We start from the raw sequence: 72089 nt of genomic DNA, 5'->3' as shown, positions 1-72089 counted from the left end.
AAAGGGAATTACAAATCGGAATCAAAGTTGAGGAGTAGAGTCGAGGTAAGGACGTAGTTTCATGAATACGAAAAGTACTAAACGCCACTAAATCTGGTATAATTTGAATTTGGAGGAACGGATGAAGCTGGAATCCTGAAATTTGAAATTAACATTACTGGCGGGATGTAGGATTGGGATATGTAGGAAGTTTTCGAAATTGGTGAACGAAATGTTACTAAAAATTGGTACAATTTAGGGGAACCAAAATTAGGCAATAAGATTACTATTGCATTTTAGGACTGAGTTATGTAGGTTGTTTTGAAAGTTCGTACTTATGAGTGCTAAATAGTACTTAATTTTGTACAATTTAAGTTTTGGTAGAGCCAATAGAGTTGTAGTCCTGAAATTTGGAAATGAGATTAATGTCGGAGACTAGAATTGGGATATGGAGGTATTCATGGAAATTTGTACTTACATGTACTAAATTTGGTACAATTTGGATGTGGGTAAACCGATAGAGATGAAATCTGAAATTTGGAATTAAGATGACTATCGGAGTGTAGGACTGGGATATGTAAGAAGTTTTGGAAATGCGTATTTACGTACACGAATAGTACTAAATGGTACTAAATTTGGTACAATTTCGCTTTGGGAGCTGGAAAACTGAAATTTGGAAATAAAATTTCTACTGTATTGTATGATGCAGGTTGTTATGGAAATTTGTACTCATGTGTACTAAATTTGGTACAAATTGAAATTGAAATCCAACAGAGCTGGAATTCTAAAAATATAATTTCTATGGGATTTTATGAGTTGTGGAGGCAGTTTTGGAAATTTGTAGTGTAGGATTGGAGTATGTAGGAAGTTTTTGGAAATTCGTACTTATGTGCGCTAAATGTTGTACAACTGAGATTTCTGTGAATTTTATATTGAGGTCACTATTGGATATTGGAATTGAGATATGGAGGTGGATTTGGATATACATCCTATGTTTGTACGAAAAACACAAAATGGTACTAAATTTGGTATTGGGTGAAGGAATAGGGTCGGAATTCTTAAATTTTATATTGAGGTCACTGTTGGTATCTGGAATTGAGGTATGAAGTCGATTTTTAAACTGTGTACAATAATTGTACTAAATGGTACTAAATTGGGTATTGGATGAAGAAATATAGCTGCAATCCTGAAATTTAATGTGGATGTCACAGTTGGTGTCTGTGGTTAATATATGGAGGTGGTTTTTCGAAATGTTAGTACAATTGTACGAAAAGTACTAAATTGTACTTAATTTGGTATTGTATAAAGAAATAGAGGTGAAATTCTTCAATTTAATATAGATGTCATATGGGTTGTGTAGTTCAGATATGGAGGTGGTTTGGCCATGCGACCTATATTTGTACGAAAAGTATTAAATGGTACTAAATTTAGTATTGGATGAAGGAATAGGGCTGGAATCCTCAAATTTGATATTGAGCTCTCAGATGGTATCTGGAATTGAGACATGGAGGTGTACTATTTTTGTATGAAAATTACTAAATGGTATTAAATGTGGTATTGGGTGAAGGGATATAGCTGGAATCCCGAAATTTGATATAGATGTCACTGTTGGTGTCTGTGGTTAAGATATGAAGGTGTTTTTTTTTTTTTTTTTTGTCTGTGGTTAAGATATGAAGGAGGTTTCTAGAAAAAGTACAAAATTAGGTATTGAATGAGAAATAGAGCTAAAATCCTGAATTTTGATTTGTATGTTACTTTTGGTTCCTGTGTTTGGGAGATGGAACTGGTTTGGGATACATATTCTATACCTGTACTAAATTCATCAATCGGGGAATATAACGAGAAATTTTATATTAATGTCACTGTTGGTATCTGAGGTTGAAATATGAAGATTGTTTTAAAAATTTCTGCTCTAATTGGTCGAAAAGTACAAAGTGCTCATAAATTTGGTATTGGGTGAAGGAATAGAGCTGACATCCTAGAGTTCGATATCGATGTCTCAGTTGTTGTCTGTAGTTGAGAAAAGGAGGTTGCTTTAGAAATTCGTACTATGAACGTACGGCCATTGGGTGTTGGGATAAAAATGGATTTCTGAAATTTGGTCACTGTTGGTGTGGAGAATGGAGAGGAGGTGGTTTTTGGACATGCGTAGTGTAACTGTACAAAAAATATGGTAATAAATTTGGGATTGGATCTTAGGATAGAGCTGGAACTCTGAAATTTGATATGAAGGCCCCTGTTGGTTTATAGTTTTGAGAATGGGAATGCGTACTATGATTGTTCGAAAAGTGCTAATTTGCCGCTGAGTGAATGATGGATAGAGCTCGAATCCTGGAATTTGATATTGAGGTCTCTGTTGGTTTCTACGATTTAGATATGGCGTTGGCCAAGTTGTGCTACGAAAAACGTTGAAATAATTTAGGCCACAAAAAATCGGTGGATATAGTTTACCCTCTTCTTATTTTAAAATTTTAGTAAAAGACAAACAGCGATCTAAAAATTGTTGTCAATGTGACACGCCAGTTCGTTTGTTTACATTTTTATTCCAGGGAATCGCCAGAATGGAGACATTTGAGACATAAATGCATATGTAGATGTACATACGTATATAAATCAATGACCGCACTAGATTATTATTCTTCTTTTGTTAATTTGGGGCGGTATTCGATTCGCAAATGGATTTATCGTTTTTGTTAAATAGAAATTAAATATTTTGTCACGTTTGCAGCGAGACAAGCTGGAAACAATTCATAAATCACCATCAATTGGAATACATTTGTTACGTACGTACACTTCTATGTACGAATATATGTATCTACGTATGTATGTTCATTTGTCAACTGCAATGAGTGGCGTTATTCGTTTTTTATTTTATTTTACTTTACTGCATTGCATTTTGTAAATAGTTCTCGTCTTGCCATGAAAAAAATTGATAAACGTCTCGCAAAGAGAAGCAATGCTGCTGCTGCTACCCTGCCACTGCACTTGACATAATCTCCGGTTGTATTTCAGCATATATGCATATGTTTTTCTAGACATGTGTAAACACATACTTAGCACAGGGTATTTACATTTAAATAAAATATTGATTTACATGGCTTCTCAATACTAAGCCAATGGGTTGTACAAATCCAATTGTATCTCGAAACGGTATCGGAAGATTTAATTATGACCTTCTTGGCGACAGCGACAATGAATGTTTAAATCGATAATTGGTGATTGAAGGTTAAGGGAAGTGGCTTATTATGTTGAGAATAAATATGTGGAATAGAAAGGATATGAAATGGACGGGATTTTATATAAAAAGAAAAAACCTTCATGCAGCGGACTAACTTTTCAGCTGTTTGATAACTCTTTATTCAGTTTATTATCGAAAAAATGATTACTTTTTCCAAAAAAAAAGGGCTTCGAAATATTTCAACTTCTTTTCATAATAAAATTATGATATTACTAAATCCAAGGAACCAACAGTGAAATCAATATCAAGTTTCAGGATTCAAGGTCTATACATTTATTAACTGCAAATTTAAAACCATTTAGTTCTTTCGAACATTCTCCAAACTGCAGGGTTTCCCATATTCGACGGACCCATCTGGCAACGCCATAACTTTTGACAGAGATGTCACATCGCTTAATGACATACCGCGTTTGAAGCGTCAGTCCCAGCAGATTTTTACCATGAAGCAATACGCGCCTCGCGAGCTCTCTGAAATAGTTGAAATTTACATTCAACAGAAGAAGTCAATTGTGAAAACTCAACGTGCTTTTAAAACATTAAAAAATGTGAGAAGTGCGCCTTCTAAGAACACCATTAAGCGTTTATACGAAAAATTTTCGACTGGTAAGGCTCTTTCTAATCCAAGGAGGTCATCGACCAAGGCGATCGGCCGAGAATATCGCTGCCGTACGAGCCATTGTTTAGGGGTCCCCAAGAACATCCCATAAACGCCGTTGGGCATGGCTCGGTCCACTTTACAACCGATTATTCGCATTGATTTGCATTTGTTCCCGTACAAAATTCAATTGACGCAAAGAATGTTGCCTGCGGACAAGCCTCGTCGATTGGAATGGGCCCAAAGGTCCGTCAAATATGGGCAACCCTGTATATATCAACAATGGCCTCCTTTTTTAAATTTCAGAATTCCAGCTCCATCCTAAGATCCAATCCCAAACATGCAAGATGGCGCAAAAGTAATCTTCTTATCAGAAAATGCAATAAATTTTACAATTGGCCCCTAATGTCTTAATTACAGCCAAAAAATATCGGAATGTCTGTCAAGTAGATATGCTTGTACAAGGTGGCGCAAAAGTAAACTACCGATGTTCATTGGCTGTAATTAAGACATTGGGGGCTAATCGTAAAATTTATAGCATTTTCTGATAGAAGGATTACTTTTGCGCCATCTTGCATTACCATAATTTTGGAACAGTTTCCCAAACCACCTCCTTCTCTCAACTTCAGACACCAACAGTGACATCCATATCAAATTTCGGGATTTCAGCTCTATCCTTTCACCTAACACCAATTTAATAACGTTTATTTATTTATTTTTTTTTTGTGCAGTTAAAATACGCATTTCCAACACCAACAGTGAACTTAATATCACATTTCTGAATTTCAGCCCCCTAATATCCCCCATTAGCAGATTCAGTACCATTTTGTACAATTATAGTACGCATGTCCAAAACCACATCCTTCTCTTAACTACAGATCCCCAACATTGACATTTACATCAAATTCCGGGATTTCAGAACTATTCCTTCACCCAATACCAACAATTATAGACGAATTTTCAAACAATCTGCATATATCAACTTAAGAAACCGACAGTTACTTAAAATTAAATATCAGGATTCCAGCTATGTAATATCCCCCATTACTAAATTTAGTACCATTTAGTATAATTATAGTACATATTATATTTCAGGATTTCCACTTTATTCATTCACCCAATACCAAATTTAGTACAATTTAGTACTTTTCGTACAATTATAGTACACATTTCCAAAATCATCCTATCCATATCTCGATTCCAGATATCAACAGAGACTTCAATATCAAAATTGAGGATTTCAACTCTATTCCTTCAGCCGATACTTAAATTGGTTCCATTTAGTACAAATTTAAGATATCAAGCACTATATGTTCAACCAGTACCAAGTTGTAACAAATATAGTACTATTTAGTACTTGTCTTACTTTTATAGTACACATGTCAAAAACCACCTTCATGTACAGGGTTGCCCATATTCGACGGACCCATCTGGCAACGCCATAACTTTTGACAGAGATGTCACATCGCTTAATGACATACCGCGTTTGAAGCGTCAGTCCCAGCAGATTTTTACCATGAAGCAATACGCGCCTCGCGAGCGCTCTGAAATAGTTGAAATTTACATTCAACAGAAGAAGTCAATTGTGAAAACTCAACGTGCTTTTAAAACATTAAAAAATGTGAGAAGTGCGCCTTCTAAGAACACCATTAAGCGTTTATACGAAAAATTTTCGACTGGTAAGGCTCTTTCTAATCCAAGGAGGTCATCGACCAAGGCGATCGGTCGAGAATATCGCTGCCGTACGAGCCAGTGTTGAGAGGTCCCCAAGAACATCTCAAAAAAACGCCATTCTCAGCAGTTGGGCATGGCTCGGTCCACTTTACAACGGATTATTCGCATTGATTTGCATTACAAAATTCAATTGACGCAAAGAATGTTGCCTTTAGAACTTTTCGTAAACTTAAAGTTTTAATTTCCAAAACCCCCATGGTGCATCTATCCTGCTCTCCATCAGTGACTCCCATTTTAATTTTCAGAATACCAGCTCTATTGGTTTACCCAAATCCAAATGGTACCAAATTTAGTACCATTTAATACACTTAAGTACAAACATTATACAGTCTTATAATCAGGATTCGAACTCTATTAGTCCTTCCACATTTTTGAACTGCACCAGATTTAGTACCAATTTCGAAAACTTTCACCATATCCCAATCCTACACTTCGCCAGTAATGTTAATTTCAAATTTCAGTTTCCCAGCTCCATTCGTTCCTCCAAATTCAATTGTAGTAAATTTAGTACCGATTAGAACTTTTCGTATTTATGAGTACACACTTCCAAAACTACTTCCTTACATCGACTCTACTCCTCAACATTGACTGCCATTCTAAATTTCAAGTTTTTAGCTCAATCGTTCGCATAATGCGAAATGTTACCAAGCGTTGTACATTTTAATACTTTTCGTACTCTTATAGTGCGAATTTCCAAAAGTGCTTTGGTACATCTATCAAACACTTCATCAGTAACCTTCATTTAAAATTTAAGAGTTCTAGCTCCACTGCTTTCTCAAATACAAAGGGTACCATATTTAATATATTTTAATACTTTATTTAAGTTTCTAGTACGGACTTCCAAAAACCCAGCCTTATCTGACCCCTTCGAACTAAGAGTGAACCTCACCCAAAATTTCAAGATTCTAGATTCAGCCATTTCGTCTGGGTGTCGATGAATCGTTAAGGACAGTCAATTACTTTACGCTTTTGCTATAGATATATGACATTACCGAATAATAGCTTTCCTAAACAAATTTTGACAGTCGTAATCTATTAACCCTATTTTACAATAGTATATCATTATATACAATTTACTTATAAAGCAAAAGGAAGTTTGTTTATATTACCTTGTAATGCGTTATTCTTCATGTGACTCAAAAATGTTCGACGATTTACTCAGATTTCTGACAAACTCTTCCTGGTGTACTACGTCATTTCTATGAATTCTTTAACATATTTTCAGTTAGACCTATCCTAACAAGGGATCTATCAGTTGTTCCAAAACCTAAATAAATAGTATTCTTTCAAGTTCAAGTTGGGCGTATCAGAACATAGATACATGTGCTGTCTATCTATCGCCCATGCACGAGCAACTTTTAACAACATTGGTTGCTAAAAAACAAAAACAATAAAACTATTTGTGGTTTTCTCGCCGTTTATGACTCGTCAATTGTTTTGGTCATAAAAAAGAATAATATTCGTTTAGCAGTTGTTTAGAATGATTAGAACATCTATGAAACTTTTTTTAAAGACGCTAACAAAGATACTGCACTTTTGGTCAAAGAGAGAAGTATATAAACAAATATAAATATAAGTTAAGAGTAAACACTAACAAACAAACAACCAACTAAGAACAGTCTGACAATGGCTAATAGTAAATGTGTCGTCAGCAACAAAACAAAAATACCCGAGCTGTTTTTGTTTCTCAATATTTTCCATTTCATTATTTACCTTTTCCATTATGGTTACGATTATTGCTGCAACAAAATCTCTGGAGTTAAGGGGGCAGTAACTGGCGTGTGTTCTCACTGCCAGATAAGATTATGCTATAAACAATGATGTGCACATACATACTTACATACACACACATATTTTGAATAATAAATTAATCTGAAGGAAATCATATGTCCCCCCATCTATCTTTTCGAAAAAGCTATCTTATCTGGAGAATCTTCGAGACATCGATGACACGATGCAATGTTCCAAATGTCTCTGCGAAAGAAGTTCATGGCGTAGTGCAAACACTTTGTGTGTGGGTTTATCAAACAAAAAATATGAATGGCGTAGATGTAGATCGGATAAAGAAATGCATTTGGCAAATTACTTTGTTCGTCACGTAGTGCTCGAATGCGGATTGCATTTTAAGTTTGTAACAGCAATTGATAGATGAGGAAAATGCTAATAGAGAAAAATCTGATTAAAAAAGCATCAAATAAAATAATTAAACGGAAAGAATTTGTTTATATTTTAGTATGCCCTACACCAATAAATTAATAAATATCCTAGGTCAACATACTTATACCATCAGCCTTATGACTAGAGAGGGTATATAACATACGGCCAAAACGTGCCTCATCGAAATAATGGATTTAGACCCTACGTCTCTTTGCACCAAATCCATTTCAGGACATTTGGAGTCGATCTAGCAATGTCCGTCCGTCTGTCTAGCTGGGTGGTGCGCACGATTTGATCAAATTCTTCTTTGAAATAGAAAGGATAATCCGATTTTGTTCCGATTTATATATTTTCTATATTTTCATCAGTGTTAGGTTCGCAAAAATGAACAATATCCGTCAACATTTTGAATATCCATGAAGCTCATAAAACTCGAAATTAACATCTGATTCCATTCAGACTTGGAATATCTCAATATTTTTATACACAATATCTGTTATAAAGATATCAGATCAGGTATGTCCCCCACAAAGAGTCAAAGTTTTGAATAACCAAAACGATTATAAAATCCGAAATAAGTATCTGGTTCTTTTCATATATCACACATCCCATTATTTTTTCTAACACAAGATCTGCTGTGAAGATGTGATATATTGGTCCACTCCTTCTGATATCTCCCACATAAAGTGTCAACATTTTAAATATCCATGAAGTTCATAAAACTCGAAATTAACATCCGATTCCATTCAGACCTCTCAATGTTTCTATCAACACAATATCTTCTATAAATATGGTAGAGATCGGACCATTCCTTTTAATACCTCCTCCACAAAAGGTCAAAGTTTTGAATAACCAAAACGATGATAAAATCCAAAATAAGCATTCGGTTCTCTTCGTTTTTCACACATCTCATTGTTTCTACTAACACAAGATCTGCTGCGAAGATGAGATACATTGGTCCACTCCCCCACAAAGAGTCAAAACTTTGAATGCCCATTGAGCTCATAAAACGCGAAATTAACATCCCATTCCATTCAGACTTGGCACATCTCAATATTTCCATCAACACAAGATCTGTTATAAAGATGATAATGATCGGACCATTTCATATCAATACTTTTAATATCAATACTCCTAACTTGTGAAACAAGTCAGCGATTCTTTACAACTTCCTATATTTAAATATTTCTCTCAACCAAAAACATGGGATGAATATGGATTTTTTGATGAAGTCCAAATATAGACCAAACCTGGGACGTCACAATATTTATATCGTATTTATTTAGGTCCGATATGAAATGGACAATATTTGGCCCATTCATTCAGAACCCACTCCATAGAGGGTCAAGATTTTGAATAATCATAATAAAAGTCAAAATATATATAAATAATCGAACATTGGCTGAGGGTGTACGTCTGTCGGTAGAACCGACTGATACTTTTTAACTTGTTAATGCTGATTTAACTTTTTACTGGACACCTCTTCTTTCCATTTAAGGCGCCAGGTTCATAGTAGTTTCAGAATTTTACATAAAAGTTCAAAGCCCAGTTAAGTGACTAACTGGGAATCAATGCCCAGGTGAAACGCCTGAAGCTGGAGTCTTGCAATTTTTTCGAGGGTCAGTCTTGCTGCTTGTGATAAGGCTGGGTTGGAATTTCGTACTAAAAGGGTATAAAAACTACTAAAATATACGAAAAATTTAACACCTTGCATTGGGCAAATGGACGAACGGTATCGAATGATTTTTGGAAATTCGATCTTGAAGATTGCGAAAAGTTCTAAAATTGAATTAAACTTCTGAAATGGTGCCATTTGGTTTTAAGTTGTGAGAACCACGAAGGAAGGTAAGGCTTAATATATAAAATGGTGGTTTTGAAAATTAATTGTGCGAACTATAGTAAATGGTACTAAATTTGAAACAGTTTGGTTTAGAGTGAACGGATGGAGCTAAAATTTTGAAATTTTGAGGAAATGAATTTGGTATTGGGTTAGGATATAGGACTGCAATCTTCAAATTTGATATAGAGGTCCCTGTTGTTATTTTAAATTGAGTTATGTGAGAATAGTACGAAGAGTACTAAAAAGTACTAAATTTAGTATCGGTTGATGGAATAGCGTTAAAATTCTGGACATTGATATTTAGATTGCTGATTGTATCCGTGTTTGAAATTTGGGGGAATTTGAAAATGCCTTCTATAATTTAGTACAAAATGGTGCTAAATTTGGTATTTGGTGAAGTTATAGGGCTGGAATCATTAAATTTGATATTGAGGTCTCTGTCGGCATCTGAAATTGAGATTTAAAGGTGGTTTTGGAAATCAGCGATCACAGAAATCACCACCGAGGTTTCGGAAATGTGTGCTGTAATTGCATTTAATGGTACTAAATTTGGTATTGGTGGAAATTAAAGAGCAGAAATACAGAAATTTGATATTAAGGTAAATGTTGGTATCTGAGGTTAAGATATGGAGATTGTTTTGAAAATGCGTACTATAATTGTTTAAAAAGTACTAAATTGGATTAAAATTTAGTACTGGGTGAGGGAATGGAGCTAAAACCTTCAAATTTATATTGCGATAACGTTTGGTGACTGGGTTTAAGATATGGAAAGGCTTTGCAAATGAGTACTAAAATTATACGAAAAGTACTAAATATTACTAAATTTGGTATTGAGTAAAGGGTTAGGACTGGTGTTGTGATCTGTTGGTGGTTTTGCAAATGCATGCTATAATTGTTCAGAAAGTACTAAAAGGTACTCATTTTGGATCACTGTTGGTGTCTAGAATGGAGAGATGTGGGTTGTTTAGGATATCGGTCATTTGGATAATGTTATTAAATGTAGTATGGGGTGAATGGATATAGCTATTGATATTGGGATATTGGGTTGAAATAGTTTTGGACAGAAAAATTGAATGTAGTTCCATTGTGCAATGGTTTCACCAATACCCTCCTCTTTAAACTTCAAAATGAAATATTTTGAAGACTTTTTTGGTGTAAAGGTACAAATTTTCCTATTATTTTTCTGCAAAGGAAAAACTTGAATAATATATTAAATCTTGACAGTCTGAAAATTTAGTTCGCTATATGAAGTTTTGATTAAAAACGGAACAAATCGATTAATCAAACGGAACAAATTGTGCCCTAACAGGAACTATTGGAACGAATCTAAATTTTTAAGGTGGAATTTTCGTTGACTAAATATCGGGCATTTGCTAGTTTGATATATATTTGTATATACGTTTCTATGCGATTTGAATTTCGGTTCTAAACTTTATCACTGTACCTCAGTCTAGAAATATCATTTTTAAATTTCTGAATAAGACATAGGATTTTGCAACGAGTTCAAAGTAAGGTATAGAGGCGTAGGGTTTAAAAGTGGTTGGTCACAGCTGTTGCTTTCTTGTTTCCATTTATTATTAATTTATTTAAATAAGGCTGATAAGCATACTACGAAACAAGTAAAAAAGCTGTAAGTTCGGCCGGGCCGCCATTTGGTACAAATTTGGCAATTTCCAAAAAAAAAAAAAAATAAAATCCTTTAAAAATTCTGTTAAAATCTTAAAAATACCGAATGCCTATACGACGACGTGGGCCTGGATAGGCAACTTTTGTCATAAGCTATTACAATATTTAAAGTGAAACTTGAAGAAAAATCTGTTTATAATGTAGCTAAAATCATCAAAAATACCGAATATAGGGGGTACCGTTATATAGGGGCTATTGTAACGTGCTGATTTCATCACGTACATTTATAAGAACAAACAAACGCACCTATTACACAATGAGAACAACTACAGCGGCCACTGCAAGTGCGACGCTAACTGCACCAACCAACCACCGTCACCATACACACACGACTCGGTCATACGCAGTCAACAAGGCGACAACAGCACGAGCCAACAAACGCAGCATTCATTGGGCGCGTGGTGAACAAAGTAGTTTTCGGTGGTGTGTTGCTCACAGCGTAAGGCTAAAAATTCGCAATGACTTGGTAGAACCGGTCACATATAGTGTTCGGTTTGAGGTGCGATAAAGGGAGGCTCGCTACTGCAGGAGCTTGCCAAAGGGTAGCTAGTGATTTTTCTAAAGATCATCAGCCGTCCTCCGACTAATAAAAGCGTTAGTCGGGAATACTTTTTCCAAGACTGGCTCTCATTAATTTGAGTGGCTGGTAATTCATTTACACAGGAGTTTCGGCTCGCTGTTCCACAGGAGCTTCGGCTCGCTGTTCCACAGGAACTTCGGTTCGCTGTTCCACAGGAGTTTCGGCTCGCTGTTCCACAGGAGCTTCGGCTCGCTGTTCCACAGGAACTTCGGTTCGCTGTTCCACAGGAACTTCGGTTCGCTGTTCCACAGGAGTTTCGGCTCGCTGTTCCACAGGAGCTTCGGCTCGCTGTTCCACAGGAACTTCGGTTCGCTGTTCCACAGGAGTTTCGGCTCGCTGTTCCACAGGAGCTTCGGCTCGCTGTTCCACAGGAACTTCGGTTCGCTGTTCCACAGGAGTTTCGGCTCGCTGTTCCACAGGAGCTTCGGCTCGCTGTTCCACAGGTACTTCGGTTCGCTGTTCCACAGGAGCTTCGGCTCGCTGTTCCACAGGAACTTCGGTTCGCTGTTCCACAGGAGCTTCGGTTCGCTGTTCCACAGGAGTTTTGGCTCGCTGTTCCGTATTATAGTCAAACGTTGGTAGTGGAGTAGACGTAGTTAGAGAATCGTAGCTAGGCTAGTTACCTCGCTCCTGTAGCCGACCCGAATAACAGAAACCCGAGCTGCCGAACGAGCCACGATCCATCTACACAGCGTAACGCATCGGTTGCCGAATCTACCCTCAACGAGCTGTCGAACACGAACGAGCCCTGAACCATCTACACGAACGCATCGGTTGCCGAATCTACCCTCAACGAGCTATCGAACACGAACGAGCCCCGAACCATCTACACGAACGCATCGGTTGCCGAATCTACCCTCAACGAGCTGCCCAACCAGTACGAATGTCAATCCGCTCACGAAGACCTGGACAGCTGTTCCCGATCTACACAGCGTAACGCATCGGTTGCCGAATCTACCCTCAACGAGCTGTCGAACACGAACGAGCCCCGAACCATCTACACGAACGCATCGGTTGCCGAATCTACCCTCAACGAGCTATCGAACACGAACGAGCCCCGAACCATCTACACGAACGCATCGGTTGCCGAATCTACCCTCAACGAGCTGCCCAACCAGTACGAATGTCAATCCGCTCACGAAGACCTGGACAGCTGTTCCCGATTACCCTCTAATCGTCAACAACCCTCATCAACCGAACACCAACATCGTAATTCCTGATCATCGACAACCGGCGACCACAAGTTCCCGATTACCTTCAAATCGTCAACGCAAGCGTCACCCGAACGCAACATCGTAATTCCCTATCTTCTTCACAATCAACCTCCGACGGTCATCCCCGAGTATCCGATCGTCGACTAGCCACACTCATATCAACCACCCGAGTACTCATTGCGTACACCCGACATCATCACTCCCGATTGTTCACGAATCCCCGATCACCAATTAAGCAACATCACCTTGGAGTCACGAACATATCCGAAGTCCATTTGCCATCCTATATTCAATACTTATCTTATCGTATTTCAACCCGAGTAGATTGTAATCTAGAATTAAAGATCAATAAAACATCCGATATTTACCCCCAAGAAAGGGAGAAATCTACTCTTATTATTTCATAAGGTTTAGTGGGTCCTTATGGCGACCCTGGGTACAGCTGAGCTTACCTCAGCCGACGAGAAAACCACGTTACAAATGGCGCCCGAGCAGGGACCTGATTCGAAATCGCATCGCGGCAAAACCGAAACATCCGCCACCGAGGACGAGTCAAGTCAGAAATACGATAAGAAATTGAAACCCGAATCCCTAGGATGGATTTATCTGCTGAAGAAAGAACAACTGATAGAGCAATGCCAGGCGGCAGCTATACAAACAGAGGGATATACGGTCGAGCACCTAAGGAGGCAGCTGGCGGACTTCGTGAGAAAAAAGCGACTGAGGAGTTCGACCGAGAATTTATTACGTGACTTGGAAAATGAGCTCCAGGCAGAAGAAAAAACAGTCGTCACTCAAGAGTGTTTGCAGATTTCCAAGCGACCTCCTCGCCGGGAGAGTTGTGATTCCGAGACCATGAGTATGGTACAGCGATGGAACTTAAAATTTACAGGCGAGGGAGATTTGTCCGAGTTTTTGGAAAGACTAGAGGAATTGGCCGAGTGCTACCGAATACCCCACGACCGACTCGTATCCACCCTGCCCTGCATCCTGGAAGGTAACGCGCTTAAATGGTATAGAGTCAAGAAAGGGGATATCACGACCTGGAAGTCGTTCCGAATAGAGGCCGAAAAATTTTTCTTGTCAAAACGTCATTTAATACAACTTGAACACTCGTTTTATAACAGGCGACAATTCAATCGGGAGAAGGCCAAGGATTTTGTTCTTCAAATGCTAACCATGGCAAAGCAACATCCTACCCTACGACAAGTGGACCACCTGGATCGGATTTACGACGGCCTTCGACCCGAATACCGTCATTACGTTCGTCGGAGTGACTTTCAGACTTTGGACGAATTGATGTCTCTGGTGGACGATTTCGAGCTGTTGAAGAAGGACGAGGCTCGTGTCGAACGTCCACATACGTCTCACATGGTATCGCAGACCTCGGGAGGATATAATAGGTCAACGCATTGTTGGCGTTGCAAAAAGAAGGGTCATATACGCTACCAGTGCCAAGAAAAGGGAAAATTGTTTTGCTCCCATTGTGGCAAGGAGGGTATACTATCCCGGAACTGCGGGTGCCGAGCGAACCCGACCATCGACACCGATCATCATGGGAGATATTACATTTGGATCTTCCTCAATGGGAAAGGTTTGTGGGCTCTCGTAGATACCGGAGCTTCGCTTACCTACATCGATAGCTCAGTCGGCAAGTGGTTGGACACGAAAAGGGTTAAACCGATCACGATAACCCGAAGAGTACAGCTTGCTGACCAACAAATGGCCACCTGTGGAAGGGTATACCCGGTGTCGATTGTCTTCAACGACCAAGCCACCTCCATAGAGGCGACAGTACTACCGACGCTTGCCGAACCTGTAGTTCTAGGGATGGATTTCCTGCTGAAAAGAGGTCTGGATATCGTCTTAGACGGGAAGGTCGTCCCCAAGGCAGCGATTACTGATCGCTCCGGTCTGCATTACCTGCACAGCATATCGGACTGGGTGCTGTCGCCCCAAAAGAAGAACCAGTTACCCGAGAATCATGTAATACCTCACCGACGAGCCTATGAAAACTACAACGGTTTCCGTACCAGAGTTCGACGATCCTTCCGAGTTCATACCAAATTAGTCACCAACACGGATTTTACGAAGGCTAAACCTTTAAAAGTTCCAGTCCAGTCGCCAACTAAAACATGCAAACCCCCGGAATCAAGACAGCGAATTACCGCAAAAACAAAATCGGTGTCTCCGCCGGCAAGTTTATCGAAGAGGCAGATGGCAATTGAACCAGCAACTAGAGACCTTTTGCCGAAATATCAACAAGGAAAGACGACCAAGGCTGCACAGCCTGCAGCACCAGCATATTATCATATAACCCGGCCGAAACAGCACGACTATCTCCGTGAAGCATCACTTTCCCAAGCAGGGGGGGATGTAACGTGCTGATTTCATCACGTACATTTATAAGAACAAACAAACGCACCTATTACACAATGAGAACAACTACAGCGGCCACTGCAAGTGCGACGCTAACTGCACCAACCAACCACCGTCACCATACACACACGACTCGGTCATACGCAGTCAACAAGGCGACAACAGCACGAGCCAACAAACGCAGCATTCATTGGGCGCGTGGTGAACAAAGTAGTTTTCGGTGGTGTGTTGCTCACAGCGTAAGGCTAAAAATTCGCAATGACTTGGTAGAACCGGTCACATATAGTGTTCGGTTTGAGGTGCGATAAAGGGAGGCTCGCTACTGCAGGAGCTTGCCAAAGGGTAGCTAGTGATTTTTCTAAAGATCATCAGCCGTCCTCCGACTAATAAAAGCGTTAGTCGGGAATACTTTTTCCAAGACTGGCTCTCATTAATTTGAGTGGCTGGTAATTCATTTACACAGGAGTTTCGGCTCGCTGTTCCACAGGAGCTTCGGCTCGCTGTTCCACAGGAACTTCGGTTCGCTGTTCCACAGGAGTTTCGGCTCGCTGTTCCACAGGAGCTTCGGCTCGCTGTTCCACAGGAACTTCGGTTCGCTGTTCCACAGGAACTTCGGTTCGCTGTTCCACAGGAGTTTCGGCTCGCTGTTCCACAGGAGCTTCGGCTCGCTGTTCCACAGGAACTTCGGTTCGCTGTTCCACAGGAGTTTCGGCTCGCTGTTCCACAGGAGCTTCGGCTTGCTGTTCCACAGGAACTTCGGTTCGCTGTTCCACAGGAGTTTCGGCTCGCTGTTCCACAGGAGCTTCGGCTCGCTGTTCCACAGGTACTTCGGTTCGCTGTTCCACAGGAGCTTCGGCTCGCTGTTCCACAGGAGCTTCGGCTCGCTGTTCCACAGGAACTTCGGTTCGCTGTTCCACAGGAGCTTCGGTTCGCTGTTCCACAGGAGTTTTGGCTCGCTGTTCCGTATTATAGTCAAACGTTGGTAGTGGAGTAGACGTAGTTAGAGAATCGTAGCTAGGCTAGTTACCTCGCTCCTGTAGCCGACCCGAATAACAGAAACCCGAGCTGCCGAACGAGCCACGATCCATCTACACAGCGTAACGCATCGGTTGCCGAATCTACCCTCAACGAGCTGTCGAACACGAACGAGCCCCGAACCATCTACACGAACGCATCGGTTGCCGAATCTACCCTCAACGAGCTATCGAACACGAACGAGCCCCGAACCATCTACACGAACGCATCGGTTGCCGAATCTACCCTCAACGAGCTGCCCAACCAGTACGAATGTCAATCCGCTCACGAAGACCTGGACAGCTGTTCCCGATCTACACAGCGTAACGCATCGGTTGCCGAATCTACCCTCAACGAGCTGTCGAACACGAACGAGCCCCGAACCATCTACACGAACGCATCGGTTGCCGAATCTACCCTCAACGAGCTATCGAACACGAACGAGCCCCGAACCATCTACACGAACGCATCGGTTGCCGAATCTACCCTCAACGAGCTGCCCAACCAGTACGAATGTCAATCCGCTCACGAAGACCTGGACAGCTGTTCCCGATTACCCTCTAATCGTCAACAACCCTCATCAACCGAACACCAACATCGTAATTCCTGATCATCGACAACCGGCGACCACAAGTTCCCGATTACCTTCAAATCGTCAACGCAAGCGTCACCCGAACGCAACATCGTAATTCCCTATCTTCTTCACAATCAACCTCCGACGGTCATCCCCGAGTATCCGATCGTCGACTAGCCACACTCATATCAACCACCCGAGTACTCATTGCGTACACCCGACATCATCACTCCCGATTGTTCACGAATCCCCGATCACCAATTAAGCAACATCACCTTGGAGTCACGAACATATCCGAAGTCCATTTGCCATCCTATATTCAATACTTATCTTATCGTATTTCAACCCGAGTAGATTGTAATCTAGAATTAAAGATCAATAAAACATCCGATATTTACCCCCAGGAAAGGGAGAAATCTACTCTTATTATTTCATAAGGTTTAGTGGGTCCTTATGGCGACCCTGGGTACAGCTGAGCTTACCTCAGCCGACGAGAAAACCACGTTACACTATACGAAGACGTGGACCTTCACTGACAATTTTCTGGCATGGGCTGAAGTATCCATTACGAACTTCACATGTCAAATTTGAAACAATCCCGGTAAATAATGTCGCTAAAATCATCAAAATATCGAATATCGGGGGGTACGGTATATGGGGGCTATACGAAGACGTGGACCTACATGGCCCATTTTCTCTTTTATGCTGCAGTAACTATTACGAACTTCACGTACCAAATTTGGAACGATTCCGTTAAATAATGTCGCTAAAATCATCAAAATACCGAATATCGGGGGGTACCGTTGTATGGGGGCTATACGAAGACGTGGACCTGCTCAGATGATTTTCTGTCTTAGGCTGTAGTATGCATTACGAACTTCAAATGCAAAATTTGAAACAATTCCGGTGTATAATGTCGCTAAAATCATCAAATCATCAAAATACCGAATATCGGGAGGTACCGTTATAGGGGGCTATATGATAACTTGGACCTACGTGGCCCATTTACGAACTTAACCTGCCTACTGGTAAAATATACATGTGTGCAAAATTTTAGCCTTCTATCTCAATTTGTTCGAAAGATAGCGTGATTACAACAGACAGACAGACGGACGGACATGGCTAAATCGTCTTAGAATTTTACGCTGATCAAGAATATATACTTTGTTGGGTCCGACATGAGTATTTTGAGGAGTTACAAACGGAATGACAAAATTAATATACCCTCCATAGTATGGTGGAGGGTATAAAAATGACGAAATATTTACTTCAAATGATGACATTTTTAACAAAGACTCGTTATAAAGTCGTTTATGCATCAATAAATCTAATTGATTCGTTTAACAGCCTTTTGATATTTTCAAGCTTTTCAAAGGGTTAATTTTCGGTAATATATCAATTTAATTATCTAAAAAATAAGTGTTTATCAATTCCAACTTAAAAAAGAATTTAAAAAGTTTTCATTTAAAAGAACTAGAGGAAAATATGTTTACATAAATTAAAGGATAGAACAAGTAAAAAACTACTTTTAACACCCTCCTTTATTTTGAAGAAACTTGAAGAATTTCAAAAAAAAATCCGTCAAAAAATACAGCACAAAGGAAAACCTTTATATGTGGTCTAAATGAAGACGTGGACCTACGTATACAATTTTCCGTCATAAATTGTAGTACTCATTACGAGTTTCAAACACGAAATTTCAAACAATTTTGGTGAATATTGTTTTAAAATCATCAAAGTAGCCAATATTAGAAGATATCGTTATATTGGGGATATGAACCTGCATACGAGCATTACGAACTTCAAATTCGAAATTTGGAACAATTTCGTTAAAAAAATTCGCTTAAATCATCCAAACAGCGAATATTGAGGAAACCCTTGTCGGGGGATATACGATAACGTGGACCTGTATCGACAATTCTCTTACAGTGTTAAAGTACTCAGAAGTAACACCTTGTAAATTTGGCTACATTCATCAAAAACCGAGTATCGGGAGGTACAACTGCAACTGCAGATTTTGGTGGCCAAAATGTTTGCTTGGCCCAGGCTTTAATATACCCTTCAGAATATTTTCGCGATAATATTCGGCATTTATTCTGATGCCACGGTCGATTAATACGAGCGAAGAGCGACCATCGGCTGTTATGGCGGCCTACACCATCACCATGGCCGGTGGTGAATGGTGGCTGGTGGCCAACCGAATGAGCACATTTTCAGCTGACCTTATTGTCTTACTTGCCAACACGATCATTTTGTATGTTTACAAACTGGACAAGCTGGACAACGAATGTTTTCTCATCGGGGAAAACCAAATTCGGCAGTTCGCCACTTTCGACCAAGCGAAGCAACTCTTTAGCTCCATTGAGTCTATTTTCTTCCTCTTGCGGTGTAAGTTCTTGCACTTTTTGAATTTCAATGGCTTTACGCCGAGCTCATTTTTCAATATTTGCCGAATGGTATATTGCGATATGTTCAGCTCTCTAGCCATTTTTCGGCTACTGCGACCCGGGCTTCGATCAAGTCGCTTATTTACTTTTCGAACCATTTCTGCTGTTGTTGCTGTTTCCTACCGTCCACTTCCTTGGCATCGGGCTACGCTACCAGTACGAGACACAAAAGATTTATTCACATTTAAATGCTGGAGTGCTCTAACGATAGCCACTTGTGGTTTACCAGCCAAATATAAAGAAACCACACTATCACGCTTGAATTCCATCACGAAAAAGTTTTTTTTTTCTGGAAAATTCTCACCAAGATGCTTTTGCACGCTTGTAAATTATATAATGAGCTATCACTGGAATAATTTTAACAACTTACGGACGAGTATCTTAGAAATGACAGCAGTCTGAAGTTGGTTGCAGGTTTTTCATCGCACCCTGTATATAGAATGTTTTATCCGTAATATCCAAATATCTTTTTCAACAACAACTAACACTGTAAAGAGTAGGCAACTCTGGGTTAATACCAATTTTCGTTTCTCCTAAAACTATGCAACATTTTGTGTATCTATGAAAAACAAGGCCAATAGGGTTGTCGATAATAGAAAAATCCCTTCATAGAGGATTTCAAGCGAATGTAAAATTTGTTGGAATTAATTTAAGAATTTGATTAAAAAATTGTGATAGTTTGTGGCCACTGAAGATAAGAACTTATAGAAGTTATCTGACTTATAATACGTTTATGGTTCACCGGATTTAAATGGATTATCATTGCATATATCAAATAAATCCTCATAATGGAGGCTAACATAGCAAAATGTTCTAAAGTAAACATTATATTATTAAAATTCAGTCTATATAATTTATAAAAAAATACGGTTGGAAAATAGCCAGGCTCATTGCTTGTTTTTCCAAGCAATGGAAATATTTACGAGGGCTTAAGTCATGGAATGCCATACGAATGTTTTAGTTGTGCTTTTAATATATTTTATTTATCAATCCTCTTAAATCGCTCTGCAAATCACAATTTTCGAACGATCTTTAATTCATATAAAGATTTCCTTTCATTACAATTTCCCGATATCCCGTAGAAAAGGTAATGGTACATACTGTACTCGAAAACTAACAATAATAAAAAAAACAAAAAAATGTTGACAATTATGAGCCGTTGATGAAATGATAATAACTTAAATATAAATCATAAAAATAAAATATTTATAAACTAAAGCATCAAATGTGTTAATAACATCACGATTCTGTTATCATTATATGGCCACGAGACGAGATTGCCTATATAAATGCCTTTTTATGTTTCTCTTTTTCTAAACAAAACATCACGAAATTAGAAGCAAAATAAATTAGATAATTGATTTTCTTTAGAACAAAATGTCTGGAATTCAGCTATCTTGTCTCGGGATGTTATAAATTTTTTTACAACTCTTATCAGAAGTGACTCAACAGATGGTTTCGCACAACGTTTCACATGTCGTTGTCGTTCATCAACATCCATTTAGTTTACAATTTAAATCTAAACGTTAGACACTTTCAGTTTTCCCGCGAACGTCAATAAATTCGAAGGTTTTGCGGGTATTTTTGTAAATTAGGTTTCTTTGAAATGGCTCAAGGACACTATAATGCGGCGTATGACGATTACGAGAGTAATGCGGAACCGAATCGGAGTGTTAGTGATATTTTATGATTCTTTTTCCTAGATTTTTCTACGACAGAAAAGGATTTATTTTGAGTGGTTTTTACATATGCCGCAAGATAGTCTTCAAAATTGAAAGTGTATTTCTACAACACTTATATAGAAATCAGAAACAAGTGCCAAAATATACAAAAAAGAAGAAAAGCATAGGTGTACGAAATAGTGTTGAAGTGGTGTTAAACGTGTACCCAAATTCTTAATTATGGATGCTGATTGTGATTCTGCTAATTTTTCTGAGCTTTAGCTTCGCGGTTTTTGTGCAACTCGACAGCTTAAAAGCAAGAGAAGGAATTTGACATTCGGATTCGATATTTTTTTTTACAGAAACCCATTTGTATGAAAAATGTTTCCGTTTTCCTTCGAGTTATCGATTCTATTCCCCATTCGAGTAAAGACAGAAATAGACAAAGAAACCCAATACACAAATAGAAATTTAGAGAAACAGGTCAATAAATTGAATAGTTTTTTTTTTTAATTTTGACCATTCTTGTATAACGATATTATTTTATTAAAATAATTGACAAATTTTATTTCGCCATATCGTATTATCAAGAACGTGTTGAAAATTTTACACCTGCGGCTTCCACTTAAAAAATAATTAAAATTATTATTTACATTCCGAAAATATAACTTCAACTTCAAATTTAAAAGATCGATAAGGAAGTTACCAATTTCGTGGAACTCTTGACAATTCCCTCTCTCTCTCTCTCTCTCTCTTTGCTCACAAATATTGTGGTGATCAGTGTGGCCATTTTAGCATATTTGTAGCTAAATTTAGCATTTATTTTTTGTATTTAGCCGCAAAATTTTCATTATAGCATTTTTCTTAGCTTTTTGAAATTATTACTTTAGCATTGTTTTGTCCAAAAATTTTATTATGTTTTAGTACTTTCTTATAAATCCAATTTTTCTTAAATCTAAAAAATTAAATTACATGAACATTTTGAACGAAATTACTATTTTAGAAAGCAATGGCAAAAGCTAAGTACATATGAATGGACAAACATAAACTCAACGATTTATTTTTGGATATGTGTATAAGAATTTAAAAATGCTTTTGTTATGTAGTGTCCAGTTTTACCATTTAGTAACGCAGAAGTGGAAAGAGTTTTCAGTGGCATTAACCTTATAAAAGCAGAAATTAGAAAATGATATTATACACTATGAATACACTTATTTACATTAGATACGGATTGAAAAGGTTAATTCGCCTGGAATTCACTTTCAGCATTTCGGTGAAATATACATTTTGGTATTATTTTCCACAAAAATTGGGGACCATTTTTTTCCGGGCCGATACCGAACCCTTACTAAAAATTTCCTAAGGATCGGACTTTTTTAGTTTTTGGTCCATTTGAAAACCTAAACATTTTGCGATCATGACACTAACCCCACCTCCATCCAACATTTCGTGAGGATCGGGCCATAAATGTGCTCTGTATATAATATTCTAACTATATAGTGTTTTAAGGAGTAAAAATATTACAAAATGTAAAATTCAATATTGTAAGTCAAAATGAAAAAAATATGTCGTATATATATATATCTAATATCTTAACTATCGACATCTACGTAATGGTCAGAATTGACCTTTTCGGCTATTTGTAATTTCACCGTGATTAAGAATATTCGCGGTTTAATGGGAAAATTGTTTTTTTTTTTAACACAAAACTTATAGTCTAGTTCACCCGCTCAACATTATCCGATGACCATTCAAATTGAAAAGCCTAGTCCTAAGCTCTAGTCCCATGCGTCGATTGGTCTATAATTGTGACCTGTAGAGTGATGGCAAATTAACATAGCTAGATCGGCTCAGCTCAGCGAGATTGGAAGACCAATGTGTACTTTTCTATGTGGACAGCCAAAATTTTCGAAGTGTTACATAAATTTTGACCCAATCAAACTTATAATACCCCTAACACATGTGTTGCAGGGTTCAAAAACGTATTTATATTTGGAATTTTTTTGGCATTTTAATTTTTTTGTTTGTCATTTTTTAGCATTGTTTTTATGCAGTTTTGGCTGCAACACTATTTTAGATCTGATCACACTGGTGGTGATAGTTGCACTTAACCAGCGGTGCTCAAGAACAAAAGCCCGCTCGCCAGTCCTTTTCTCTCTGCTTTTAGAAATCATCAAAAATCATTTAACTCAACATTAACTTCGAATGTCCTCAACCATTTGGTACAAATTTGGCAATTTTCAAAAATAAAACCGGATAAAAATTCTGTTAAAATCTTAAAAATACCGAATGTAGCCATATGTTAGGGTATATTGGGGTCTATACGACGACTTGGATATGCATATGCAACTTTACTCATAAGATATTACAATATTCAAATGCGAAACTTAAAAAAAAATCAGTTTATAATGTAACTAAAATCATCAAAATACCGAATATAGGGAGGTATCATGGAGGTTATAAAACGTGGACCTGGACAGACAATTTTCTGGCATAGGCTGTAGTATCCATTACGAACTTCAAATAAAAAATTTGAAATAATTCCGGTAAACAATGTCTCTAAAATCATCAAAATACCCAATATATGAAGACGTGGACCTGCACAGACAATTTTCTGTCATAGGCTGTAGAACCTATTACGAATTTCAAATACCAAATTTGAAACAATTCCGGTAAATAGTGTCGCTAAAATTATCAAAATAAAGAATACCGTGGGTACCGTTCTGCACTGATAATTTTCTGTCATAAGCTGTAGTATTCATTACGAACTTTGAAATAGTTCCGGTAAATAATTTCTCTAAAATGTTCAAAATACCCAATATCGGGAGGTATCGTTATATGGGGGCTATACGACGACGTGTACCTACATGGCCCATTTTCAATACCAAAAGTCCTGCAGACATAATACATATTTGAGTAAAATTTCATCAACCTACTTAATTTCGTTCGGAAGCTAGAGTGATTTCCACAGAAGGATAGACGGACAGGCGAACGGACATTGCTAAATCATAACTCCCAAAAATAAAGAAATGCAACTGATAATAAATCTATCCTCAAATTAAAAATCCACTATATAATGCAATTGCCATATGTCTTCGAGGAGTTCTGCGATGGTTTGTGTTCTGCGGATTTACGTGGGTTTCCATCAAAAAAAGAGATGTATTGATGATCGCTTGATGTGTAGGTTTCTAAGACCTTCCACTCTTTTATTTTGTTTAGCAAGTTCTTTGAATCAAAAGTGATATCTGGATCGGTTGTTGGCATTCCCTAATCCGTAGCATGAGAATTAAAGTCTCCAGCTACTATCATGTCTTCGTATTGAGTCCTTGCAAATTCTTCAATGGAGTCCAAATTTCGCTTGAAAGGTTTTGATATTGTCACTAGGTGTGAAACAACAGCTTATAATAATCATCTTATCAAGCAGAAGCCCGGATATACGTGACTCTTTTTCACATCTTTTTTATATTCTGCCTGTTATCTGGAAGCCATATTGCTGCGGTTTTTTGACCTTTTTCTATCTGGACCTTTACAATCCCATGGCAAGTGTCCCGACTGAAAGCATTTATAGCATCTCTTCGCCTCGTTTCGATATTTGACACGACAATATGTCCATCCAATTAAAATCCTCTATTTTTCAAGCAGAGTATTCGCATTTGCTGCAGATAGTGACACGAAAGCCTTATTTCTTTTCTCGGCTATTTGTTGAGGTGAGTCGAACCTCGATGTCTTCGTTCGCAATCTTTGTCATCTTATTTATTGATCCAAGCACTTCTTTTTCCATGGAAAGTGCATCAAGGTCAAGAATCTATTGCATCTATTGTTGCCTTTGACTTTCTACTTTGGACTGTCTTTAACGGAGCCCATTATAGCTTCTCGACTATAGACTCTCTCCGTTTCGAGGCTCGACAATAACAGCGTTTGAAGGTTCTTTCGGTCTTTTATGACGCGATTTTCATCTCTTTGCTACTCTTTCCCATTCATATGTCTTCTCCACCTGTGCTGTATGAGTGTTTTCCTCGAGTAGTGTGTGTTGATTGCATCATCGGTATATGCGGGGGTGTTCCGCTTTTTCCAGCTTCCTCGACAGTCTAGTAGTTCCCCTAGTTCCTTTATACCTGTTTGAACATTCCCGCTAATCTATCGCTGCTTATTTATAGCTGTTTTCATTTTCCTAAACACGTTTTCACAGTTTGCTATGGCTTTCTCCTCAGATGTTCTTATTTTAAGAATGAATTCCTGGTTTGGAGAGTTATGAATCAAAGTAATACTTTCTGTAAGGGGTTCTTCTGTATTTGTTTGTAGAGTTGCTACGATGCTCTAGATTTGGATTTCTTCCTCTTTTATGCCTACTGCCGGAGTGTTCACGGGAGTTCTTTTAGTATTTGAACTTACGCGGAAAGCATTTTCTCCTTCTGTGTTTTTGGGATGATTCTATTGGGTCTCAATTCAAAGCAGTTATGCTTCCTCGTTTTGCAGTTAAGTAAACCCGAGGGTACATTTGCAAGCATTGAGGTCCTCTCGAGGGTTGACACAAGACCTTATGAGTATTGTGTTCAGTACCGGGTCGGACATTAATTAGGATAATCAGATAGACTGATCCTACATGGTCCGGCGGCTTCCGTTCGCCATGTCGTAAGAATCCTTGTCGGACGTGTCTTTTTATAACATATCCTCCTCATTCACCGCTCAATGGTCTGGAACTACTTATTTCGCTGACCAGCACATCTTTAGGCTGTTCAGTTAACCGCCACCTACAACCAACGTAGTAGCTCCGAGCTTGAAGCCTATGGATAATAATAATCTAATACTGATGAAATTGTAAAGAAAATGTAATATTTATTTTCGAATAATTGTTAATTAAAATTTTAACTTTTTGTAGGTAAGGTACCGGGAGTAGTGGGCCGATGAATTCCCTAACACCATATCTCTGGTTGAAAGAAATATTTTGATCTACAAAGTTTGAAAAGAATCGTTGACTTGTTTCGCATTTATGTCAGCTATAAGTATTGAAATTGTAACCCTTTGTGCGAAATGCACGAGAAAGGGGGACCGATATGTCTCATCTTTGCACCAGATTTTGTGTTAGTAGAAATATTCGGATGTGTGAAATTTGAAGAGAATCGGATGCTTATTTCGCTTTGGAGCGTTGGTTTTTCAAAATGTTGACCCAGTACTCTATAGTACTCTATAGGCCTATATTCAAGCCTTCGTTGTAGGGGATGTTAAAAGTCAAATTCCATCCAATTTTATGACCTTTTCATTTATTCCATTTAGAAACCTACAATAGAGGCAGATCTTGAAAAACCTCCTCCCCCGAAGAGAGACAAATGGGGTAATGACATTGAATTCTTAATGTCCTGCATTGCTCTCTCCGTTGGACTGGGTAATGTGTGGCGATTTCCATTCATAGCCCTGGAGAATGGTGGAGGAGCCTTTCTGATACCCTACGTTATAACACTGCTGCTGGTTGGCAAACCGATTTACTATTTGGAAATGATTTTGGGACAATTTTCCAGTCGAGGCAGTGTTAAGGTCTTTGAATATGCACCGATTATGAGAGGTGAGTTGGAGAAACTTTTTTTGTCAAATATTTCGTACTTTTAAATAAATATTACAATTTTCAGGCATTGGTTATGGCCAAGTCCTTACCACATTTTTCATTTCAACCTATTATTCCTCGTTGATGGCCATAACCCTGCGCTATGTTGTGGATTCACTTTATGCCACCTTGCCATGGAGTTATTGTCGAGAGGAGTGGGGCCAGCTGTGCATTGATTCAAAATTACAAAAATCATCCACAAATCAAAATTTGTCAGAAGTCAAGAAAACCTCGGCGGAATATTATTTTGTGTAAGTTTTGGCAAAACCCCATTGATATTTTTTCAAAATATTAATAATTTCAGAAATATAGTTCTCCATGAAAAACCGAATATTGATGATGGTATTGGTGTGCCCAACTGGGTATTGGCCATAACTTTGGCCTTTGCTTGGCTGGTAATTTCTTCGGTTATCATTAAGGGCGTCAAGAGTTCTGGCAAAGTTTCCTATTTTCTGGCCATGTTTCCCTATGTCATCATGTTGGTGCTGCTGATACGTTCCTTAACACTGCCGGGGGCATTTAATGGGGTTTTGTTTTTCCTAACGCCACAATGGGATAGACTCTTGGATGCCCAGGTTTGGTATGCAGCGGTAACGCAGGTATTTTTCTCCTTGACGGTGGGCTATGGTGTTATACCGATGTATGCCTCGTTTAATCGTTTTCGTCATAATATTAAGCGGTAAGTTTGACATGAATTGATGGCTAAAACGGAAATTATTTAAAAATCCTCTTATCTTTTAGTGACTGCAACATTGTAACCACCTTGGACACATTTACCTCCCTTTTGTCGGGCGTTGTTATTTTTGGCATTTTAGGTCACTTGGCCCATGAATCGAACACAGATGACATTAAGAGTGTGGTGAAATCGGGTCCCGGCTTGGCTTTTATATCCTATCCAGATGCAATTGCAAAGCTGCAGGCGGCTCCTCAGGTATATATTTTCACAACATATTCGAAGACTCGAATTATATTGTAACCCTCATTCTAGGTCTTCTCGGTCCTGTTCTTTTTCATGCTGTTTACATTGGGAGTGGGTACCATAACTGGTGTATTTTCCACTTCCATTACCGTAATATGTGATCGCTTTGTGTCCGCAAAACGTTGGATTGTCGTCATTGTCATGGCCACCATTTGTTACTGCTTCGGTTTGATGTACATCACGCCGGGTGGCCAGTTTATGTTGAACTATATCGATTTCTATGGCGTTACCTTTATAGCAATTGTCTTGGCTATAGTGGAGTTGATTTCAGCTGCTTGGATTTATGGTAAGGATACATGAAACATAAATCCATAAAATTTTGGTGTAGATCATCCGATTGAAGATAAATTAATTTTGCCATTCCCTTTGTGAGCCACATAAACTTAAAATTCGGCCAGTCCGAATGAGAAGAAACAAGTAAAAAAGCAGTAAGACAAATCTATGTCTGCGTGTAAAGTACTCACAAGGAACTCCTTGTGTGGATTTCCAAAATACCTAATATCGCGAGGTATTGTTATATGGGAGCCATACGTTATCGTTAACCTATATAGAGAATTCTCCGTCGGGGGGTAAAGTGCTCACAAAGAACCCCTTGTGTACAAAGAACCCCTTGTGACCATTCCGTTGAAAAATATGGCTAAAAACATCAATATACCGAATATCGGGGGTACCGTTATATGAGGGCTATACGATATCGTGGACCTTTATAGATAATTCTCTGCCGAGGTATAAAGTACCAACAAGGAACTCCTTGTGTGGATTTTCAGACAATTCCGATGAAAAATGTGGGTAAAATCATAAAATACCGAATATCGGTGGGTACCGTTTTATGGGGGATATACGATATCGTGGACCTGTATAGACAATTCTCTCTCAGGGGGTGAAGTACTCACAAGGAACTACTTGTGGGGATTTTAGACAATTCCATTGAAAAGTGTGGCTAACATCATCAAAATACCGAATATCGGGGGGTACAGTTATATGGGGGATATACGATATCGTAGACCTATACAGACAATTCTTTTTGAAGGGGTAAAATTCCCACAAGGGACTCCTTTTGTGGAATTTCAGACAATTCCATTGAAAAATGTGGCTAAAATCATCAAAATACCGAATTCCGTGGGGGTACCGTTATATGGGGGCTACACGATATTGTGGACCTATATAGATAATTCTCTGCAGAGGTATAAAGTACCCACAAGGAACTACTTGTATGGATTTTCAGACAATTCCATTGAAAAATGTGGCTAAAATCATCAAAATACCGAATATCGGGGGTACCGTTATATGCGGGCTATACGATATCGTGGACCGATATAGCCCATCTTCGAACTTGCCTGCAGACAAAAGAGAGATATGTGCAAAATTTTAGCTTCCTATCTTAGTTCGTTTAGACTGTAGCGTGATTACAACAGACGGACAGACGGACGGAAAGGGCTAAATCGTCTTAGAATTTTACGCTGATCAAGAATATATATACTTTGTTGGGTCTAAAATGATTATTTCGATGAGTTACAAACGGAATGACGAACTTAATATACCCTCCATACCTTTTTTGGTGGAGGATATTAAAACATTTGCATAAACATAGATATGTTTGGTACTGAAAACGAGACATATTGGCCTCTGTTTTGCTAGAGTCTCTATAAAAGTGAAAATTAAGGTGCACAGAATTGGTATGTGAATATTAATTATTTTATTTGATCGCCATGTCAATGTAAGTGGACATTATTGATCCAGGTTTATGCATAGACCCTTTTGATGTCTTCAGGCACAATTTGTAACTCTATCAGTCGCAATTTGAATTTCGCTATAGGTCCCGTATTTGATTTGAGTTTGGAATTTTGGTAAATTTTCCATACACAAAAGGGACGAACCTATTTCAGATGGGATAGCAGCAAAATCATTGCTGAGTGCTCCCTGCACTAGTTTCGATTCGGTCAGCGTTAGAACCTACTTCATACTAATATTAATATTACAACGTACCCGATTTGGATACGTTCATTCACTTTATATGAGATGTACGATTTATTACGCCAATTTTCGATTATTTAAAAAAATTTTGACTTGCGTTATTATAATTAAAATGTTGATCATCTATTGAGATGGTACGAAGGAGTGGGCCAGGTTTAGACTATATCGACTACTTCCTTCACTTTACATGAGATATATGATAATTTTTCAAAAATGTTGAAATGTGCGTGACATTCCACATGTGTATTCCCCTTCGTATAATAGTTATACAAATTTGAAAAATTGAGTTGCGGATACATACCATATTGACATTAAATCTCTGGTTGAGGGAAACATTTAGATACTTCTAGAATCTCTGACTTGTTTAGCAAGTTATGTGAAATTTAAATGGGTGGGCCTATTTGTATCATTCATTAGTAAAAATTTTGGGATAGTGAAATTTAAGGAACATTGGAGGCCTTTTTCGCATTTTATGATCGGTTGGGTTATTTATAATATTACCCCTTTGTGGGGGACGTACCAGATGAAGTGGACCGAAATATTCGATCTTTACATCAGATTTTTTTGTTAATAAAAATATTGAGATGTATCAAATTTCTGATGAAAATATTAGGATTCGCAAATTGGATTATCATTTCATTGTCTGTGCAGTAAATTTATTCCATGGAAAATGTTTACATTTTGTGTGGGAGATACCAGAAGAAGTGGACCGACATTGCCCATCTCTGAACTCGATCTAAGTTTGACAATAATATCACGATGTACTAAGTTTGGATCACAGACAGACGGACTCCAAATGTCCTGAAACCGAATTAGTCCAAAGGGACCTAAGGTGTAAAACCATTATTTCGGTGACGCACTTTTAGCCCGTATGAAATGATATATACCCTCTCTAGTCATATGGCTGAGGGTATAAAAAGCTGCTAAGTTCGGCTGGGACGAACTTTTAATACCCCTGATAAATTGGAAGGAACTTCAAAAATTAAAAAAAATCCTTCGAAGAAATAAATGACCAGGAACATTTTACAATATGCAAACAATATACTTTCCAATTTTGCTCCAAATTTGCAAATCCCAATATTAGCATCGGTGTTAGGCCAGGTATGAAATTGGACAATATCTGCCCACCCTATCATGTACCTATCACAAATGGTCAAAATATTGAATAATTATAACTCTCATAAAAAAACCAGTAAGGAAAGCTCAAAAGTCGGGCGGGGCCGACTATATGATACCCTACACCACTATGCATATTTAGTAGAGCTCTCGTAAAAAGGTTTATACAGGGCATTTCAGAGCTCTATGAGATATTTGGTACAAAATCAAAATCTATCTAATTCTATCGTGCATTTTACGAACTATAGCTATCTCTGAACCGGGTTTCTCCAAATTTTACGTATTATCTTCTAGACTGGTGATTTGGGCTGACATTGACCATTTAGTGCACATTTAACCCGAAATCGGATGAAGATATATATGAGAGCTATATCCAAATCTGAACCGATTTCGATAAAATTTAAAACAGCTATTCCTGTGCTCCATCTAATACCTGGTACCAAATATCACGGTTGTGGAGTGAATATTACGAATGTATGGGACTAAAACTCTAAATCGGATGAAACATATATATGGTTGCTATATCTATATCTGAACCGATTTTCACTAAATTTGATATACATGCTTCTAGGCTGAATTTGGTCCGATGTACTAAAATTCAGTCCATTTGGACATATATCGGCCATTTGGTGCACAATTAACCCGAAATCGGATGAAGATATATATGGGAGCTATATCCAAATCTTAACCGATTTCGATAAAATTACAAACAGCTATTTCTGGGCTGTATCTTATATCTGGTACCAAATATCATTCTTGTGGAGTGCATATTACGAATGTGAGAGGCTTAAACACCAAATCGTATGAAAGATATATATGGGAGCTATAGCTATATCTGAACCGATTGTCTCCAAATTTGATATACTTGCTTCTAGGCCGAACTCGGTTGGGTGTGCCAAAATTCAGGTAATTTGGACTGATAGTGGATATTTGGTGCACATTTAACCCGAAATCGGATGAAGATATATATGGGAGCTATAACTAAATTTGATCCGATTCCCACCAATTTCAATAGGGTTCGTCCTTGGGCCAAAAAAATATTGTTTGGAAAATTTCATCTCAATCGGATAATAAATGCAACCTGCATTTTGTTCACAAGAATACATGGACAGACGGACGGACGGACGGACAGACGGACTGACATGCATAAATCGACTCAGAAAGTGATTCTATGAAGGTTCTCAAAAGTAACTATGGGTCTATCTCGTTTCCTTCTCCATGTTACAAACAAATGCACAAAGACATAATACCCTTACCACTATGTGGTGTAGGGTATAAAAACAAAAAAAGTATCCGATTATCATGAAATTTCACACATCACAATATTATTATTAACCCAAGGTCTGGTATGAAGATGGAATATATCGGTTCACTCCTCCTGGTACCTCCCCCACAAAAATCAAAATTTTGTATATATTCATGAAGCTTATATAACCCAAAATTAACATCCGATTCTATTCAGACTTGACACATCTCAATATTTCCGTCATCACAGGATATATTATAGAGATGGTAGAGATCGGACCATTCCTTGTGGTACCTCCCCCACAAAGGGTCAAAGTTTTTAATAACCAAAACGATCATAAAATCCGAAATATGCATCCGGTTCTCTTCATATTTCACAAATCGCATTATTTCTGAATGTAACCATTCTTGGGTGACGCGTGCTGAGGCAAGTTCGGCAGTTCACCACTTTCGGTCAAGCGAAGCAACTCTTCAGCTCTTCTGAGTATATTTCCTTTCTGTTGCGATGTAAGTTCTTGCAGTTTTTGGAATTTCAATGGCTTTAGCCCGAACTCATTTTTCAATATTTGCCGAATGGAATATTGCGATATGTTCAGTTCACAAGCCATTTTTCGGCCACTGCGACGCGTGTACCGATCAAGTCGCTTCTTTACTTTTCGAACCATTTCTGCTGATGTTGCTGTTTTCTTCCGTCCACTTCCTTGACGTCGGGCTACACTACCAGTATCACGGCAACGAGTGATGGTACGAGACACAAATAATTTATTCACATTTAAATGCTGGAGTGCACTAACGATAGCCACTTGTGGTTCTCCAGCCAAATATAAAGAAATCACACTATCACGATTGAAGTCCATCACGAATAACGTTTTTATCTGGAAAATTCTCACCAAAATGCCTTTGTACCCTTGTAAACAATATAATGAGCTGTTACTGGAATAATTTTAACAGCTGTCGGACCAGTGGCTTAGAAATGACAGCAGTCTGAAGTTAGTTGCCGTTTTCTCATCTCACCCTGTATATGGTCATCCTGTCTCTAAAATATTTAAGTTTTGTAAAAGCTATATTCTTTCTTCTGTTGATTGTTATCGGCTACGATATCAACTTTGTCTTAACATTTTTATTTCAGGCGTTAAAAGCATTTGCAGAGACATCAAATTCATGTTGGATATCAAAACCTCGATCTACTATCGCTTGTGTTGGGGCGTTATTACACCGATATTTATGACAGCGATTTTGATTTACATGCTGGTCGATTACAAGCCACTGACATACAATGATGTGGCATATCCTGAGTATTTATACGGTAAGACGATTATTTGAAATTAATTTTCTACAACACCTAACTGGCTTTCATTTCAGTTCTTGGTTGGTGTATTTCTGCCATAGGCATTGGTCAACTCATCATTTGGGCCATGTATGCGATATATGAGGCACCTGAGTTAAGTTATTGTGAAAGATTCAGGAATGGTTTTAAACCTCTATCAGATTGGGGTCCACTAGATCCGGAAACATTAAAAGACTACAAACGTTATGTGGAAGATCAGAGGAGAAGTTCGACGGCGCCGAAAACTTCGTTTTGGTCAAAAATCTGTGATAATGTTTTTGGTTAAGGAAATAAATAGATTTTATGAAAAAAAAAAAACATTTAATTTATTATTTTAAATGGCTTGTTTTCAAACAGAGAGCATCACACATTGGCAGTGAGGACCACGTATAATGTTGTTGTGATAGCCAAATTTTTCTAAACATATTCCCATTACTCCACCGCGAACTAGTGGTGATGCCGGGTATAAAAGGACAGTAGATAGCAGAATCGTGACAGTCAGTGTAAAGCCTTGCAGCGACAACATCGACCTCGGTAAGTAAACCAACATTGCTTCGAAGCCTCGGACGTCCATGTGCATCCTGAGAATCTCCTTGCCCATTCTGGAGACGTCTTTGAAGGATCCTGTGTGAGTTCCTAGACCTCCTTAGTGAATTATTTTATCATCCTTGAATATCCAGTAGTGGTTGAGTAGTTATAAAGGTCTCTTTCAACCGAATCCCAAATCCTTGTAGTGCTTGAGGACTTATTAAGGTCTCTTGCAACCGTATCCTACATCCTTGTAGTCTGTTTGACTACTTATTAAGGTCTCTTGCAATCATATTCTCGAATATCCTGTTGTGCTTGAGTACTTATTAAGGTCTCTTATCATCCTTGCATATCCTGTAGTGATTGAGTAGTTATTAAGGTCTCTTTCAACCGAATCCTAGATCCTTGTAGTGCTTGAGTACTTATTAAGGTCTCTTGTAACCGTATATTTGAATATCCTGTAGTGCTTGAGGACTTATTAAGGTCTCTTGGAACCTTATCCTAGATCCTTGTAGTCTGTTTGAGTACTTTTTAAGGTCGCTTGCTATCATATTCTTGAATATTCTGTAGTTTGCTTGAGTACTTATTACGGACTCTTGCAACCATATCCTAGATCCTTTTAGTGCTTGAGTACTTATTAAGGTATCTTGCAACCGTATCCTAGATCCTTGTAGACTGCTTGAGTACATATTAAGGTCTCTTGCAACCATATCGTAGATCTTCCGTATCCTAGATCCTTGTAGTCTTCTTGAGTACTTATTAAGGTCTCTTGCAACCATATCCTAGATCCTTTTAGTGCTTGAGCACTTATTAAGGTATCTTGCAACTGTATCCTAGATCCTTGTAGTCTGCTTGAGTAGTTATTAAGGTCTCTCGCAACCGAATCCTTGAATATCCTGTAGCCAGCTTGAGTACCTTTCAAGGTCTCTCGCACTGAATCCATCTCGAATCTTGAGCACCCAACTTCTGTGCCCTAGTCCCGTTTCTCGAGGGCTTATCTTAGTTGAAGAACCACTCCCTCCATCCCGTACCGAAGACGATACGGATCATTTTTATTTACTGTATAATAAACATAGTATAAGTTCCTCTCTCAATAAAACGTCAAATTAAACTCAAACCACTGTTTTTCTCTTTCTGTCTCAACAAAAAACTTTTTGTTGTACGAACCCCTGGACCCCGGCGAGCTATTCCAGCCCAAGGAGAGCAATCCAGTCGTTACAACTATATTAAGAGGAATTCAACTGTTAATTCCTTTGCGTACATTAAATCGGCTCTCAAATCCAGGGGATTTCATTTGACGTATTCGTAATGAAAGTAACAGCTAAAATCCTCTGGATTTTTTTTGTGTCCGACGTTTTAATATATTTTTATACCGCATCTGAGACTACGATTGTGGATTAAGAGACTACTCTCAATCTCTCTCAATACTCTCTCAAGAGATGATTTGTTATTAAAGATTATATTTCATGTTTTTGCTATGTTAGGTTCACCCCAATGTTTTGTAATGAGATGCTGCCTGTAACCGCTTAAAATCGGTCCATACAGCTGATTACCTCTATGATTTCATTACAACGGGGATTTGGCAGTGTTGCGTGAGTCTACTTTTTTTTTCTTATTTTGTGATAATGATTTCATGCACGAGAACTGTTCTCTTCCTTATCGCAGTGCAAAACCGAAAATGAATAATATTCTGATTTTACTTTCCGAAAATTTTGTTTGTGAAAGAATGTAAACATTGAGACAGTTTAAGCAGAACTCTATATTCGTAAAGTCTGTGCATTTAACTCGCGTGTCAATAGAAGTAATGAATCATTAAGAACGCCATTACGAAAAATAAATATTGGAACAATGCTTGATTTCCATGGCATCGAAAATCCAGGTTATAATATTCCGACACCGTCATCGACTGGAGTTTCTTCATCATCGAGTTGTGATTATAATAAAAAGGTAGGAGATAAAATAAGCAAAAAAACGATAAAATCTAGGTCAGGTGCACTATCCAACTCATAAAAGCGAAATTTCAATTTGGTCCAAACTTGCATATGTCAATATTTGAAGGTTAACCCACATATCTTATCTAGTGGGTTAACATTCACCCATATTCTACTTGTCGACATCGACACTAATTTCATATTCCGTATGGCCTCGACTGTTTATTATTTCCAACTCTTCTACTAATTTATTGATTTAAATTTGAATTTGTTATTTATTTTGAAATTTTCCATTTTTATTTTATTTTGAAGAAAAAATAAAACGACAAAATCAGAGCCAATACACAAATACAAATACAATACAAAAATGTCGGAAATAGCATCAAATGTTAGAATAAGTTTAGATTTGTTCGAATTGGTCAGCTTTGGCACGAATTATTAAACGGCCTATGAAACCGTCACACGTTGCCCAAATGTTGTTCTGCGGTATTTTGGCCCATTCCCGGCGAAGCCCTTGCTTAAGGTGATCGACACTTTGGTATTTTTTAGTGCCAACTTTGCTTTCCAAAATACTCCAGACACAATAGTCCAACGGATTGGTATCCGAAGATTTCGGTGGTCATTGTGCTCTGGAAATGAAGCGAGGAACCTCATTTTGTAACCATTCTTGGGTGGCACGCGCTGAGTCCTGTTGGAATGTCCAAGGTCTGTGGCCAAAATGTTTGCGTGCCCAAGGCTTTAATACACCCTCCAGAATATTTTCGCGATAATATTCGGTATTTATTCTGATGTCACGGTCGATTAAAACGAGCGGAGAGCGAACATCGGCTGTTATCGCGGCTCACACCATCGCCATGGCCGGCGTTTGAGTTTTGGTGGCCAACCGAAGATGCACATTTTCAGCTGACCTCTTTGCCAAGTAATCACGATCATTTTGTTTGTTTACAAACTGCTGGACAACGAATGTTTTCTCATCGGAGAAAACCAAGTTCGGCAGTTCACCATTTTCGGCCAAGCGAAGCAATTCTTTAACTCTTTCGAGTTTATTTTCTTTCTGTTGCGATGTAAGTTTTGGCACTTTTTGGAATTTCAATGGCTTTTCCACGAGCTCATTTTTTAATATTTGCCGAATGGAATATTGCGATATGATCAGCTCATGAGCCATTTTCCGCCACGACGACGCGGGTTTCGATCGAGTCGAATCTTCACTTTTCGAACCATTCCTGGAGTGCTCTAATGATAGCCACTTGTGGTTTTCTAGCCAAATATATTCCGAATAACTTTTTTCTGAAAAATTCTCACCAAGATGCTTTTGTACGCTTGTAAACAATTTAATGAGCTGTCACTGGAATAATTTTAACAGCTGTCGGACGACTGGATTAGAAATGACAGAAGTCTGAAGTTGGTTGCAGTTTTTTCATCTCACCCTGTATATATGAGACTTATGTTAACACTTACATCCAGGCTAAATTCGTTTCTATCTTAACACTTACCTCCAGGCTAAATTCGTTTCCATTCATCCATTTGATGCAAAATAAATTTGAATTCGAGTAAAGATATATATGGGAGCTATATCCAAATCTAAACCGATCTTGATAATTGTTGGCAAATGTATTTCTGAGCAGTTTTTTATATATTTCTTCGAATATCGTTGTTACGGAATGCATATTATGACTGTGGAGGTTACATACATAACATGAAATATAAATTTCAAAACAACAAAGTTCTTCTTAAATCACAATATACAAAGCCTATGTCTTTTAGACTCAAATCCAACCGACGTGAGCCAAAGAGATAATTTCCTATGGCAATTGTATGCCATAAAATAATAATGACAGATAGTAGGTTCTTTTATAAAAGAGGATTCCGCTTCTAACGCTAAATGGCCGATAACACTGAGCATCAAGGTCATTGAATCACTATTAATTAAAAAAAAAAAATATTTAAAATTAAGAAATTCATTAAAAAATATTTGTTTTTAAATATCTGCATTCGAGTTCCATTTTAAACTGCAAATTCTAGTGAAGCCAGTTGGAGAACACAGTCTTAAGTCTTAAAAATTCCATAAAGTGGGCGGTAATGTTATATGGGCGCAATAACAAAACGAAAACTCACTTAGGGAATTTTCCCATTCCGGGAAAAAGTGTTACTGAAGTACAAAACAACAAAATGTCGAATATCGGGAGGTACCGTTATAAAGGGACTAGAAGAAACGTGGATATATAGACAATGTTCTGTTCGAGAGTATACTATTAACGTGTGGTAAAACTTGAATGCCAACTGAAGAGAGAACGCACAAAAAATGACGTTATCTTTTACTAAAGCGTGATTTTTAGCTATTAAATTTTGTCAACACTGGTAAAAGCAGCTCATACACGTCTCATGTTCTGTTTCACTGTCAAATAGCTTCAGTTTTGTCATAATTTAAGCAGGGATCGTGTTACAAATGTACAGCGATGGCAAATCGTTGAATATAACAAAATGCGGGCTCCGTTAAAAAAGTCAACTGTGCGCTTCCTCCATTTTGCTATATAGCTCATTGCATGCATACGTAAATAAGCAGAATTATGGACTTTGAAGTACAGATCAGCCAGTAGAAAAGTCACATTTTGGTGAGATTTATGGGCGGTTGGCATCATTGGACCGTACTTCTTTAAATATGCTTCAAAATGATATCCAACTTCTTTTGCCCAAGATTAAAGTGATTGACTTGCATTACATGTGGTTTTGACAAGACAAAGCTTTTTGAAATGTGAGTTCGATGAACATTTTATTTCACGTTCGAGACCGGTCAATTGACCGCCTAGATCGTGCGACGTAACGGCCTTTATACAATTTTCTGTGGGAATATGTCAAAGCTTATGTCTATACAGGGTGAGATGAAAAAAACTGCGACCAAATTCAGGCTGCTGTCATTTCTAAGCCACTCGTCCGACAGCTGTTAAACTTATTCCAGTGACCGCTCATTATATTGTTTACAAGCGTAGAAAAGCATTTTGGTGAGAATTTTCCAGAATTGATGGAATTCAAGCGAGATAGTGTGATATCGTTATATTTGGCCGGAAAACCACAAGTGGCTATCATTTGAGCACTCCAGTACTTAAATGTGAATACATTTTTGTGTCTCGTACCATCGCTCGTTAACGTGATACTGATAGCGTATCCCGACGTCAAGGAAGTGGACGGAAGAAAACAGCAATATCAGCAGAAATTGTTCGAAAAGTCATTGAAATTCCAAAAATTGCAAGAATTACACCGCAACAAAAAGAAAATAGAACCAAAAGAGCTTGGCCGAAAGTGGTGAACTGCCGAATTTGGTTTTCTCCGATTAGAAAACATTCGTTATCTAGCAGTATTTAAACAAACAAAATGATCGTGGTTACTTGCCAAAGATGTAAGCTGAAAAAGTGCTCCTTCGGTTGGCCAACTGAACTCAAGCGCCGGCCATGGTAATGGTGTGGGCCGCCATAACAGCAGATGGTCGCTCTCCGCTCGTATTAATCGACCGTGACATCAGAATAAATATTATCGAAAATATCGAAAATATTCTGGAGGGTGTATTAAAGCCTTGGGCAAGCAAACATTTTGGCCGCAGACCTTGGCCATTCCAACAGGACTCAGCACCATCGCACTCAGCACGCACCACCCAAGAATGAGTTTCCTCGCTTTATTTCCAGCGCACAATTGCCACCAAAATCTCCGGATACCAATCCGTTGGACTATTGTGTCTGGAGTATTTTGGAAAGCAAGGTTGGCACTAAAAAATACCAAAGTGTTGATCACCTCAAGCAAGCGCTTCGCCGGGAATGAGCCAAAATGCCGCAGAGCAACATTCGGGCAGCGTGTGACGGTTTCGTTGGCCGTTTGAAGGCCATAATTCGTGCCGAAGGTGACCAGTTCAAACAAATCTAAACTTATTCAAAAATTTGATGCCATTTTTTGCTTTCATTCAATAAAATTAAAAAAATTTAAAAATTATTGCGTTTGACTTTGTTGCAGTTTTTTATGTTGCAAAATGTGTGCGAAAATGCCATATGGATTTTAGAAGAAGAGAAGCTCTGCCTAAATGTGTAGTTTAAATTCCTAAGAAAGGTACACATATATGGGGCCTATACGAAATCGTGGACCGACATGACCAATTTACGAACTGAAGCTTAAATACACATGTGTGCAAAATTTTCAAAAAAAAAAATACAACAACAAGACACACAGAATTTTATTTGATCAAGAATATATACACTTTGTTGCGTCTGACACGAGGAGATACAAATCAGAGGGCTGCAATGAGTATGATTGAGTAGGCTTGATCACACACAGTGGAAATACAATCAAACTCAATCAGTCGATCAGATGCAACATGTTCATTCGAGTTACTCAAGCCAAACGAAAAAGTTGTGATCAAACATGTATTGATCGAAGTTTTGTGATCGCAATCAAACAGCTCACATGAGTTATTTGTTTACGAACTTATGTTGAATTGTTCATAACGGGTCGATCATCTATGAGGAGTCTTGTCGGTTTGATTAATCCCAGTTAAGTGAGTGATTTGATTTGATTAAAACACAAATGTTCGAAATTGAGCGAAATCATGATTGTAATTTTACAAAGGATTTCATAACTAAAAGCTGTCCCCATAAAAAAAATTGGTGCAAATTGTATTTAATACACATACAATGTTTTCATTTTATTTGGGTTTTTGGTATGTTAGACTTCAATGACTTATTTGAAAAAAAAAAAAATTTTATTAATAAAGAAACACATCCGTGGTATTTAGAAAACTAAAAATGTTTAAATATTTTTTTTTATTTTACAATATTGGTCAAGATTTTTCACAAACTTCAACCTTTTCGTTTACCTACACCTGTGTAGTTTCTACTTGCAACAATTTCGGTCGCACTATCACAATATTCTTCCATTTCAAATATTAAAAAAGTCAAAATAAACTGTCCCAACTTGATTAAATGGTTGAATAAACAATGATGCTGAGCGAACTCGATTCAAAGAAGACAATCACGGTTGTGATTGCTCATTTACATTCATGTGTTCGATCAACTCACGTTGCTGAACACATCAAACCGTCTCGAACGCTCATGTTTGATTGTGAGTGAAGTGATTCAAACTGAGCGTTCGATTCGATCCGAAGCGAAAACGGTAATTTCATTCATATCAAACTAAACGACTGCATCAACAAAAATCATGTAAGAAACCGAGTATGCTTGAATTTTTGCATACTCGTTGCAGCCCTCTGATACAAATTGAATGATAGAGTTAATTTTATAGCATACTTTTAGGCATTTCCTAATTCTTTACTAACATTTATTTATTTTTTTTTATTATTTATTTGTTTATTGAGACTTCATTCATTTCATTAAAGACAAGGTATTAACAATAAATATCAGGGACACTTAAAACTATCATGTATTATTCTAATATCATTATATAAAATGGGTATGCTACATGCTTAAACATTCTTTAGATATGTAATTGTATTTAACAAATAATCAATAAATAAGATAAATAGTGTTTGCTCCCGACACTTGCTGTAGCGAATAGAGTTTTATCTATATTTTGATGTGTACTTATAACTAGGACTTACAACTACAGAAAAAAAAAAAAAAAAAAAATTCAATTCAAATTCAAATTTATTGAGTCTTTTTTTTTAACACGAAAATTTACAATTTTGAAGTGAAGAAAGAAATACTTAAAACTATAATGTTTTGTTTTAATGACTAAAGCGTATTTTCAGGGTCTATCTTTACAAAAAATTGTTAATTAGTGTTTACTAAACTTGATGTGTATATCGTGCTTGCTCCCGGCATTACAATTTTTTACTAACAAGTTAAAACAAAATGGTCAAATCAGTTATAATCCCTAAAATGTGAAAGTTCCCTTATATAGAGGCTACAATAGATAATTTTATACCTCGGGCATTGTTATCTACCAAACCTTCTTAAACGCCAAATTTGAATCAATTTCGTAGGTAAAAAATGACTAGGATTATCAAAATGCCGAATATCGGTGGGTACCGTTATATGTGCGCTATAGGAAAATGTGGACCTATGCATGCGATGTCCTGTCACCGGTTCTAGAACCCATTATGAACTACAAATTCCAATTTTTGGACAAAAACCATCAAAATACCGAATATCGGGAGGTACCGTTATATGTTCGGTCACCGGAGCTGGAACCCGTTACGAACTACAAATCAATTTTTTTGACAAATCTGTAAGAAAAATGTGACGAAAACCACCGAATATCAGGAGGTACTGTTATATGGGGGCTTGAGTTGTGCCAATCTAGTTCGTAGTTCAGTAAATCAGTTCCTAAAAGTATGAGAGATTTTATAAATTTCATATCACTCATACGCGGAGTTTTCATACAAACGACCGGAGTCTCCGGAACTAGATACGGAACTGTTTCGTTCCATCGAACTCGATTGGCACAACTCTAATGGAGGCTATACGAAAACGTTGACCTATATATACAATGTTCTGCCACCGGAGCTGGAACCTATTACTACAAATACCAATTTTTAGGAAAACCCGTGAAAAAATATGGCGAAAACAATAAAAATACCTAATATTTGGAAGTACCTTTGAATGGTGGATATACCGAAACGTGGAGCGATATATCTCATTTTCAATACCAACCATTGTAGACACAATACAAATTGTTCTGCAAAATTTTGACGTCAAATAATGCGAGCTGTATCGTGATTTCAACAGACAGACGGACATCCTTAAATCGACTTAGAATTTTATGCTGATTATAAATATACTCGTATATACTTTATGGGGTCAACGACAAATATTTAGAGATGTTATAAACGGAATGACAAAGACAATATACCCTCCTTGTCGAGGTGGAGGGTATAAAAAAATCCGACGAAACATATATGAGAACTATATCTAAATAAATCGACTAGAATGTGATTATATGGAGAACACCAAAAAACTAGGGGTCTATCCGATCCGATTTGTAATGAGTTTATTTCCTGGATCTGTTTTCATTTATGACTTCAACATCCTTTCAACTTACCTCATAAATCTGGCACAGTTGTCGTCCTGGGATCATAAGTAATCTCCTCGAGAAGTAGGTGGCTTTAACCGGTAGTCCAGGGATACAGTTATACAAGTTGGCGCAAAAGTAATCTTCCGATGTAATTAAAAAAAATAAAAACATTGATTCTTTATGTCATGTAAATGGCCGCCGCCACAATTTATTGTCATTTGAGCCCTTTTTATGGCATTTTCCATCACTTTGACCAAAACATCCGGCTATAGGTCCTCATACTCTTGACGGATTTTGTCTTTAAGAGCTGAAAGAGTCTGAGGATTGTTGACATAAACCCGCGGTCAAAACAGGTGATTAGGCGACGGGAGATTAGGCGCCCGGGAAATGCATCCTTCCGCGTATCGATTGTGGCACGTTCAGTGTGTTTCGTTGCACCGTCCTGTTGGAACCACATGCTTTCCAATCCCAACTCATCAAATTGCGGCAAAAAGAACTCAGTGGTCATTGCTTTGTAACGCTCACCATTTACAGTAACCGTTTGGTCCGCGACGTTTTCGAAGAAAAAAGGTCCGATGACTCAGCGAAAACAACACACCATACAGTGACTTTGAGGGGGTGCAATGTCTCTTCGTGGGTTTCAGGCTAATTTTTGTGCACCAGAAGCGTAAATTTTGCTTATTTATGTACCCGCTAAGATGGAAATGGGCCTCACCACTCATGATTTTTATAACATCCACCATAGTATGGAGGGTATATTAAGTTTGTCATTCCGTTTGTAACACCTCGAAATATACATTTTAGACCCCACAAATTATATATATTCTTGATCAGCATAAAATTCTATGTCGATTTAGCTATATCCGCTATGTCACAGATCCGTCTGAGAAAATCACTCTAGCTTCCGAACGAATTGAAATAGATTGATAAAATTTTGCTTAAATGTATGTTTTGTCTGCAGGACTTTTAGTATTGAAAATGGGCGATGTAGGTCCACATTTTGGTATAGCCCACCTATTATGGTACCTCCCGATATTCGGTATTTTGATGATTTTAGAGACATTATTCATCGGAAGAGTTTCAAATTTGGTATTTGAAGTTCGTAATGGATACCACGTCTTCGTAGAGCCCCCATATCACGGTACCTCCCGATATTCGGTAGTTTAATAATTTTCTAGACATTTTTCACCAGCATTGTGTCAAATTTGGTATTTGAAGTTAGTAACCGATACTACAGCCTATGACAGAAAATGGTCTATGCAGGTCCACGTCTTCGTATAGCCCCCATATAATTGTACCTCCCGATATTCGGTAATTTGATGATTTTATCAAATTTATTCGCCGGAATTGTTTTAAATTTGGTATTTAAAGTTCGTAATGGATACTAGAGCCTACGACAGAAAATTGTCTATGCAGGTTCACGTCTTCGTGTAGCCCCCATATAACGGTACCTCCCGATATTCGGTATTTTGATATTATCGACATTATAACCGATTTTTTTTTAATATGACGGCTACATTTGGTATTTTTAAGTTTTTAACAACATTTTTAAAGGATTTTATTTTTTTGAAAATTGCCAAATTCGTTCCAAATGGTGGAGGGTATTCAATGTTCGGCCCGCCCAAACTAACAGCTTTTTTACTTGATTTTGATAAAAATCATCTTTTTCTTGGTCGTTATTAAATCTTCTTCAATATTCCGCGTTCTGGAGCAATGCAGCGTAACATTGTTTATTAATGTGCATTTCGCACGTGTTTACTACAAAATTGTCAAAACAGAACTGACATTAGGGGCCAATTGAAAATTTATAGCATTTTGTGATAGGAGGAGTACTTTTGCGCCACCTGTTATGAGACACTGTTGCCGTGTCAAAATCCCCACGGGCATAATCCCTATTACAATTATGGGGATTATAATCTTTTTTCGTTCATAATAAGTTGGAATTATGTCAAAAAATCGGTCATAAGCCCTATAAAAATGACGATTATGTTCTAAACAATTACGGGCATAAACCCCATTAAGGGGAATGTATTTTTAACCTTATATTTTTTTCGTGTGGGAAATACCCGGTTCTTCGACCCGAATATTCAGATACAAAATCCGGGTTTTATACGGCTCTACAAACCTGGAAACATCACGAAGATTATAAATGTTGCGAATTTGCACTTTTTCTTGTCAACATTTCTTCCTTAGTTCACACATGCTACAATTTCTCATTCCCCAAAATTGTTATTACGCGGTGTAAGAGATGACAATATTTTCCTTTGTCATAACAAAATTGCGTTTCACACGCTCTGTTACCGTCGAGTTTACAACTTCACAAGAAACTCTTATCTTTTAAATTAAAAATCTAAAATCAATTGAAAACCTCTTAAAATATCAACTATCAATTGATTGCTACAATAAATATCGTTAGTAATTATTTGATTTGTTGATTGGATGGCTCGGAACAAAAAAAGAAATTAAATGGTTATTATTATCTACAGGTAAACACCAAAGATAATCAATCAAATAATTTTTTTTATGAATGAAATAAAATTGAGCAAAAAATAGAAATGCGCATCTAAACATGTATGGGTCAATATTTTTGATTTTATGGGGGATTACCAATAGCTAAACAAAGGATGACTAAGTTACAATGGGGCATTTTAAGGTGTGGGCGCGGCATATCAGCTAAGAGCAAATATTTGATGTTTTTTACTATTTTATGAAGAAATTAGTCACTTATCAGGAACTTATAACACTTCAACACAAAATTAGTTCTCGGAAAAATCTTGCAGATTATGAAAGTAGGGCTAAAAATAGAAGACACGGTTTTGAAAGTTCACATCGTAAAGTATCCCAAATAGAGAAGGACGCGGGAGGCAGGCATTCCACATTAAATTTTTTTCAGGATTGTAATCCTTGGAGTCTTTTAATTTTTGGTGTATTAATGATTATAATTCAAGGATTATTTTGGTAGACAATTTCAACCTTCAAACGATTTTGGTCCTTTTTTAAAATACGGTTTAAATCTTCCTTTAAACGGGATATTAACAAGTCAAAATATTCTACAAAATTATTGGTCATAATATTCTACTTTAAGACTTAGAAGACAGCATCAGTATAAATCTAACCTAATTGTCAAGAATCCACCTATACAGGGTGAGATGAAAAAACTGCAACCAATTTCAGACTACTGTCATTTCTAAGCCACTCGCCCGACAGCTGTTAAAATTATTTCAGTACCAGTTTATTATATTGTTTACAAGCGTACAAAAGCATTTTGGTGAGCATTTTCCAGAAAAAAAGTTATTCGTGATGGAATTCAAGCGTGATAGTGTGATTTCTTTATATTTGGCTGAAAACCCCCAAGTGGCTATCGTTAGAGCACTCCAGCATTTAAATGTGAATAAATCTTTTGCGTCTCGTACCATCGATCGTTACCGTGACACTGGTGTGGTAGCCCGACGTCAAGGAAGTGGACGGAGGAAAATAACAACATCAGCAGAAAAGGTTCGAAAAGTAAAGAAGCGACTTGATCGAAAATAGACTCAAAAGAGCTAAAGAGCTGCCGAATTTGGTTTTCTCCGATGAGAAAACATTTGTTGTCCGGCAGTTTGTAAACAAACAAAATGATCGTGTTTACTTGCCAAAGAGGTCAGCTGAAAATGTGCACCACCAGAACACAAGCGCCGGCCATGGTGATGGTGTGGGCCACCACAACTGCTGATGGTCGTTCTCCGCTCGTGTTAAGCGACCGTGGCATCAGAATAAATGCCGAATATTATCGCGAAAATATTTTGGAGGGTGTATTAAAGCCTTGGGCTCGCAAACATTTTGGCCGCAGACCTTGAACATTCCAACAGGACTCAGTACCATCGCACTCAGCATGCGCCACCCACAAATGGTTACAAAACGAGGTTTCTTGCCTCATTTCCACCGCACAATGGCCACCAAAATCTCCGGATACCAATCCGTTGGACTATTGTGTCTGGAGTATTTTGGAAAGCAAGGTTGGCACTAAAAAATACCAAAGTGTCGATCACCTCAAGCAAGCGCTTCGCCGGAAATGCACCAAAATACCGCAGAGCAACATTCGGGCAGCGTTTGACGGTTTCATTAATAATTCGTGCCAAAGGGGACCAATTCGAACAAACCTAAACTTATTCTAAAATTTAATGCTATTTCCGACATTTTTAGCTTTCATTCAATGAAATGAAAAAAGAAAATGTAAAAATTGTGGCGTTTGACTTTGTTGCAGTTTTTTTATCTCATCCTGTAACTCAGTCCTACAAAACAATAGTAATCTTCCTTCCAAATTTCAGGATTCCAACTTTATTGGTTCATCCAAATCCAAAATTAGTACCATTTATTACGCTTAAACAAACAACCTACATCGTACAATCCAATAAAAATCTTATTTTTAAATTTCAGGATTCCAACAAACACTTCCAAAAATACATCTTTACATCATCAACTCTCCTGCTCAACCTTGATTTCCATTCCAAATTTCAAGTTTTTAGCTCACCGTTCACATGATACGAAATGGTACCAAATGAAGTACTTCTTTAGTACACTTATAGTGCAAATTTTCAAAAACACTTTTGTGCATCCAACAAACTCCCAATTCTCATAGACTCCAAATCTAAGAGTTCTAGCTCAACTGTTTCCTCAAATAAAAATTTTAACACTATCTAGTACGAATGTCCAAAACCCCATCCTTATCTGGCCCTTTTGAACAAATAGTGACCCTCGACCAAAATTTTAAGATTCCAGCTTTATCCGCTTAGTCTGGCCATGTCGCTCCACATTTTCGTATAGCCCCCATATAACGGTACCTCCCGATATTCGGTATTTTGATGATTTCAGCAATATTAATCACCGGAATCGTTTCAAATTTCGTACTGCAAGATCCTAATGGGTACTAAAACCTATGGCAAAAATATTTGTATACAGGTTCAGAGCTTCGTATAGCCTCCATATAACGGTACCTCCCGATACTCGGTATTTTCAAGATTTTAGCGACATCATTTACCGGAATTATTTCGAATGAAAAAAAATGTATATGCAGGTCCGCGTCTTCGTATAGCATTTTCATGATTTTTGCGACATTATTCACCGTAATTGTAACAAATTTCGTATTTGGAGTTCGTAATGGGCACTACTAAAAAATTTCGTATGCAGGTCCACGTCTTCGTATAGTCCCCATAAAACGGTTTTCATTTAAGTGGTCGTTTTCGGATTTTTTTCAAAAATGTTAACTGTCCTTCGAAATGGTGGAGGGTATTAAAAGGGTAATAAACCCTCAGTTCGAGCGAACTTAAAGCCTTTTTCCCTTTTATTTATTTATTTTGGAATTTTTTCAAAATATTTAATATAATAATCTTATGACTACATGCAAATAAAAATATGTGCTACATTTTAGCAGATAATACTATCGTACGAAATTTTCCCAAATAGACTCCATGACCACATATCTCGTCCAAACAAATTGTCACAGTACGATACAGAATGTTGCAACCAAAACGGCAAGCCGGAAGTTTTCTTAACATTGATTTACAAAAATCTTATTATTGCCATTAAAATGGTTCCTTCAACAAAAAACGACAACAAAAATGTGGAAAATACACAAACTATTCTAATATTTGTTGATGAAATCTCCGTTGTCTAGCCGCTGAACGTGTGAAAATACCCCGTCGAAAATGACTTAATAGGTAAAACAATTTAACTTTACACTCAACTTATTTATCTACACAGAGATGGTGGCGATGATGATGTTGACAATGTGGTTGATGATGATTATGACAATTGGGTTGTTTGCAAAATATTACTTTTGTTGTTGTTGTGGGACCCCTGTGGGTGGATGGCGAAAGGTGTTATCACCGACTCTATTAAATTTACAGCTATTTTTATCGTCGTCTTTGGCAAATAACGATTGTAGCGTGTCTTAAATCATTCAACAAATATTCTTTCAGGTGAATTTTATTCCAGCTCTCCATTCGCATCGACACCGCCTGTCAGTTGACAGCGAATTCTTAAAACTGTTACTAGTCGGGGAAGTTAATAAAACTAAAAAGTATTGAAAAACAAGTGTCTGGGAAGTGTTTGTTTTTTACAACATCGAGTTGGTTGGCTATTGTTCCTGGATTCTGCGAAAAAAAAAAAAACAAAATGAGTAATCACAACGAAGGAATCGACAATTTGGGTTTCAAATTTTCATCCAGTGATTTGGAGAATTGTGAAAATCCCAATTCAAATGTTAGTGTTAAAATTTTGAAAGAAACTGAGAATTGAATTTTTAGAAAGCTTAATGAAGTGAGAATAATAAATTGTGTGTGTTTAACGATATCGAAAATGATATTCCAAACATCCTTAGAAACAATTAAAAAAAAATAAAAATTAACAAAAACAAGTAAAAAAGCCATTTGGAACGAATTAGGACATTTTAAAAAAATAAAAATAAAATCCTTTAAAAATTCTGTTAAAATCTCGGAAGGTGCCGATATATGGCATAAACGATATTGTGGACCTATATAGACAAATCTATGTCTAGCGATAAAGTACTCACAAATTACTCCTTGTATTTAAGACAATTCCGTTTAAAAATGTGGCTAAAATCAACTAAATACCGAATATCGGGGGTACTGTTATATGGGGGACATATGATATCGTGGACATATATAGATAATTCTCTTTCAATGAATAAAGTACTCACAAGGAATTCGTTGTGCGGATTTTCAGACCATTCCATTGGAAAATGTGGATAAAATCATCAAAACCCCGAATATCGGGGGATACCGTTTTAAGGGGCTTATACGATATTTTGGACCTATATAGACAATTCCCTTTCAGGGGGTAAAGTGCTCACTAGGAACACCTTGTGTAGAATTTTAAACAATTCCGTCAAAAAATGCGGCTAAAATCATCGAAATACCGAATATCGGGGGGTACCGTTGTATGGGGGATATACGATATCGTAAACCTATATAGACAATTCTCTTTCAGGGGGTACAGTGCCCACAAAGAACTCCTCGTGTGGATTTTCAGACTATTCTATTAAAAAATGTGGCTAAAATCATCAAAATACAGAATATTGGGGGTACCGTCATATGGGGGCTATACGATATCGTGAACCTATATAGATAATTCTCTACCAAGAGATAAAGTGCTCTTAGAGAACTGCTTGTGTGGATTTTCATACAAATCCATTGAAAAATGTGGCTAAAATCATCAAAATACCGGATATAGGGGGTACCGTTGTATGGGGAACTTGACCTGCCTGCAGACAAAAGAGAGATCTGGGCAAAATTATAGCTTTCTATCTTAATTCGTTTAGCCTGTAGCGTGATTACAACAGACGGACGGACAGGACTAAATCGTCTTAGAATTTTACGCTGATCGAGAATATATATACTTTGTTGGGTCTAAAATGATTATTTCGATGAGTTACAAACGGAATGACGAACTTAATATACCCTCCATACTATGTATGGGGGAGGGTATAAAAACAAGTTAACAACTATCAGTCGGTTGTGCCGACAGGTGATATACACCTCAGCCAATAATCGATTATTAAAATATATTTAGATTTCAGCTACGATTATTCAATTTGTTGATCCTCTATGCAGTAGGTTCCGAAGGAATGGGCCAATATTGTCAATTTTATATCGGACCTAAATAAATATGATATAAATATTGTGACTTGCCAGGTTTGGACCATATTGGTTACTTCCTACACTTTATATGAAATATGTGATAATTTTTAGAAAATGATATAGTCGACGGAAGTGAATTGAAATTTTTGTTACCAATTTTATGCGAAATCATAATTTCCATATTCCTCTCAGGTTTCTAGTTGAGAGAAATATTTAAATACAGCAACTTTTAAAGAATCACTTCTTTGTTTCGCAAGTTATGACCGATAAAATAATTGAAAATTGTGACCCTTTGTGGGTGAGGTACTAGAAGGGGTTCGTAGATATATATCTTCTTTTTTCAAAATTTTGAACACTTTGTAGGGGAAGTACAGGATGGAGTGCGCCGATATATCCCATATCACAGCAGATCTTGTGTTAGTAAAAATAATTGGATGTGTGAAATCGGATGCTTATTTCAGGTTTTGTTATCGTTTTGATTATTCAAAAATTTGACCCTTTGTAAGGGAGTTACCAGAAGAAATTGTCCGTTCTTTGCCATCTTTATAACAGATCTTGTGTTGATGGAAATATTGAGATGTGCAAAGTCTGAATGGAATCGAAAGTTAACTTCGCTTTTTAGGAGCTTCATGGATATTCAAAATGTTGACCCTTTGTGGTGGATGTACTTGACGGAGAGGACCGATATTGTCCATTTTCTCACCTGACCTACATTGTACTTGTGACCTATGTTGGCCTTTTGTCCAAATTCAGTTTGGAAGATTTCGATTTTGAAATAATAGAGCCCCGCCGAGATGTTACACTTATTCGAAAAAAAAATCAAGAAAGTCGACGTCCATTTTACAGCTACATATAATCGAATGGTCATCTAAAATGCTCGACCCTGTCCCTAACTCTCTCCTCATGTAGAGCGACTGCAAAATCAGGAGAATTTTTTTATACCCTACACCACACAGTGGTAAAGGTATTAGGTCTTTATGCATTTGTTTGTAACATGGAGAAGGAAGCGATATAGACCCATAGTTACTTTTAAGAATATTCATAGAATCACTTTCTGAGTCGATTTGTGCATGTCAGTCAGTCATTGTCCGTCTACCCATGTATTCTTGTGAACAAAATGCAGGTCGCATTTATTATCCGATTGAGATGAAATTTTCTAAACAATATTAGTTTGGCCCAAGGACGAACCCTATTTAAATTGGTGATAATCGGATCAGATTTGAATATAGCTCCCATATATATTTTCAACCGATTTCGAGTTAATTGTGCACCAAATGGCCAATATCAGACCAAACGATCTGAATTTTGGCACATCCGACCGAATTTAGTCAGAAGCAAGTACATCAAATTTGGAGAAAATCGGTTCAGATATAGCTACCATAAATATGTTTCATCCGATTTGGGGTTTTAAATGCCTCACATGCGTAATATGGACTCCAGAAAAATTATATTTGGTACCAGACATCAGTACAAATTGTACAATTTTATCGAGATCGGTTCTGATTATCCTAATAGCTCCCATGTATATTTTTATTCAACATCAGGTTTATTGTGCACCAAGTGGCTAATGTCAACCCATTGAACTAAATTTTAACAATTACGACTGTATTCATCCTAGAAACCAAAACTTTGGTGTAAATCGGTTTAGATATAGCTATAGCTCCCATATATATGTTTTATCCGAATTTTGGGCTATCCGACCGAATTCAGTCTAGAATCATGTACATTAAATTTAGTGAAAAGCGGTTCAGATATAGCTATAGCTCCCATATATATGTTAATATATATTTTTTTATTTTTCGACCTTTTGTGGGGGAAGTACCAGAAGGAGTGGACTGATATTGATTTTCCCTGTAATTGTTCTTCTTCATCCTCTCAAAGCCTATAATAGTCAAGAACATTGTTATCCCATATTGAGGTAAAATATCTGATACTGCTGCGGTCAGCCTTCACCGATTCCTAGATCTGGCAATCTAATTAATAGAAGGGAGGTTCTTCATCTTTACCGTTACCGTTTAGATGAACCGAGCTAGTTTCGAAATAATTTTTTTTTTAAATAGGGAAGGGGAAACATTCCGCGCGGAATATTTATTCATGATTGTCCTGATTGAATTCAACGTCGAGGCAAAACTATATATTAGACGTAAAGCTTTCTTCTTAAATGTTATTAACAAATGTTGATATCATTCAAATAGCCTATAGCAGAATATTAAAAATAGAATAGACTAATTAATATTTTTATTGAATAGATAAAAATTGTACTTTCCCATTTCAGAAAGTTACCCCACAAAATGATGTCGAGAATAATACAGAGACGACAACAGCAAAACGTGATAACTGGGGCAATGACATTGAATTCCTAATGTCCTGCATAGCTCTCTCCGTGGGCCTGGGTAATGTGTGGCGATTTCCCTTTATTGCCCTGGAAAATGGCGGCGGAGCCTTCCTGATACCCTACATTATAACACTGCTGCTGGTCGGCAGGCCCATTTATTATTTGGAAATGATTTTGGGGCAATTTTCCAGTCGAGGAAGTGTGAAGGTCTTTGAATACGCACCAATTATGAAGGGTAAGAAGGGACACTATGTTTGAAAATTTAAAATAATTTTGTTTTTCATATTTTCCCAGGCATTGGTTATGGCCAAGCCATACTGACATTTTTCATTGCCACCTACTATTCATCGCTGATGGCTTTGACGTTACATTATCTGGTGGATTCATTCTATCCCACATTACCGTGGAGTTATTGCCGCGAAGAATGGGGTGATCAGTGCATAGATTCAAAAATCAAAACGGATGGAACTTTGAGGGAGGTTGCCAACTTTACTGGTGGCGTAAAAAAAACTTCGGCGGAATTTTATTTTGTGTAAGTAGACACATTACCTTTAATAGCTGGCTTCTGTTCCGACATATAAGTGAACTCGAAAAAAACACATTCCACGTGATTAGATGTGGCAAACAACATCGTCGTATCCATAACCATAACTATAAACGTACGTACATTTAATGTTATCGATTATCGATGAACAGCAGTTATTTACATATTTCTGCAAAATTGTTCAAATACAGGCACATAAATAAAAGCGCGCGCGAAAAATTACTTTTAAATGACATATAAGGGTTAGATGTCATTTATGACAACTGAAAATAAAATAGAAAAATGATAAATAAATAAAAAAAATCCGTTGTGTTTTATGGTTATGGCCAAAAACCAAAATTAAATTGATATCTACAGTAAGGTTTATGGCTATGGCGTTATGGTATGTCACAAATAATCAATTAAGCTACACCTCATACAGCGTGACCGTTGTGCCACTAAAGTATCAATTTTGCCACTTTTTTTGGGCTTTGATACCTTTGTGCCACTTTTTTATTTTGATCCTAAATGAGCCACTTTTTTGAATTTTTGTGCCACTTTTTTATACATTGTGCCACCTTTTTTATACCCTCCACCATAGTAGGAAGGGTATATTAAGTTTGTCATTCCGTTTGTAGCACCTCGAAATATACATTTTAGACCCCACAAAGTATATATATATATATTCTTGCTCAGCATAAAATTCAACGTCGATTTATCAATGTCCGTCCATCTATCCGTCTGTCCGTCTGTGGAAATCACTCTAGCTTCCGAACGAAATGAAGTAAGTTGAAGTAAGTGCAGGTCTGCGTCTTCGTATAGCCCCCATATAACGATATTCGGCATTTGCCCGATATTCGGAATTTGTCTGTGTTGTCTGTGTAGGTTCACGTCTTCTTACAGCCCCTATATAACGGTACCCCGATATTCGGTATTTTTGATGATTTTACCGACATTATTTACGGGAACTATTTCAAATTCTGTATTTGAACTTCGTAATGGATACTACAGCCTATGCCGGAAAATTGTCTGTGCAGTTCCACGTTTTATAACCCCTATGCACCTCCCTATATTCGGTATTTTATTTATTTTAGCTACATTATAAACAGATTTTTTTCAAGTTTCGCATTTACATATTATAATAGCTTATGACAAAATTTGCCTATGCAGGTCCACGTCGTCGTATAGACCCTAATATACGGCTACATTCGGTATTTTTAAGATTTTAACAGAATTTTTAACCGATTTTATTTTATTATTTTTTTTTTTTTTGTGAAAATTGCCAAATTTTTACCACATGGTGGAGGGTATTCAAAGTTCGGCCCGGCCGAACTTACTACTTTTTTACTTGTTTTAAACAAAATGTGAAATAAATTGTGCCACTTTCTGTGCCACCATTTAAAGTGATATGTGCCACTTTTTTTAAGAAATGATATTTTTTGTGCTACTTTTTGAAAATTTCCAGCGGTCACACTGACCTCATAAGATGTTCAAACCAATCTTATGAGGTGTAATGTAATTGATTATTTGTGACATACCATAACGCCATAACCATAACCCTTACCGCTGTTTTATACGGTTAGGGTTATGGCACGTCTTATTGAACCTTTATGCTTGTCTACGATTTTCCCGCGTTAAATAAGAACAAGTTAAAAAGCAGCTAAGTTCGGCCGGCCTCCACCATTCGGAAGAAACTCGAATATGTAAAAAAAATCATCGAAAAATACCGCTCAAATGAAAACCTTTATATGATAGGCTATTCGAAGACGTGATGCTGCATAAGTAATTTTTGATTCTGGGCTGTAGTAACGATTCCGAACTTTAAATGCGAAACTTGAAACAATTCCAGTAAATAATGTCGCTAAAATCGTGGGAATACTGAATAATACCGTTGTATGGGGGCTATAAACAGACGTGGACCTGCATAGACAACTTTCCGTCATTGATTGCAGTACTTTAAACTTCAAATTCGAAATTTGAAACAATTCCGGTGAATAGTGTCGCTGAAATCAGCAAAATAAAATAATATAAGGATGTGCCGATATATGGGTGCTATGCAAAGTTCTAGTCCTGCATAGACAATTCTCTGTCATAGAATGTGGTACCTATTAAAAACTTCAAATACGAAATTTGAAACAATTCCGGTGAATAATATCGCTAAAATCATGGAAATACCGAATATCTGGGTGCACCGTTATATGGGCGCTAGATTCAAAAGTGGACCTATATAGACAATTCTCTTCCAGAGGGTAAAGTACTCAGAAGGAACTCCTTTTGTGAATTTTTAGACAGTTCCATTAAAAATGTGGCTAAAATCATAAAAAACTCCAATATCGGGAGGTACCGTTATATGGGGAATATACAATATCGTGGATCTATATAGAGAATTCTCTTCCAGGGGATAAAGTACTCAGAGGGAACTTCTTGTGCGAATTTTCAGAAAATTCAATTGAAAAATTTGGCTAAATCGTGAACCTATATAGATAATTCCCTTCCAGGGGGTAAAGTACTCACAGAGAATTCCTTGTCTAGAACTTCAGACAATTCCAGTGAAAAATTCATTAAAATACCGAATATCGGGTGTACCAGGGGGATGCGATATCATGGACCTATATAGACAATTCTTTTTCAGGGTATAAAGTAGTTACTAAGAATTTCAGACAATTCTATTGAAAAATTTGGCTACATACGGAATATCGGGAGGAACCGATATATAAGAGATATACGATATCGTGGACCTATATAGACAATTCTCTTCCAGGGGGAAAGGTCTCCCAAGAAACTCCTTTTGTGGATTTTAAGACAATTCCGTTGAAAACTGTAGCTAAAATCATCAAAATACCGAATATCAGAGGTACCGTTATATGGGGCTGTACCATATTGTGGACCGATATTGCCCATCTTAGAACTTGACCTGCCTGCAGACAAAAGACAAATCGGTGCAATATTTTAGCTTCCTCTTTATTCCTTTTAACTATAGTGTGATTACAACAGACGGACAAACGGAAGGACGGACAGGGCTTAATCGTTCTAGAATTCTACGCTGATCAGGAATATATATACTTTGTTAGGTCTAAAATTATTATTTCGATGTTTTACAAACGGAATGACGAACATAATATACTCTCCATACTACGGTGGGGGGTATAAAAACAGGGAACCCCCATTTGGAATGGGGTTTCTCTTTCACTTTCTTCACCGTATCGACAAAGAGAAACAAGCCAAAAATATCATAAATTCTGACTTTCACCCCTGATTTTCTTTTCCAGAAATATAGTTCTTCATGAAAAAGCCAACATAGATGATGGTATTGGAACTCCCAACTGGAGACTGGCCATAACTTTGGCCGTGTCATGGCTGGTAATAGGTGGTATCATCATTAAGGGCATCAAAAGTTCCGGCAAAGCTTCCTATTTTCTGGCCATATTTCCCTATGTTATTATGTTGGTATTGCTGGTCCGTTCCCTCACGCTGCCTGGGGCCTTTGATGGCGTTCTGTTTTTCCTCACCCCACAATGGGATCGTCTGCTGGATGCCAAGGTGTGGTATGCTGCTGTTACCCAGGTTTTCTTTTCCCTCACCGTATGCTATGGCATTATTCTGATGTATGCCTCATTTAATCGTTTCCGCCAAAATATCTACAGGTATGGGTTTTGAGATTTTCAAAATTTTCTAGTTGAATTTGAATAAAATTTGTTGTAATATCTAAAGAGATTGTAATATAGTGACATCGTTAGACACGTGCACCTCTCTGTTGTCGGGCATTGTTATTTTTGGCATTTTGGGAAATTTGGCCCATGTTTCGAATAATCCCGATATTAAGAGTGTGGTTAAGTCGGGGCCGGGATTGGCTTTTATTTCATATCCAGATGCGATTGCTAAATTTGAGGCGGTACCACAGGTAAGAGGGTGATCAGATGAGAGCAAAAAATAAATAAGAGAAAATCCCTCTGTTTATCATTTTTTCACGGGAGAGAAACTTTTTTAATGAGATTAAGAGAGTAATTATTTAATGCCTTTTTCAGATTTTCTCCGCCCTCTTCTTCCTCATGATGTTCATTTTGGGAGTGGGCAGTAATGTGGGCGTCATTTCAAGTGTAATAACTGTCATCTGTGATGGTTTTCCTGCCATTAAACGCTGGATTGTGGTTTGTGTCATGGTGGTGATTTGCTACTGCTTCGGCCTGATGTACATCACACCCGGAGGCCAATTTATTATGAATTATATTGATTTCTATGCCGTCACTTTGGTTGCCATCGTATTGGGAATTTTCGAATTGATTGCAGCCAGTTGGATTTATGGTAAGTTTGGGTAAGGCTAGATTACACATGTTGTTGGAGTCATATGTCAACTGACTTTTTTTTTCACAAAAATCTGTATAATTTTTATACCCTCCACCATACATAGTATGAAGGGTATATTAAGTTTACCATTCCGTTCGTAACTCGTCGAAATAATAATTTTAGATTTAGCAAAGTATATAAAATTCTAATACGTTTAGCCCTGTCCATCCATTTGTCCGTCTGTTGTAATCAATCTGGAGACAAAATGAATAAAGATAGGAAGCTAAAATTTGTACAGATCAGTCTTTTGTCTGCAGGCAGGTCAAGTTCGAAGAAGGGATATATCGCCCACGATATCGTATAGCCCCCATATAACGGTACCCCAGACATTCGGTATTTTGACGATTGTAGCCAACATTTTCAATGAAATTGTCTGAAAATCCGCACAAGGAGTTCCTTCTGAGTAGTTCACCTGGACAATACTCACTCAGGGTGTCTCTATAGTCAGGGAGTCTCTATAGACGAGCTGCTGGTCAGGGAGTCTCTTTAGACGAGCTATTGGTCAGGGAGTCTCTATAGAAGAGCTGCTGGTCAGGGAGTCTCTATAGACGAGCTGTAGGTCAAGGAGTCTCTATGGATGAGCTGTAGGTCAGGGAGTATCTATAGACGAGCTGTAGGTCAGGGAGTCTCTATAGACTAGCTGTAGGTCTTTAGACGAGCTGCTGGTCAGGGAGTCTCTATAGACGAGCTGTAGATCAGGGAGTCTCTATAGACGAGCTGTAGCTTAAGGAGTCTATATAGACGAGCTGTGGGTAAGGGAGTCTCTATAGACGAACTGTAGTTCAAGGAGTCTCTATAGACTAGCTGTTGGTCAGGGAGTCTCTATAGACGAGCTGCTGGTCAGGGAGTCTCTATAGACGAGTTACTGGTCAGGGAGTATCTATAGACAAGCTACTGGTCAGGGAAAATGTGGGATTGATGGCCACAAGTCAAACTCATGTCCAAACCAGATGAGATGTGTTATATGCCTTGAGGCTAAACAAGAGAATACACATCACTATATGGGAACAGGCTCATATTGTAGATATGCGATTTAAAATCCTACAAATTAACTTAGGAAGAGGACGGCAAGCTCAAGATCTAATGATAAAAAATGCCTCTGAAATGGAAGCTGATGTCATTCTAATCAGCGAGCAATACAAGAAATGTGAAGGTAAACTGTGGTACCAAGACGTCAGTACAAAGGCGTCGATATATGTCAGAAATTCAGGAATAATTATACAAAGCGTTGAGGAGAACAATGAAAATTTCGTTGTCATACACACAAAGGAATTGAGCATATATAGTTGTTATTATTCGCCAAACATGGAGCTACAAGAATTTTTAAAAAAAATCTGTGAACTGGAAAGGCACATAAAATTACAGCATACACCCGTCTTAATTGCTGGAGATTTTAACAGCAAATCGTCCGAATGGTACTCACGGATAACTGACAAAAGAGGTTTAGCAGTCAGCGAGATGATAGCATCACTTGGGCTAGCTATACTCAATAAAGGTAATACTCCTACTTTTATGAGAGGCAACGCCACTTCAATCATCGACATTTCATTGGTCTCAACAACAGTTGCACCGACAGTACTAAACTGGAAAGTTTTAAGTGACGAATCACTAAGTGACCACCAATACATATCGTTTGAAATGGACCATACGATGTCTGCGACAAACACTACTAGGCCCAGGTGGAACATAAGGAAACTAAACACTTCCAAATGCAAGAACAAAATTATTGATTTAAAGGGTAGTGTCAATCTCAATGAATACGATGATGTGAACAGTGCAAGCAAATTGCTTGTAAAGGTTCTCACACAAGCATGCGAGAATGGGATGATAGAAACAAAGCCAGTAGTTAACAACAAAAAGCATGTCTACTGGTGGAATAACGATATTGCTGATTTGCGAAAAAAATGCATCAAAGCAAAAAGGGTAGCAACGAGAAAAAAAGGAGACATAGAAGCTGCAGGCCTATATAAAGTCGCTAGGAAAAATCTTCGCTTAGCAATAAAAAATGCAAAGAAAAAATCGTGGGAGTCACTAATTAAGGAAGTGCAAAATGACCCTTGGGGTCTCCCATATAAGATTATCACAAAGAAAATTGGAAATAGAAGTACTATACCAGGGATAAGAGATCCACAGTGGGCTTTAACAATAGTTGAAACTCTTTTTCCGAAGTGTACCAACAGAAGGGAAATATTTCCCGAACAACAGGAGAGAAACTATGAGTCCCTTACCACCGCAGAAATCATAGAGACATGTCAAAAATTAAAGAAAAGGAAAGCACCAGGACCTGATAGAATCCCAAACGAAATAATATCTCTTGTTGGAACAACGTGGCCAGAAATATTCCAACATGTTTTCAATCGATGTTTAAGGAAGGGCGAGTTTCCACCAGTTTGGAAAATGCAGCAGTTAGTGTTGCTACGTAAGAACGACAAACCGTTAGATAATCCGTCGTCGTACAGACCACTTTGCATGCTAGACACATGTGGCAAATTCCTAGAAAAATTGTTGTTAAACAGGCTAGAACAAGAAGTACAAATAAGCGGTGGTTTCTCGCCAATGCAGTTCGGTTTCATCAAAGGAAAATCCACCATAGATGCTATAAGGGAAGTCGTTGATTGTGCAAAAATGTGTTTGAATCAAATGAGATACTGTGCGATAATCACCTTAGATATCAAGAACGCATTCAATTCTGCGGACTGGGATGTCATAAAACACACAATAAGGATGCGTAACATATCAGGATACCTGATCAATATTATCGATAGCTACCTGGAAAATAGAACTCTGTTGTATGATACAGAAGAGGGTATCAAGCACTATAAAATAACATCTGGGGTCCCTCAAGGTTCCATCTTGGGTCCCTTCCTGTGGAACCTCATGTATGATGGCTTGCTAAACATAATATTACCAAAAGGCGCAAAAATAGTTGGGTATGCTGACGATATAGCTCTTATCGTCGACCAACCATCAACAGAACTAGTCGAAATTACAGCAAACGACAGTTTGTCAAGGATCTCAAGGTGGCTTGTATCTAAAAAGCTATCCCTTGCCCCCCATAAAACTGAGGCGATTCTCATAACTCGAAGGAGAAATTTTAATCTTCCAAAGCTATTAGTTGACGGATATGATATTAAAATAGAAAACTCACTAACATATCTAGGAGTAATTCTCGACAATAGGTTGTCTTTTACACAACACGTCAAAACAGTATCTGAGAAAGCAGTTAGAACTGCAAACAAGCTAGTTAGAATAATGCCCAACATTAATGGCCCAAACCAACTAACCAGGAGATTAATTGCTTCTGTAGCGTACGCTCAAGTAACGTATGCCGCACCAATCCTAAGCGATGTCATAGCAAGAAGTAAGAATTTACGTGGGCACCTAGAAAAGGTGCACCGTTTGTGTGCATTACGAATTGCATCCGCTTATCGCACTACGTCCACAGCAGCGCTGGCTATCCTAGCTGGAGTGCCTCCTATTACTCTAACGTTAGACGAAAGGAGATACATATATGAAAAGAGAAAATTATTACCAATCGGATACACAAAAAGAGATGTGTCTCAAATAAAACGACAAGCCAGAGATATACTATTTGCACAGTGGCAATCTATATGGAATAACTGTGAAAAAGGTAGATGGACTTTCAAGATAATACCTCAATTGGAAAGGTGGATAAATAGAAAACATGGAGAACTAAATTTCTATTTAACTCAAGTTCTCAGTAGCCATGGAAACTTCGGTAGTTACCTATATCGCTTTCATTTAAAAAATGAAGCAACCTGTGAAATATGTCACGAAAGCGAAGACAACGTGGAACACACACTTTTCTGGTGCAAACTCTGGGAGAACGAAAGAAGCGTCTATAATATATCGACTCAATGGTCCGTTGAGGATCTAGTTAAAAACATGTTGGAAAGTAAGGAAAGATGGTCGCAGTGCTCAATGTTCATTGAAAAAGTATTGACCGAAAAGGTGAAGTACCTGAACAGATATGAATCGAACCCCTAATCACAATCGAATGGACGGGGGAATAGAAATAAGCTGAAAGCCGTATGATCGGTTCATGAACACCACCTCGAAGTAATGCGAAAGCGGTCCCGGGTGGTTGTTCCGGTGTAGGACCACTATTGGTAGTGCGCTATCATTACGTCCAAAAAAAAAAAAAAAAAAAAAAAAAAAACTGGTCAGGGAGTCTCTATAGACAAGCTACTGGTCAGGGAGTCTTCATAGGCGAGCTGCTGGTCAGGAAGTCTCTATAGACGAGCTGTTGGTCCGGGAGTCTCTGTAGGTCTGGGAGTCTCTACAGACGAGCTGTAGGTCAGGGAGTCTCTGTAGACGAACCGTTGGTCAGGGAGTCTCTATAGACGAACTGTTGGTCAGGGAGTCTCTATAGACAAACTGTTGGTCAGGAAGTCTCTATAGACTAGTTGTAGGTCTTTAGACGAGCTACTGGTCAGGGAGTCTCTATAGACGAACTACTGGTCAGGGAGTCTCTCTATAGACGAGCTGCTGGTCAGGGAGTCTCTATAGACGAGCTGTAGGTCAGGGAGTCTCTCTATAGACGAGCTGTAGGTCAGGGAGTCTCTCTATAGACGAGCTGTAGGTCAGGGAGTCTCTCAATAGACGAGCTGTATGTCAGGGAGTCTCTCTATAGACGAGCTGTAGGTCAGGGAGTCTCTATAGACGAGCTGTAGGTGTGGGAGTCTCTATAGACGAGCTGTAGGTGTGGGAGTCTCTATAGACGAGCTGTAGGTGTGGGAGTCTCTACAGACGAGCTGTAGGTCTGGGAGTCACTACAGACGAGCTGTAGGTCAGGGAATCTTTATAGACGAGCTGTTGGTCAGGGAGTCTCTATAGAGGAGCTGTTGGTCAGGGAGTCTCTACAGACGAGCTGTTGTTGGTCAGGGAGTCTCTACAGACGAGCTGTTGTTAATCAGGGAGTCTCTATAGACGAGCTGTTGGTCAGGGAATCTCTATAGACGAGCTGTTGGTCAGGGAGTCTCTATAGACGAGCTGCTGGTCAGGGAGCCTCTATAGACGAGCTGCTGGTCAGGGAGTCTCTATAGACGAGCTGTTGGTCAGGGAGTCTCTATAGACGAGCTGTTGGTCAGGGAGTCTCTATAGAGGAGCTGTTGGTCAGGGAGTCTCTACAGACGAGCTGTTTTTCAGGACTAGGACTATGTATAACATAATTTGTAATCGAGCCTTTGCTGCCCGATTAAAAAATAAAATACATATACGTCCAGTCCAGGTACCCAAAGAAAATTGTTGTAATTTCGTTCACTTCACATTTTCAGGAGTGAAAAACATTTGCCGTGACATCAAATTTATGCTGAAAATTAAGACCTCCATATACTATCGGATTTGCTGGGGCATTGTTACGCCAGTATTCATGACAGCCGTATTAATTTATATGCTGGTGGACTATGAACCACTCAAATACAATGATACACTATATCCCGAGAGTCTCTATGGTAAGAGTTTTAAGTTGTACTCAACTCAAAGTTGTATTCAATTAATTAATCTTTTTTCTCGCTTCCAGCTCTGGGTTGGTGTATATCTGCCGTTGGCATTGGACAACTCTTAATATGGGGCTTTTATACCGCCTACACTGCTCCCCAGTTTAGCTGTGGGCAACGTTTCAAAGTTGCATTTAAACCTACCTCACAATGGGGACCCCTTGATCCGACAACGCTCAAGGAATACAAAGAATATTGTAATGACTGCGAACAGTCTTGTGGGGTTGCGAGAAAGGGTCTTTGGTATAGATTTTATGATAATATTTTCGGTTAGCAGTTATTGTTTTTTATAGGAAATGAATCTTATAACTTAATGTGATGAGTATTAGAAATAAAAGAATAAAAATAATAAATACAAAAAAATTGTTAATTGATTATTTGCAGGAAATTCCGATTACCTTTATTTCATTGTAAGATGTCCTTAATTTGTTACTGTAGTATTATTGTAGATTATTTTAATCAAATATATCAAGATTTTTACATTAAAGGCCTATGATTGTATGTCAAAAGAGAATAAGTGTTTATTAAGATTACCGTAAACGTGCGTGGACCTATAAAGATAATTTTCGGCTAGGGGAAGACAATTCAATAAATTTGATCAAATGTCAAAAATATGGAGGGTATATTAAGTTTGTCATTCCGTTTGTCATTCCGTTTGTAACACCTCGCTGTATACACAAAGTATATATAGGTATTCTTGATCAGCATAAAATTCTATGTCGATTTTGCAATGTCCGTCCGTCTATCCCTCTATCCGTCTGTCCGTCTGTCCGTCTATAGAAATCACTCTAGCTTCCGAACGAATTGAAGTAAAGTGACAAAATTTCACTCAAATGTATATTATGTCTGCAGGACTTTTGGTATTAAATGGGTCATGTAGGTTCAAGTTTTCATATAGCCCCCACATAACGATACCCCCCGATATTCGGTAATTTGATGATTTTAGCGACATTATTCACCGGAATCGTTTCAAATTTGGTATTTGTAGTTCGTAATGGATACTGCATCCTAAGTCAAAAAATGGGCCATGTAGGTCCACGTCTTCGTATAGCCCCCATATTACGGTACCTCCCGATATTCGGTATTTTGATGATTTTAGCGACATTGTTTACTGGGATTGTTTCAAATTTCGCATGTGAAGTTCGTAATGGATACTTCAGCCCATGCCAGAAAAACGTCTATTCAGGTCCAGGTCTTCGTATAGGCCCCATATATCGGTACCTCCCTATATTCGATATTTTGATGATTTTACCTACATTGTTCATCGTTTTTTTTTAAGTTTCGTATTTGAATAGTGTAATGGCCTATGACAAACGTTGCGTATGCAGTTCAACTTCTTCATATAGACTCCAATATATTCGATGTTTTTAAGATTTTAACGGAATTTCCAAATGGTGGGTTGCATTTAAAGTTCGGCCGAGCCAAACTGCTGTTATGTGAAAACTAAAATATATTGATAAGTTTCTACTTATGCACGTTTATTTGAATATTTTTGCAGAAATATTTAAACAACAGCTATTTATGCTTATGTCACAGCTAGTCGAAAATATTAAATGTGTCTACTGTTATAGTTATGGTTACGGCGATGTTGTATGTCACGTCTAATTGAACCTAAACACCAATTATACATGTATTTTAAAAAATTTAAATTTGAATAAAAATCTAAAATTTGAAAAATACACATGAAATTCTAGTTTTTGTTTCGCTTTCATTTTCTTTCGATAAACCGTATGTATAAACCGGCTGTAAATTTAATTGTATTATGATATCATTACCTTAAATTCAATGTAGCGCACACGAATTTTCAACTTCCCCACTATGGTAAAATCTTTCGCATGTCCGTATTTTCTATATTCCACCAACTATTGTATTTGCTAATTACAAAAAATTCAATTTTTTATTATTTGTTCCTATTTCCAATATACAAAAATAGATTGTTTAATTTTTATAAGGTTTTAAAATTTTTTTGAATTTTTTATGCATATATTTTCTTCCAAATGCAGAATCTATTTTACTGTATGACATTTTAATGTGCGCCTAGAAATATGCTTTACAATATACATACGATTTCACTGAAGTGGTGGGTCGTTTGTTTTGTTTCTGTTTTTATAACCCGAAAAGCACTTGGTGTTGTAATCACCCAAGCAACCAAAAATATAGATAATAGCTACAACTTTTAGCCGACCAAATTCAAAGAATTGCAATGTTTCCAATAATTCCATGTGAATTTATTTTCTTCACTAGCAAGTGCCCGCTAATTGGACAGATAAAAATGTACCTTACAATTTTAGATTCGTTCTAACAGTTCCTTATACGCCTTTTCAGTACTTAAAATGAACATTTTTTTGTTTTAAAACCAAAACTATATTTATCGTACTAAATTTTCAAATTCTCAAGGTCTTATATATTATTCAAAATTTGTCCTTTTTTTGAAAGAGTAATAGGAAAATACTTACTTGTTGCACCAAAAAGTCTTCAAATTTCTCATTTCGAAGTTTACAGAGCAGGATAATGGTAAAATTATTATACAATGAATTTTTATTGCCAAAACAATTTTAACGTCTCCATATGTAAACCCTAGAAACCAACAGTGACCAAAATATTAAAATTTAGAATTTCAGCTCTATCCCTTCACCAAATACCAAATATAGCCATATACAAAACAAAATAAATCTATTTATCCTCGACACCAGCAGTGATTCAAAATTAGTACTGAATTTTACCTATCGAACAAATGTTGCACACATTTCCCATATCCCATTTCTAGATACAAACAGTGACCTTAATATCAAATTTGATGATTCCAGCCTTATCCCTTCACCAAAATTTACCAAATTCAGTACCATTTAGTACCTTTCGTACAAATATAAGTCGCCTATCCAAACCACCGTCGAATCTAAAACACAAATACCATCGGCAATCTAAATATCAAATTTTAGAATTTTATTCCTATCCCTTCACCTAATTCCAAATATAGTACCATTTATTTTTATTTTTATTTTATTTATTTATTTAATCTATTAGTCTATGGATAATTCCTTACAGACTATATATGTACAAAAATAATAATTGTATAATTAAAATTAAGAATTTAAAAACATTATTATTTTACTTTTTATAGTATTAATATCCATTGTAAAATCGATAAAATTATAAAACGCGTTAAAATCTTTTGAAATTCTTGTTAAAGGATCAGCGTTTGCATAGCTCATCCTGGAGAATTGAATTGCTAGTGGTGCATAGTGGCGGGTAGTACGTTGAGGAACATTGAAATTTATGTTGTTAACAAGAAAGCCAGCAGAAATATCACCCATAATCACATTATAAAGAAATGAGACATTTATCATTTTTCTACGGCTTTCCAGAGTTGGCAGCTTGATCAGTGAGAGTCTATCAGTGTATGGTGGAAGATTAGGAATTGGAATTGTTTTTGAACAGACTCGATGCGGTCGCTGTGTGTTTTATAAATTGGATCCCATATGACCGAAGAGTATTCCAAAATTGGGCGAACAATTGACATGTATAAATTTTTTGAAACATAAGGATCCTTAAACTCTTTACTCCAACGTTTCACAAAACCAAGAACTGATTTTGCTTTGTTTATAGAAACAGAAATATGATATTTAAAGTTATGTTTACAATCCAATACAACTCCAAGATCAACGAATGTATCAACTTTTTCCAGAGAATAATCACCGAGGGTGTAACAAGTATCCAATAATTTTTTTCTTGTGAATCTCATAAGTTTGCATTTCGAATAATTAATTTCCATAAGATTAATGTTGCACCAGTTAACAAACGAATTCAAATCATTTTAAAGCAGCTGATTCTTACATATCTCCGAAATGCTAAGAAATATTTTCACATCGTCGGCATACATCAAAATATTTGAAAATTTTATAGATGAAGGTAGATCATTTATAAATAAAGAAAATAGGATTGGTCCTAGATGACTTCCTTGTGGGACTCCAGAAGAAACCATAATACTCTTCGAAATGGCGTTTTTAAAACATACTTTTGTGTTCTATTTTGTAGATATGAACAAATCCATTCGGAACTTCTATTTGTAAATCCAATGTTTTTAAGTTTTAATCGTAATAATTTATGATTAACTTTATCGAATGCCTTGCTGAAATCTGTGTAAATTACATCAGTTTGCTTTCCTTGAAGAAATCCTCGATTTATAACTGTAGTGAACTGAATGGGGTTAGTTGTTGTAGAACACTTCCTCTGAAATCCGTGCTGATAGGGTGAAACAATAGAACTAATGCAATGGATAAGGTTTTCAGTAATCAGTTTTTCGAAAAGCTTTGGAATCACGCCACATCAGATTTCACATTTCAGGAAAAACAGCTTGAGTTATGGAAGCATTGAACAATATGGTAAGAGGATAAACAAAAGCATCGACGCACTTCCTTAGGATGCAACTCGGGATATTATCTGGTCCAAAATCATAGTTATACTTTAAAGTTTTCAATCCATTTAAAACCATAGAGCTGTTTAATAGTGAAATAGATATTGATTGATTAGTATTAATTTCGAAGGGGTAGTTGTTGCCGCTAAATGTTTTAGTAGAATATATTGTACTGAAGAAGTCTGCAAACATGTTAGATATAACATTTATATCACAGGATTCAGCATCATCGTACTTTAAATTTGGTGGAAAATCGGTGGATTTGCACTTCGAATTGACAAATTTGAAGAAAGACTTCGGATTCTGTTTAAAGTTGTTTTTGAGTTTTGTCAGATAATTTTAATAGCAAATATTATTCATAGTAGTATATTCAGACCGTGCTACAGAATATCTTCCGTAGTCAATGGAAGATCCTGTGTTTTTATATTTCTTATATTGTTTATTTTTCACATTTTTAGCCTTTGCCAAAGCTGTAGAGTTCCATGGTGGCCCAGGAAGCTTCTTAATTACATATTTCGGTACGCTAATATCAATAAAATCGTATAGCTTTTTGTAAAAAATATCGATAGCACCATTTAAATCGTAAGTGCTAGACAAAAGGATATCCCAGTCTGTGTTATGCATAAGTTCACGTAACTGCTCAAAGTTTGTTTTCGAAAAACATAAGGATTTCTCACTTTGAGTCACGGGTATGATTTGGTTTCCAGTAGGAAACGAAACATTAATTTTGATAGTTGGATGGTGCTGGTCTTCGGGAAATGTTAACGGATCAATTCGTTGAATGTAACATTCATCCACTTGATTTACAAATATCAGGTCCAATAACTTATTATAGGTGTTACGGATACAATTTATTTGAAAAATACCAAGATCAAAAAGTGTATCGAAGAATAATTCATAAAATTTGTGTATATTTTCGGGCAGCAGGTATTTATCCCCAGGTAAAAAATTCCACAACATGTTTGGTATATTAAAATCGCCAAGTATACAAATTAGATCCTCTGGCTTAGTTTTTTGTAAAACTGCTTTTAATGCATGGCTATGCTTTTCATAAATTATTTGCGGTGATGGTGGAGGAATATATGAGCATGTTATAAACATTTTTTTTCAAATTGTTTTTTACTTCGACAGCAATGAACTCAATATCAAGGGAAGAATCAAGATCCAGTAATTGGCAAGAAAATATATTGGAGACAGCTATGAGCACTCCACCGCCGTTGCTTACACGGTCACGTCTAAAGATATTGTATTTATTTGACAGAATTTCCGAGTTTAAAATACGTTCATTTAACCAGATCTCAGTCATTACTAAGATATGATGTTCAAAGGTAAAACTGTCAACATACAATTTCGATATTTTAGATCGAATACCGCGGACGTTTTGATAGGCAATAGATAATGTATCATTACAAAAAGTGCTTAGTTTTTTGAAAAGTTAACAGAGTTTTGTTGAATGTAACCATTATTATCAGGCATTTGTCTTTCTCTATATACGTATTCACGAACTATAGTATGTTTCGGCCAGAACTCAGGATCAATAAGACGAGTATACATTTCATCAGAGGTTGTAATTTTGAATGATGCAATTGAACGTTGTTGCGAAAAATTGAATTTATGTATGTTAATATCATTAAATTTTCCAATTTTAGATATGATGTAACGGTCAATTGTCTCAGTAGTGGTATCCGCTGGAAGTCTTGAAATGAAAATGCTTCTTTTTGGCGGGACGGCAGTAAGGATAACCTCAACAGGGGTTACGTTATAAGGAGAAGAAGGATTGACGACTGATTCAGGATCATGGTTTGTTAGGCGTTCAAGCCTGGTAGGAGGTACATCATTAACGGAAGTACTGTATGAACTAATTGGATTATTTGACGTAGAGGGATTGGATGAAGGAAGATTAGGTATAGGTGATGAATTGTTGGAAGTAGAATCAAGCATTGGCACGGAAGGGGTGTTTGATTTAGTACAATTATCGTACAGAAGCTAAGCCCATATGTCCAGGCTACACTTGAACAGAGACCCAAATACCAAATTTCTTATATCAAGCACTTTCTATTCAACCAATGCCCAAATTGTACCAAATATTGTACTACTTAGTACGTCCGGGGACATGTTGTACATATTTCCAAAACCACATATTTATTACAAACCTACCACCAGGGATCCCAATACCTAAAACAGCGAAATTCCAGCTCCATCCGTTCAAAATTAACCAAACTGTTCCAGATTTAGTACCATTTAGTACAGTTCGCACACTTAGTACACAAAATCACCTTCATATATCAAACGTACTTTCAAACCTTGATCAAATTTCAAGTTTTTAGCTCTATCACATAAAACCAAATGATATCATTATAGAACTTTTCGTATTCTTAAAATTCGAAATTCCAAAAAAAACTTTAGTACGTCTATCCTGGACTCCATTTTAGTAATTTTCGAAACCTTAAAGTTAAAATTTCCAAAAACCACCTATCTGCAGACTCACTTGAAGGTTAACATTTTCAATCAAATTGTAAACTTATAAAATGCCGATACATGTGTCTTCTATTCTTAGCTCTACTTTCATAATCTGCAAGATGTTCCCTGTAATCATTGAATGAATTTAATTCTGTCGCAGAGTGTAATTGATACTTGAAAGTAACAAGGGCACTTACATATACGAAATTAATTTACCTTTGGTATATCTATAACACATTGTGTAGAAAATTTAGTAAAATTAAATTAAGACTGGTTGGTTTTTCGAAAATTGTACTAAAAGTGACAAAATTTGCAGGTAATGGACTTATCTGTTTCTTTCTTCTCAAATAATGGCACAAGCGGTACCAAGTTTATTAGCCTTATCAACAACTTTAGAATGTACCAGGCTTATGGTTACATTTAATAAGGTCAATCAAGAAACGCGATTTTGAACTCTTATGAACAGCTGAAGCTAGAACCTTGACATTTTTGGTAAGGGTCACTCTTGTTCCGATGGGTCAGATAAGGCTGTGGTTTTTGGAAATTCGTATTAGAACGGTACGAAAAGTATTAAAATTTAGAATGAATGTCACTGATGGAGTTTTTTTAGATTTACCAAAGGGTTTTTGGAAATTCGCACTATAAGTGTACGAAAAGTACTATAATGTTCTACATTTCGTACCAGTTCGTATCATGATACCAGTTCGTATAATGGTACCAAAAGTAGTAAGTTAAAACTTGCAATTTGGAATGGAAATCAAAGTTGAGGAGTAGAGTCGACACTTTGAATTTGGAGGAACGGATGAAGCTGGAATCCTGAAATTTAGAATTACTGGCGGAGTGTAAGATTTCGGATATGGATGAAGTTTTGTAATTTGTACTTATGTACACGAAAAGTACTAAATGGTACTAAATTTGGCACAATTTTGATCTGGTTGAACCGATAGTGCTGGAATTCTGATATTTTGAAATAAGACTATTAGACTTCTAGGACTGATGAATATTAGTAGTTTTGAAAATTCGTACTTATATGTATTTAATGGTACTATATTAAGTACCATTTCAATTTTGGGAGAACAAATATAGTAGGAATTATGAAATTTAGAAATAAGATTACTATTGCATTGTAGAGCAGAGGTATGTAAGTAGTTTTGGAAATTCGTATTTATGTGTACTATATGGTGCTAAACTAGTATAGTTTAAATTTTCGGTGAACCGGTAAAGTGGGAATCCTGAAATTTGAAAATAAGATTGAAAATAAAAAAATTTCTACCCAAGCGTACTTAATTTGGTACAATTTGGATTTGGGTGAGACAAATAGTACTAAATAAAGTGCAATTTGTATTTGGGCGAACCCTAAAATTTGGAATTTGGATTACTGTGGGAGTGTAGGATTGGGGTATGTTGGAAGCTTTGGAAATTCGAACTTATGAGTACTAAATGCTACTAAATTTTATACAAATTGGAATTGTGATGAACCGATGAAGCTGGGATTCTAAAATTTGGAATGAAAGTCACTGATGGAGTGCAGGATAGGTGCACCAAAAGGTTATTGGAAATTCGAATTTTAAACTTAGGAAATGTTCTAAATGCTGCTAAACAAATTTTCAATAGCTTGGGTTAGGGTGAACATATGTAGCTAAAATGTTCAAAATTTGTATTGGGATCCCTGTTGGTGGTAGGTTTGGAAAGAAGATGTGGTTTTTTTACATATATACTACAAGCGCACGGTACAATTTGGTATAAAGTGAACAGATAGTGATTGACATGTAAAATTTGGTATCACGATCGCTTCATGAGTACAAAATTCACTAAATTTGGTATTGGGTGAAGGGATGGAGATAAAATTCTGAAATTTGCTTTTTAGATTACCGATGCAATCTGTGATTTGGCGATGACTTGTAAAGGCGTCCTATATTTGTACGAACAGTACTAAATGATACTAAATTTGGTATTAGGTGAAGGGATAGGCCTGGAATCCTGAAATTTGATGATAATGCCCCCGTTGTTGTTTGTTTGTGATAAAGAGGTGGTTTTCGAAATAGATAC

The 72089-nt window shown here is 37.3% G+C and overlaps 2 protein-coding genes across 3 annotated transcripts; both read left to right on the top strand.

Annotated features, from left to right (window-relative positions):
• The first annotated feature begins 20972 nt into the window (after positions 1-20972).
• LOC101897478 (sodium-dependent nutrient amino acid transporter 1-like) lies at positions 20973-33637 on the top strand. The gene is made up of 8 exons (XM_011296260.3): positions 20973-21109; positions 26373-26658; positions 26723-26948; positions 27002-27376; positions 27439-27628; positions 27686-27962; positions 33141-33317; positions 33374-33637. Exons 1-8 carry the CDS (start codon positions 21044-21046, stop codon positions 33622-33624), a joined length of 1848 nt encoding a protein of 615 aa, XP_011294562.2. The 5' UTR covers positions 20973-21043; the 3' UTR covers positions 33625-33637.
• A 1972-nt stretch (positions 33638-35609) lies between these two features.
• Positions 35610-63506, top strand: LOC101897823 (sodium-dependent nutrient amino acid transporter 1). Of its 2 annotated transcripts, none has more exons than XM_059128404.1 (8): positions 35610-35813; positions 52721-53015; positions 53075-53312; positions 56573-56947; positions 57015-57204; positions 57329-57605; positions 62945-63121; positions 63190-63506. In XM_059128404.1, the coding sequence occupies exons 1-8, from the start codon at positions 35715-35717 to the stop codon at positions 63438-63440; spliced, it is 1902 nt and encodes a 633-aa protein (XP_058984387.1). In that variant the 5' UTR covers positions 35610-35714; the 3' UTR covers positions 63441-63506. The 2 variants fall into 2 exon arrangements, with proteins under 2 accessions (XP_058984387.1, XP_058984388.1); XM_059128405.1 differs by lacking the exon at positions 35610-35813 and adding an exon at positions 48769-49048 and having other exon boundaries at positions 63190-63504.
• Positions 63507-72089: the final 8583 nt, after the last annotated feature.

The sequence above is a fragment of the Musca domestica genome, unplaced genomic scaffold (assembly GCF_030504385.1).
Source record: "Musca domestica strain aabys unplaced genomic scaffold, Musca_domestica.polishedcontigs.V.1.1 50, whole genome shotgun sequence".
Taxonomy (NCBI): Eukaryota; Metazoa; Arthropoda; class Insecta; order Diptera; family Muscidae; genus Musca; species Musca domestica.
Note: the sequence above shows the minus strand (reverse complement) of the source record. Positions and strands in the feature narration are given on the sequence as shown.

Excerpts from the sequence above, each read along its gene's own strand:
- LOC101897478 (XM_011296260.3), top strand. The coding sequence starts at position 21,044 with ATGGCTCAAGGACACTATAATGCGGCGTATGACGATTACGAGAGTAAT. Across the intron at positions 26,659-26,722 it reads ATATGCACCGATTATGAGAG|GCATTGGTTATGGCCAAGTC; the intron begins GTGAGTTGGAGA and ends TACAATTTTCAG. Across the intron at positions 33,318-33,373 it reads ATATCCTGAGTATTTATACG|TTCTTGGTTGGTGTATTTCT; the intron begins GTAAGACGATTA and ends CTTTCATTTCAG.
- LOC101897823 (XM_059128404.1), top strand. The coding sequence starts at position 35,715 with ATGCTTGATTTCCATGGCATCGAAAATCCAGGTTATAATATTCCGACA. Across the intron at positions 56,948-57,014 it reads TTCCGCCAAAATATCTACAG|AGATTGTAATATAGTGACAT; the intron begins GTATGGGTTTTG and ends TAATATCTAAAG. Across the intron at positions 57,205-57,328 it reads AATTTGAGGCGGTACCACAG|ATTTTCTCCGCCCTCTTCTT; the intron begins GTAAGAGGGTGA and ends TGCCTTTTTCAG.